Source organism: Zingiber officinale, chromosome 6A (genome assembly GCF_018446385.1).
Source record: "Zingiber officinale cultivar Zhangliang chromosome 6A, Zo_v1.1, whole genome shotgun sequence".
Lineage (NCBI taxonomy): Eukaryota > Viridiplantae > Streptophyta > Magnoliopsida > Zingiberales > Zingiberaceae > Zingiber > Zingiber officinale.
Genome location: NC_055997.1, coordinates 114,901,044 through 114,973,132, shown reverse-complemented (window position 1 = coordinate 114,973,132; position 72,089 = coordinate 114,901,044). Strand labels below are relative to the sequence as shown.

The following is a 72,089-nucleotide window of genomic DNA, read 5'->3' as shown; positions in this document are numbered from 1 at the left end:
AATTAATCAAGATCTCAGTTTAGAGATACAAAATTGACCTAAACTGGATTGACACCTAGTATCCCTCAACCAGGATGCATCCTCATTGAGTCACTCTCCTCCGGTGACTTACCTTCACTTACCAATTTACAATTTATCGACTAGCCTCTTGATCCACTAGGTTTTCATGCCAATTGTCATGTCCGCAAATCCAACAGGACTTTTGCCAGTTGTCAAGCCTCGCGGACCTAGTTAGATTTTCTCCAGATATTCGGTCGGCCCTTTGACCTATATGGTCTTCATACCGACTATCGGGTCCCGCGAACCTAGCTAGATTTCATCCAGGTGTCAGGTCCTCCAGACCCGTCAACTCCTGCACACTTGGTAAAGAAATTAGATCACAATAAAATACCTAACTTAACTCACTTATCATTCATCAAAACCTGAGTTAGACTGTTGGTACAAACTACACTAACAATCTCCCCATTTTTGATGCAATGAAAACTTGAGTTAAAGTTAGAAAAAAATATACAAAACATATATAAAAAAATTAAGAGAAGTCTAAAATAAGACAATTAGTTTTATTCTCTTGATTATTTTTTAGGGTTAGGTTCTACTGATTTTATTGGTTTTCTAACTTAAACTCTAACCCTCCCCATTGGACATTCATCAAAAAATACGTAGAGAAATGACAAAATGTAGTAAGTCTTACAAAGTAAGCATGGAAAGAAATAATATAATACCCCAGTTCTGAGATTCTGGTTAAGTATGGCTTAAAAGGTTAGATGGTACTATCCATATCACCAAGGTGCACCTTCCTTTTCGGAAGCCCAAACTTAAGAACTCCAAAGTTAAACATGCTTGGCTTGGAGAAATCTAAGGATGGGTGACTTGGTCTGTGGAGCTAGTCGTCAACCCAATGGCCAATTCTGGTGGCATTCCCGGTTCGGTCCGGGTGGGGCCCACTCGGGTCGGGGCGTTATAGATGGTATGAGAGCGACCTTGTGACCGTGAGTGTGCCTGTGGCAGGAACACCGAGAGCACCACCTAGCGAGGGAGATTTTGGGATTTGTCTATGGTGTGATTCGTGGTTACGCCCGAGGCTGGGAAGTTTTCCATGGTGTGTGTGAGTGAGGACAAAGCAGGCTGAAAGGATCTCTGGTGGTCTGTGGAGCTAGTCGTCAACCCGATGGGCAATTCTAGTGGCGTTCTCGATTCGGTCCGGGTGGGGCCCGCCCGGGCCGGGGCGTTACAGATGGTATCAGAGTCAAGTTGCGACTGTGAGTGCGCCTGTGGCAGGAGCACCCAAGGCACCACCTAGCGAGGGAGATTCTGGGATTTGTCTGTAGTATGATTCGTGGTTACACAACGAGGACGTTGTGTCTTTAAGTGGGGGTGATTGTAATACCCCAGTTCTGAGATCCTGATTAAGTATGGCTTAAAAGGTTAGATGGTACTATTTATATCACCAAGGTGCACCTTCCTTTTCGGAAGCCCAAACTTAAGAACTCCAAAATTAAGCGTGCTTGGCTTGGAGAAATCTAAGGATGGGTGACCTTCTGGGAAGTTTTTCAGTGTTCATACGAGTGAGGACAAAGCACCCTGGAAGAACCTGGTGGAGTTCCCGGTTCGATCCAGGTGGGGCCCGCCCGGGGCGGGGCGTTACAGATGGTATCAGAGCGACCTTGTGACCGTGAGTGCGGCTATGGCAGGAGCACCGAGGGCACCACCTAGCGAGAGAGATTCTGGGATTTGTCTGTAGTGTGATTCATGGTTACACAACGAGGATATTGTGTCTTTAAGTGGAGATGATTGTAATACCCCGGTTCTAAGATTTTGGTTAAGTATGGCTTAAAAGGTTAGATGTACTATTCAAATCACCAAGGTGCACCTTCCTTTTTGGAAGCTCAAACTTAAAAACTCCAAAGTTAAGCGTGCTTAGCTTGGAGAAATCTGAGGATGGGTGACCTCCTGGAAAGTTTTTCAGGGTACGTGCGAGTGAGGACAAAGCACGTTGAAAGGACCTCCGATGGTCTGTGGAGCTAGTCGTCAACCCGATGGACAATTCTGGTGGCGTTCTCGATTCGATCCGGGTGGGGCCCGCCCGGGCCGAGGCGTTACAAATAAAATTTTTGCAAAACAATTACAAAACTTTCAGGGAAAGTAATAAAATAATTTCAACTTAATTTTGAAGTAGGATTTGAAAGCTAATGTTTGCAATATAAGTTCAAAGTTTCTAGAGTAGCTAACTCTTCAAAATATTGTTTCAAAATACTTTTGAAAGTAGTTTCAAAATTTTCTTCAAGTAAAGTAACAATTTTGGAAATATTGACTATGTAACAAAAAGATAACCTTTGAATAAAACTTAAAAGTTTCAGAGTGTTTTTCTAAAATATATTTTGCAACTTACATTTTGCAAAGCAGATAATTTGAAAAATAATTGTGACTTAATTTTGAGAAAGTTTCCAAAATTTATAATCTTTTCAAAATGATTTTCCAAAAAATGTCTTTGGTAAACTATTTGAAAATAAACTTTTAAAGAAATTGCTAAGTAAATTTTCCAAGAATAAGTACAATATCAAAATAGGCTTTTTCAATAATTTCTAAATAAAAATTCCTAAGAATTCGAAAGATTTTTAGAAAATCTTTTAACCAAGAATTTAGAAAGATTTGTAAAGTATGTTAATCAAGGACTTAGAAATATTTTCAAAATATTTTGAACAAGATTTGTGAATTTAGATACATTTCCCAAACTATTTTAAACAAGATTTTAAAAATCTCTAAGTAAAAAGAATTTCAAAGACAATTTTCAAATTAAAATTCTTTTTTCAAAAGATATTTTTGAAATTATTTTCAAATATCCCCCTGAAACTGATGTAAAAATATTCATCTAAAAATTTATCATTAAAATGTTTAACCATTTATTACTAATTGACTATCAGAAGATAACAGTGTTCACTTGGTTAGTCAAGTTAAGTTAATGTATCCAGTTAGTGTTTGACTTAGATGGATTACTTAAGTTGATCACTGTAGTTTGATATTTCTCGTCCAGACTTATGTTGATGCACTGATATAAGTATCATAAGTCCAAACAATTTATCTATGCATCTCACGCCGTTTTAAGTTTTTGAATGCACAACCAAGGTAGACCTAATGTGTTTGTGATATATTCAATTTCTAGATCTATAGGAACATGCTTTCTATAGATTTTTTCTATTCTAAGGTCAAAATAATTTTAAAATTCTATGAAAATGGGAATTTTTAGAAAAGGAATTTTCCCTAGAAGATGCAAATCATTTTTTTTAAATATTAGTCCTTGTCTTTGAAGCACATTCCTAAATTAGCAAATAGAGAGAGAAAAAACTGAAGGTGTAGATCAAGTTAATCAGATATACAATGTATAACAATGCACTAGACATAATCAACTATGGTCATTGTCAGCAGATGGAGGTGGAGGCTGCTCAGGTGCTCAATAAGCCTAAATAATTTGCTGAAATCCGGTAGACATCTCCTTCCAGAGAGAGGAGAATTAGGTGGTCATCTCTCCCTGAATAATGCTGAATCCGTCCGAGACTGACTATCGAAGCTGTGAAAAAGACTCCTCGAGTCAAGCTAGTCGGTTCTCGATATATAGCAAGGTCGAAGGCTGGGTCGGAGTCAGACGATGTCCAAAGTGAATGTCGGCAATTTCTCTCCCTCGGCTAGAATGATAGGTGGAAAGTCGTCCTTGGCCTCCCTTGGAGCATCTGGTTGTGGCCCCGCTCTCCAAGTGAGCCCCCCCCTGAGCAGTGATATCTATATGTACTAACGTAAGCTGATGCTGACCAATCTTATTATACGCACTAAGGGAAGTGGGCGTACCCTGGGTCATATCTACCCCTATGGTCGAAAAAATATATGTCAAAATGTGACAATAGGGCATATGAACCTGACGGCTAGTGACAAGACTGGATGCATAAATGACATTCTGGAATATGTGTAATACAATATTGATGTCAAGGTGCTAGCAAAGGGTATATAGGAAGAAGGAATGAGAGGGTCGCATCATCGCAATATCGCGAGATGTGATCCGCAAAATATAGGTGGTCAGGACTTGATACAGGACATAGTCTTGTACCCTAAGGGAGAGTGACCTAAAGTCAGTTACAGTAGGTAGTCTCTCCTCCAAAAAATATACATATGGATAGTATCCAATGTAACATGGGAGTAGGGTTCGTCAAATGGCAAATCCCTACTAGGGTAATACAAAAATGGACAAGCATATCTCCTAAGTCCTAAGCTATCATACAATAGAGTGGGGGAGAAGTGAAAGTCCTTCCCACCAACTCTAGTGGAATAGGTCAGGTCATCAATATTAACTAGATTATTATAAAATTGGGCACATAAATCTAAGTTTACTGGATGACTACAGTAAACTAATTTATCCAGCTGATAATAATCGACAATCTCGATAATAGGAGCGCAGTACTAGGTAAAAAAGGTCCTACCCAGAAACCTAGACTTAAGTGTAATGTATGCATGCTGTAGAAAGTCTAGCCTAAGTCACATAGTGGGAAATCTAGCATCAGTAGATGGGGTGCTGCTCGAAGTAGGAGCAACATTTTATCGTTTCTTAAAGTATCATAGTATACACATATTTTCAAAGGAAACATCCAAACAGCTAAATATTAACTAGATAGATTAAGTTAGAGTATACCTAGGAGGCATTGTTGAGGGTTGGATGTAAAAAACTTGAGAAAACGTGGAAATCAGTCACAGGAAGGTGCCTTGCCATGAGTGAAATTGTGAACAGAGTTGAGCTCTGTTCCCTAGAAAAAGTTGGATTGAAGGCTCCTTCAGCTCAATGGAAGGCGCTTTCCATGTGTTATGGAGCGTACCTTCAACCGATTGAAGGCACCTTCAGTCGATTAGGGTGGAAAATTTTCTACCCTTCCGATGGTGCCTCCAGTAGTATTGGAGGCACCTTTAGTGGCGATTTTTTTAAAATTAGATTGTTCAAGACCAATGATTTGAATTAAGTTGCTTAAAAATTAATTTATGTCGATAATTTAAGTTAAAAAATGATTAAGTTATTTAAAAGTTAATTTGAGTTTTAAATTAATTAATTTGAGAATTGATTAATTTAAGTTAAAAATTAGTTAATTTGAGAATTGATTAAGTTAAGAAATTAATTTGAATTGATTTAATTTAAATTCTTAGTCATCTCACCCGATTTACATTTTCAATCAGGGAATCCTATAATTTTGTGAGATGAGTTAAGTTGAATTTCAGGATTTAGTTTAACTTTGTGTTTGATTCAAGTTTAACTTTGGGTTCAACAAACATGCGTTCTTTGAATAAACTTCTAAGTTGTGGTGAGTCACTTGGACATCACTAGAGTAACCACACATTTAAAATTTTTCAAATAATTCTATCCACTGAACTTAATACAAAACTCTGGTCTAACTAGTTAGGATTCATAAGAGGTATTTTCGGTTAGTTCCACTAATTAGTCAAATGCACCAGGTCGAAGTCATATCTTCCTAGACATGCATAGATAGAGTTTTCCTAACCTACTATCATCCAAAACTTCACCAGTACTGTTTAGCAAGTTAAACTTTTGTCCCTATTTAAACTAGTCCTAATTACCCACCCAGGTAAGTTATTGATTTTAGAGGTGTCAACTAGTTTAGAGTCCCCTCTGAATTATTGGACTTGGGTTTTATGTTTTGGGTTTATATCAATTTACTTTATAGTTATAATAGACTTAGTTATAGTCTGAGTTTAGATTAATTTTGTTTTTATTTAATTTAGGTTTAGTTATTATTTTGTTCGACTTTACTGATTTTAGGTTAGAGGATTTTATTTTTGAGATTGAGGTTGAGTTATTTGGTTTAGATAATGTATTTTATTTTTTGTGTTGGTGCAATTTTTCTAGGTCAAGATTGACTTGTTTAACTAAGCTTGAGTTGACTCAAGCTTGAGTTTTGATGTTTGACAATGTATGGAGATTGTAGGTGCAATCGTCCATTTGGGAGATTGTTGGTGCAATTCTCTTTTAGTCAATGTTTGACTAGTTTAATGTGAAGGAGAGTCAAGTAGGTCAAGATTGATCAAATACTTGACTGGGAAGTCCAACAGGAAGGTTGGAAGAAGAAGAAGAATCCTGGTGAGTAAAGTCAAGTAAAAGCCCTAGTGAGTGAAGCTAGGTAAAAGGAAATCTCTAGTGAGTGAAGCTAGGAAGAACGAAATCTTGGTGAGTGAAGCTAGGTGAAATCCCTAGTGAGTGAAGCTAGGCAGAAGTGAAAGTCCTAGTGAGTGAAGCTAGGTAGAAGGAAATCCTGGTGAGTGAAGCTAGGTTAAAGCCGTAGTGAGTGAAGCTAAGCAGAAGGAAAGTCCTGGTGAGTAAAGCCAGACATGTGGAGGTCCAGGTGGGTCAAGGTTGACCGGACATCTGGTGTTGGAAAGTCCAAGTGGGTTAAGGTTGACCTAACACTTGCCATGAGATGGAAAGTCTAAGTGGGTCAAATGATTGACCAAATACTTGGTGAAGAAGTTCCAGCAGGACAAGATTGACCAGATGCTAGGAAATGAGGAGTCCCAATAGGTCAAGATTGATCGGATGTTGGGTAAGGGAACCCTAGACTTCGGTTTGAAAGTTAGGGTTTAGTAATTGACTAGGTTAGTCGATTACCGAAGCTTAATCGATTAGGGCAATCGATTAAGCAAAGTTCGCGAGTGCACAAAAAGGTTTGTAATCGATTAGGTTAATCGATTACTAATGCTTAATCGATTATGGCAATCGATTAAGCTTTGATTTCGCAAACGCACAGAGAGTTTGGTAACCAATTAAGTAGGGAAGCTTAATCGCTTACGGCGGGTTCTCGTGCAAACAGAAAGCTTTCTAATCGATTGGGCTAATCGATTAGGAAGGCTTAATCGATTAGGCTAGTTGATTAATCTTGAAAACTAGCCGTTGTGCACGCAATAAAAAGGCTTCACGTGCACTGTTTCACTACGACTGCCTCCACATTCTTTTTCGCTACTCATCGCCGAACTTCGAGCTTGGAAGAGAAGTGTTGCTGCACTTTCCAACTAGTCCAGAGGCATCTTCATCAAAAAGAGAGCAAGCAAGAAGAGGTTTTCTTTTTGTATTATTGTATTTTCTTCTTGCGTGAGTTGTATTCTTGTTGAGTGGTGTTGTACGAGGTTTCTCCACCTCTGGTAGTTATCAAGAAGGAGTTTATTTGATAGTGGATGTGTGTGAGGGTCAGATCCTTATATTAGTCACCTCTTCTTGAGGTGGATACCAAATAAATCCATATTGTTAGCATGGGAGAGTTTGCTTCGAGTATTCCACTGCAAATCATCATTATCGAAGCACGAGAAACTATTCACCCTCCTCCCCCTCTAGCTCAGAAATGACCCAACAAGTGGTATCAAAGCAATGCCGCTTTTCACCGGACTCGTCACCGGAAGGGCAACGAGGTAGAGGAAGAAGAAGAAGTTAAAGCCCTAAAAAGTCAACAAAGTCAAGACTTTATCAAGAGAGCTTAACTTCAAGATGGATTTCCAAGATGGACTAGGATTCGACACAAGGTGCCTCCACCATTCACATTAACGAGCTTCGATTCTTGAAAATCAAGAATCGAAAACTTCTTCATGATGGAGATAGAGCAATGGTTTGCTCTAATGGAAGGATTTCAAGCTCCAACAAACGACAAGGGCAAGAGCATCAAAAGGAGCAAATGGAGTCAAAAGCAAATCCAAATATGTGAGACCAATGATAAAATGATCAAGCTTTTGGCCAATTTATTGCCTAGTAACATTTTGAATAAGATAGGAGAATTTGAAGATGTCAAGGAACTTTGGAACAAGTTGGCAAAGATTCATGAGGCCCCCTCCACTACACCAAATCAAGACAAATCCAAAGAGAGCAACTCATTAGATCAAGAAGAAGAGGAGTCCGAAGTTGAGAGATTCTCAACATCGGAAGAAGAAGATCAAGAAGTCTCATCCTCAATGGAGTGCAACGAAAAAGGCAAAGAGGGAGCATACTCTTTGTTTCATGTGCAAGAGAATGATAAAGAGGCCTCCACCTCTAGGATTGAGAGGGAATGTCATTCATTGACACCGGAGCAAGAAGAAGCTTGCACATTCAAGTCAAATAAAGTAGAAGATGGTGTCACCTCCAAAAACTAAGAAAATTTAAATGGAGGATCATGTGCCACCCCTACAAGCAAAGAAGGTATAACTATTTTAATTTATAAAAATAAAAGTCACATTATTTACTTTGAGTGTAGGGAAAGTGGGCATTACAAGAGCAAGTGTCATAAATTGACAAAGAAAAAGGGTCAAGTGGCACTAAAGGGCAAGGAGAAGCCCAAGAAAGTCGGTCCCATGGAACAAAAAGGCAAGGAGCACATTGTGTGCTTTTCTTGCAGTCAAAGAGGACATTATAGGAGCCAATATCCAAAAGGGAAGAAACGGACCAACCTTAAAGGAGAAGCACAAGTCAAAGGGGAGCTCTCAAGAGCAAATCCAAGGTATCATTTATTGAGTCAATTCCTTTAAGTCATGGTAAAAAGCATGCTAGAAATAATTTATATCATTTCAATTCTATTTATCATGAGAATAAAAAGCATGATAGGATTGAGGAGAAATATGTAGCATATCATGCTAAGATAACTCAACCTAAGGTTAGGAAGGTAAAAAATAACTTAGGCAATAACTCTAAGGATTTTAGGTACATGCCTCAGAAAAATAAAAATCATGATTTTAATGAAAAATCTAAGGTTGAGAAGTTATGGAAGGAAAATCAAGTCTTAAGGTCAAGACTTGATAAATTAAAGAGAACTCTTAGAAAAATCACACATGAAGAACAAGGGTCCAAGAATAAAAACCTAGGTTTAGGAATGTGAGAGTCATCCAATGGCCATAGATATTTAGGATGCAGGCCCAAAACCAAGAAGGATGTCCCTTCTTATCATAAGGTTCCATATAGCTATGGAACTAACCCTAAGTCTAGGGGTCAAACCAAGGTTACACGGGAGGTCATCCCTAGAATTAACCTTGAAAAGACCAATGTGACTAAGACTTCTAAGAAGTCAAAGAAAGTCACCAAGAATGTCACAAGGGAAGCTATCCCTAGAATTGACCTAAGTGAGTCAAGTGTGACCAAGGCTTCTAAGAAACCTAGAAAGGTCATTAGGAAGGTATCTAGAGAAGTCAACCCTAGTGAATACCTAGAACATCCAAGGAGAACCCATTGATTTTGGGTTCCTAGGAGTGTATTTTCTACACCCTAGATGGGTTAAGAGAGTGTCAACTCCAATTGGAGGGGTAGTTAACCCAACCTTGGTGAAGTTGGCACTTAGAGGAAATTTTCAAGGTAGTTGTACTCCTTGAAAATGAAAAAGTTTAAATGCTTATTCTTTGGAAGAGTAAAATATGACAAAATTTAAAGAATTAGATTAATTAAAATTGGCACAAATAAGAAAAACTAAAGAAATGTCAAGTTGGGATTTTGACATTTTCTTAGGAAAATGAGAGCAATCTGTTGGTGCAGGAAGCATCCGACGATCGAACTTGAGTTTTGATACTGGCAAAGGGTTCAAAGTTAAGTTGTCTTATTATCTAACAAGGTTTATTGAGTTTGTAGGAAAGTCCTAAGTTATCTTAAGCAAAAGTCCTAACTGCGGTTAGGCAGGTGGAAAACCCTAGGGGGTGGTAACCCTAAGTCCAAGGGGGTGGTAACCCTAGGTGATGGAAACCCTAAGGGGGGTAACCTTAGGTCCTAGGGGGTGGTAACCCTAGGTGGTAGAAACCCTAAGGGATGGTAATCTTAGGTCCTAGGGGGTGGTAACCCTAGGTGATAAAAACCTAAGAGACAGTAATCTTAGGTCCTAGGGGGTGATAACCCTAGGCCGTGAAAAACCCTTGGGAGTGATAACCATAGGTCGTAGGGGGTGGTAACCCTAGGCTGAGGGAAATCCTAGGGGGTGGTAACCCTAGGCTGAGGGAAATTCTAGGGGGTGGTAACCCTAGGTCTTAGGGGGTGGTAACCCTAGGCAGAAAGTCGGAATGGATAATACTGAATGTTTAAAATAATTCGGAATGGACCTACATAAAAAGAGGGGTATTTCAAAAATATAGTATTTTATTTGGGTATTATGAAAGTTGGGTACGTGATTTGGATAATACTTAAATATGCTTATGTGGTTCGGTAAAATGCTGATTATTTTTCTATTTCAACTTGATTTTTACATTATTCTTCTTTGAAGCTTTAAACATCTTGATCGCCTCCGTATCATGGTTTCCTTAGTGTTCTTTCTCATCATAACCGAGCTGATGGGTGTTGGTGCTGTTGTTGTTATATAAGTTAATTCTCTGTATTTTCAAGTTTCACAGCTTATGTACTGAAATCAATTAACAGGGAAGTGCAGCAGATGTCACCATGTGTGCTATGCTTGAAATAGATAGAAATGTTCATCTGAAGGAGCTTGGATGGAAACTTCTGTTGCAGGTGAGTTTGTTAGACAGTCTTGTGTTCATGATCTTTCGTCTGTGTGTCATCATGAGAATTTCTCTCTTAGGTCTATCCAAATATTCTAGGTTTTTATAACCTCTTCTCCATTAAGAAAAATGAACTTGTTGGATGCTAGGATTGACACAGACTTTCTCCCTTTGTTCCCAATAGTGAGTATAGCAAAAAGTAAACAAAGATTTTGTTTGTTATGCAAAAGGGTTTTTTCAAAAAAAAAAATCTCCATTTGCATTACGGCACTTGTTATCTTAAGATTCTTCAAAATCTGCCAGTTAATTGTTAATGTCTTTAGTAAAGCAACTGAACAAGTTGGCCCCAAATGCAAACCTTTTTTTAGGAAAAATGATTGATGCAAAGACTTGTCTTTTTTTCCATTCTTTTTTCTCCTGTTAATCGCCAAGATTTTCCCAAAAGAACTGGAAACAAGGATACAAATAGTGACTATAGCAAGAAGTTAGAAATATTTTATTGGTTATGCTGAAGTACCTTTCCAAGCTTTTTTTCCCCAATTGCATTACATGCTTGTTATGCTAGGTGACTTTGAAAGTTATTGCCTAATTGCTAATGTCTTTAGTAAATGTTGAAAAAAATAAACTAAGTTTTGGGTTTTTTGGTAATTTCTTATTTGTATTAGGTTAACTTTTTATTTAGTTTTTGGGTAAAATAGGTCATATAAATATTTGATGTTGTCGTCATATTTTTAAGAGAGATGGAGAAAAAGATAGCTTTTTCGGCTGGTTCCTTTTCTTAGTTTTACCAGTCTTGCAATTATTTTTTTTTTTTGAAAGATATACATACTTGTTTCCAGTGTTCATAATCTATATTAGCTGCAATTTGTCTCTTTCAACGATCGCAAGTTTCCGTTCTTACTTTGGCTTCATTCTTTTAATTTTGATTTTTTGGGTTATTCTCAGTTGAGTTCTATAAGTGGTATCAGAGCCCGACTATTATTGATCATGGCAAATAGAAGTATTCTCTATTCGGTTCCCAAATTAACGAGAAAATATAATTATATTATTATTGGAAGCTTCAGTTGGAGACACATCTTACAGCATACAAATTATTGAAGTATTTGAATGAAGAGTTAGGGAAAGATGCAGATGATGATGACCAGAGTCGTGATAGTTTGGCTTTATCTTAGATACACCAGGCAATCGATATGTCTGTGTTTGTCAAAATTTCCACTAAAACTACAAAATAGGCATGGGATAATTTGGACAAAACATATCGAAGTATTGACAGAGACCAAAGGAATAACTTGATGGCATTTAAGAGAAAATTTTAATGATGTATGATAGAGAAGACAAAGACAATTGAGGCTTATTTTTCTCATTTAATGGAGATAAAAATGAGATGTAACTCAATGCCTATGAGGTTGAAGATGAGATGTTTGTTGAAAAAGTTTTGAACAGTTTGCCTTTGAAGTTTGATTATATTGTGGTTGTATTGCAAGAGACGAAAGATTTTTCGAAGATGTCCATTGAAGAGTTGCATGGTTCGTTGATTTTACATGAAAGCAGGATTAATGAAAGATGGAGAATTCAACAGAAAAGGATTCAACAGAAAAGGTGTTGCAAGCCTTGACTCCAAAAGGCAATGGACAGGGACAATCCAATAATGGTGGTCGTGATTCACATGCTCGTGGTCAGAATTTTAGAGTTCATGGGTGTGGTGGCCGTGGGAATTACCAAGGTCATTGTAAAGGTAATTTCCAATTTCAGCAAAGAGGTAATCCTAACAATTCCAATTATAGTCTACAATTTCAAAAACATGAGGTTCGTTGTTATAATTGTGGAAAGTTGGGTCATTATAAAAAGGATTGTTGGAGTGTAAAGGTTGAGAATAAAAATGGGCATTCTCAAGTTGCTGAAACTAGTGATGATAACCATAAAATAATTTTACTTTCTGCTAGTGTTGCTGAGGAAAATAAAAATTCTATTTGGTATCTTGATTCTGGCTCTAGTAATCATATGTGTGGAAAAAAGGAAAAAAAATTTATCTCGATGAATCTTTTCGAAGCACTGTGAAGTTTGGTAATAATCAAGCTGTTCCTGTGATAGGTAAAGGTAGTATTCTCATTACTTTGAAAAATGAGAAGAAGAGTTCCATTGGTGGTGTTTATTATGTGCATAATCTTCATCATAATTTGTTGAGTCTTGATCAGTTGCAAGAGAAAAATTATGATCTTAATTTTAGACATGGTGTTTGTACAATTCGTGATGAACGATTGGGGCTAATAGCTAAGGTAGATATGAACAATTGTCAGTTGTTTCCTATTACTCTTAGTTATGATGATTTGTCTTGTTATAGCACTACTGGCTTCGATGAGACTTGGTTATGGAATATGAGATTTGGACACTTAACGACCCCACCCATTTGGCGGCCCATCTGGCGACCCTCGGGTCGTCGACCGTCGGCCGTGTCGTTACTCACTAGGACTTTCCACCCCTGGTCAGTGGATTTTTGCCTCCCCCAGGATTCGAACTCTAAACCTCCAGGCTTAAGTATTAGAGTTTATGAATCCTAGTAACCAAGTGAGATCATCTCACTTTCATTTTGGAGGTCTAAAGTTTATTGCTAGAAATAATATGGTGTCTGGATTACCATTACTTGATTTTACCACTACACATTGTGAAGCATGTATTTTGGGGAAGAAGCACAAGGATTCCTTTCCAATAGGTAATGCTTAGAGAGCAAGACAACCATTGGAGCTCATACACTCATATTTGTGTTCAGTTGAGGTTCCTTCTCGTGGAGGTAACAAGTTTTTCATTACTTTTATTGATGATTTTAGTCGGAAGACATGAGTGTATTTTTTTGAAATATAAATCTGATGCTTGTGAAGTCTTCAAGAGTTTTAAGTCCTATGTTGAGAAGCAAAGCGGTTAAATGATTAAGACTTTGAGGACTGACAGAGGCACTAAATATACGGCATGTGATGATTTTTTGGCTAACTATGGAATCAAGCATCAGATGACAGCCAGGTACACTCCTCAGTAGAATGGTGTTGCGGAGAGGAAGAATAATGTGATGGATATAGTGAGATCTATGATGAAAGCAAAGAGTATGCCAAAGGAGTTTTGGGCTGAAGTTGTTTCTTGTGTTGTTCATGTTTTGAATCGATGTCCATCAAGGAGCATTCAGAAAAACACTCCTTATGAGTTGTGGTCCGGTAAGAAGCCAAATATCTCTCATCTTAAGGTATTTGGTTGTGTTGCTTATGCCCATGTCCCAGATGCAATCCAGAAGAAGTTGGATGATAAAGCAAATAAATGCATCTTTATTGGCTATAGTAGTGAAACAAAGGGGTACAAGTTGTTCAATCCAGACACTGGGAAGGCAATCATTAGTAGGGATGTGACTTTTGATGAGCAAGGAGTATGGGATTGGAAAAAAGAAGAGCCTGAGTCACCACAACCACGGGCGCCGATGTATATGGATGGAGTTGATGAGAGAGAAGAGCAAACTCAACAATCATTTAGTGATTCTTCTACTTCTGGTGGTCGTCCGCGAAGGGAATCACAATTACCTACTTGTTTGAATGACTATGTTGTTGGAGATACGATTGACCATCTCACTGACGAAGATGTTGTGAATTTTACTTTGTTTGCAAATTGTGATCCTGTTGACTTTAAAGATGTTGTTGCTTATGATCGTTGGGTGAAAGCAATGCGTGAAGAAATTCATGCCATTGAGAAGAATAACACTTGGGAGCTCACAAAACTTCCAAGTGGGAAGAAGCCCATAGGTGTCAAATGGGTTTATAAGACTAAGTACAAGCCCAGTGGAGAAGTTGATAGATACAAGGCAAGGTTGGTAGTGAAAGGCTACAAGTAGAAACCTAGCATTGATTATTTTGAGGTATTTGCTCCTATTGCTCGTCTTGATACTATTCGTATGGTGATTTCTTGCGGCTCAAAATTGTTGGAATATATTTCAAATGGATGTACAGTCTACCTTTCTGAATGGAGTACTTGAAAAGAAGTGTATGTGGAGCAACCTCCTGGATTTCTTAGAAAAGGCCAAGAAGATATGGTGTATAGGTTGAAGAGAGCTTCCTATGGGTTGAAACAAGCTCCAAGAGCGTGGCACACGCGCATTGACACCTTCTTTGTTGAAAGTGGTTTTCAAAGGTGTCCGTATGAGCATACTTTATATGTGAAGTCCTCTTCAGCTGGTGATGTTCTTATTGTTTGCCTATATGTTGATGATTTGATTTACACTAAGAATAATCAAAAGATGATGGCAGACTTTAGGGAGGTAATGATTAGACAGTTTGAGATGATGGATTTGGGTCTCATATCATATTTTCTTGGGATTGAAGTTGCACAATCAGATCATAGTATCTTTATTTCTCAAAGAAAGTATGCGGGTGATATCTTGAAGAAATTTAAGATGGATAGTGCTAATTCGATTATAACTCCGGCTGAAGAAAGGTTGAGGTTGACTAAAGATGGCGATGGTGGTGTTATGAATTCTACCTATTTTAAGAGCTTGGTTGGGAGTTTAAGGTATTTGACGTCGACAAGGCCTGACATCAATTTTAGTGTTGGATTCATCTGCAGATTTATGGAGAATCCTCAACAGTCACACTATAGGCAGCCAAGAGGATCTTGAGGTACATCAAAGGCACTCAAGGAGATGGTATTTTGTATTCAAAAGGTCAGTCTATTGAACTTCTTGGATACACTGATAGTGATTGGGTTGGTGATACAGTTGAGAGAAAGAGCACTTCTGGATATGCTTTTTTCATTGGTTCTGGTGTGTTTTCTTGGAGTTCAAAGAAACAACTAGTTATTGCTTTGTCGACAGCTGAGGCGGAGTACATTGCGGCATCAAACTGTGCTACCCAAGCAGTTTGGTTAAGGAGGATGCTTGGATTTCTTCAACATAAGCAAGATGACTCGACCATGGTATTTTGCGATAACAAATCAACTATTGAGTTGACTAAGAATCCAGTTTTTCATGGTCGTAGTAAACACATTGATATCAAGTACCACTTCATTCGTGACTTGGTTCGTGAGAATGAGATTGCAGTTAACTATTGCAAGAGTGAAGATCAAGTGGCAGATATTTTTACCAAGGGATTGAAGATGAAGACTCTTATGAAATTGAAGTAAATGCTTGGCATGGAGAATGTTGCAAACTTAGTTTAAGGGAGGCTATGTTGAAAAAAATAAAGTAAGTTTTCGGTTTTTTTGGTAATTTTCTATTTGTATTAGGTTAACTTTTTATTTAGTTTTTGGGTAAAACAGGTCATATAAATATTTGATGTTGCTGTCATATTTTTAAGAGAGGAAGAACAAGATAACTTTTTCGGCTTGTTCCTTTTCTTAGTTTTACAAGTCTTGCAATTGTTTTTTTTTTTTTTTTTTGAAAGATATATATCCTTGTTTTCAGTGTTCATAATTTATATTAGCTGCAATTTGTCTCTTTCAACGATCACAAGTTTCCGTTCTTACTTTGACTTCATTCTTTTAAATTTGATTTTTTGGGTTATTCTCAATTGAGTTCTAAAGCAGCTAGACAACTGTCAACTGACAGTTATCAACTCAGATATGATTATCCCAATAAATATTTTTCAAAGTTCTTACACATGACCCATAGGAGTATAGATATATATCTTGGTGTATCCGTGTTGGAATTTCGGGTGTCTAGCTCAGATTCTGTGGGGGTAGATGAAATGTTTGGTTAGAAAAGCTAGTTGTTTCCTTATAGAATTTTGTTCTTTACACACGCTGCTTGATGGATAAATTGGAGTTTACTTAAGCTGGCCATCTTGATCTTTTCTTTTATTTTTCTTTCCAACTTCTCAATACGCTAGTTTCTGTAGTGTCTGACTCAATCTCTAGGCATCAAAGGTAAAAAAAAATCTAAACATTTTACTTTCGGAGTTCTAATTTTTCAGACTTCATGCTTTTTCTCTTGTAACCGGAGGTTTTCAGTAGAAAGGGAGAACCTATACCTAACTATTTGCGCATATACAAATTAAGTCCTTTGCCTGATGATTCCATTCTTCATGTGTCTCTCTGAGTTTGTTTTGCTGTCGATATTGCCTTTGGCAAGTTACCGAGTTTGGTCAGCTTACGAGCAAACTTGTATTGTATTATTCGTGTATTAGTGTTGGTTGTCGAGTGCATGAAAGCAGAAGCTGCTAAAATGGCGCGTCATCCCCATTGTAAATTCTATTCGAACCAATTTCTCCTAGATATGCCCATGTATCCCTAATTATGTTCTAAAGCATTCCTGGTTGAAGTGAATATTATTGTAGGTTGACTGGAAAGTTTGCGCCCAACATTGTTTCGTTGCAAATAGCGACTAGACTGACTAGTTTTGCGATTTGTTAAGGTTGATTGTGTCATATATTTGCTGACCTAAACCATCAACTAGTTGAACGAACCTTCGATAATACCTTTATTTATATTCCAAATAAGATGGATCTGGGATTGCAGGAATAGTTATTCCTTTCTTAAATTAATTTTTGTGAAATAATGTATATATATTTTTATATTTTATTATAAAAATGAATTTGAAATTTCAATTCTTAGAGCTGCTATTTCTTTTGATGGTACTTTATTACTATTATTTTATAAAAACGTGAAAGAAAAAAAAATTAACCAGGCTGATAAGCCTGAGTCATCGGTCCAATCCTACGAAAATTTTCTACCGACCGTCAGGATAAATCAAAAAGTGCATACGATGAATGACCTAGAAATCCAACATCTCTCAGCATCTCCAGTGGAAGAAGGAGCTCCCACTGGTGATGAGTGGGAGGGAGGTTCGTCCCTTCATTGACGCTTCATTGACGGAGCGGCATCGCAAATATTTGTATTAAAAAAATATTGAATATGAGTAATGTTGAAAGAGAAAGAGAAGTTGAGAAGAGACAACTGCTAATTCTATAGTTATTGTTTGTATAGAATTCATTTTTTAATTAAAAAAATTCTATAAATACCTTATGAATTCTTATTTTTCCATTCATCATTTCATTCTCCATTTCTTTCATCCTTTCATTCTCAATTTATATTCGATGGAAATTTTAATACTTCATTTACAAATCTTTTAATTCTTCAAATGCAGGAGAAAATATATCTCCTCAAAATACCCTCATTCCTCCAAACTATGATGCCCAATATCCTTAATTTTTTTCTCACATGCAATACCGTGCAAAATTTAAAATTATTTCATATGTTCCATAAGGTCTTCCAAAATTTTCAAATTCCCAAAGTTCTCAAAATTTTTCGTTCCCCTTTTAGAGTAACGCTGCTGATCCTGTCGAGAAGCTGAGAAGACGGACCAGTCGTATGACGTGTCTGGAAGGTTGACCGTATCCCCATGATCCGACTGATGAGCTATCTCCTGTGTTGGCCAAGTCGCCCGGAGTCCTCTGGTCAATAGTACTTGTAGCCAGTGGTCGGATCGCCCCGGTCTCTAGTACCCCTGATGCTTGAGGCGAGTCCCACGAATATATAAACATCCGCATAATAACAGCACAATAAAATAAATACCAAATGAATACGGCGACGTACCCTGGCCCCTGGGGGCGTCCTCGGATGGATGGATGAGCTGGTTGCGGTGCTGATCGAGTCGCCGCGGTCGTGAGGAGTAGATAGACGTCCACCAGATGAGTAACTAGCTCTTGCGACTCCAAGACGGACGCAACATGGATCTATAAGACGACGAGCGGTCTAATCATAGCATCGGCTCACAGGCCGGAATAGGGGCACGAAGGCCGGAATACAATAGTGGCAAGAAGGTCGAACACCCTCTCGACTCGAAGGCCGAATCAAATAAATAGTATGAAGCATAACCCCTCGGGCGACGGTTGGAGGGGGCATCGGACACTGGAGTTGGCGGGGGCGGCGACAGCCGCTATGGGCGGCGACAGCCGCTATAGGCGGCGGTGACTGCCGTTGGCGGCGGATGCGATGGTAGTGGTGGCAACGGTCATTGTAGGTGGCGGGGGCACTGTAAGGGGTGGCTACAGCCGCTATAGGCGGCGGTGGTGGCTACTGGGCCTGGCGATGGTGACTGCTGGACTCAGTGGTGATCGCTGGACTTGGCGGTAGTGGTCGGCGACCGGAGGAGTAGGTGGATTTTACTGGCAGTGTGAGGAGCAGTAGAGGAGTCGCTGGCGCTGTGAGGAGCAGTAGAAGAGTTTCCGGCGCCGTGAGGGGCAGTAGAGGAGTCTGCGGTGCTGTGAGGGGCAGTAGAGGAGTCGGTGGCGCTGTGAGGGGCAGTAGAGGAGTCGGCCGCCTTCGCACACAAAAAGCCCCCCTCCCCCCTCCTGTTTCGCGGCGGTCGTGACCCGAAGAACACCAAGCGCCTTTTGTGCTTGGAGACGGCGATGAACCAAAAACTCTTCCTCCGCCTCCTCCCTGTGAACATTCCCCCTTAAATGCCCTCAAACCCTTAACATAAGGAAAGACCTAAATGACCCTTTCTTCTCTCCAAATCCCCTTTGAATCCAAATGTATATCTGCATCACAAGCCTCCCCTTCAAGTCTTGTCGAAGGAGTCGCCAGTTCGGCCGACTAGATAGTCTGTCGCAAAGGCTGACTCGCTCTCTGCATCAAAGTCAAATCATTGAACCCCTCGTAAAATGGCACGCGAGCGGCCGCTGTCGTCACGGCATCACATGAGATTGTTGTTAGTTAGAGCCCTAGAGGCAATCATATGATGATTGTTGTATGGACTCATTGTATTATATTCCTATGTATATAAAGACATTTGTTTTGGTTATTATACTTACTTGTATTGGTGCCAAATAACTAAGTATAATAACGTCCTTGAGTAGAAGGTTCTTATCTATATCAATCGATTGGTTGAATCGATAGTGAGATGATATAAAGAACATTACTCTTAATCATTCCTAGTCAAGTATTAACATTCAGGAACAATGTTAATGCAACGAGACTAGCATGGAGGTCAACTCGATGACTTGATCTCACAAGTCATGGATATAGAGATATCAAGTTGACACATGGGTATGCATTGGAGAATGTATACTGAATGACTCGCCATGAAAAAGTATCATGGATCATTATATGAGTGTCATATACTTTCTCATGTGGCTATTAGTATGACTATCAGTCCTTGCACCTGAAGTCACCACGGTTCCCTATATAAGAAGCTGCATACTTTGGGTTCGTCAAACGTCACCCGTAACTGGGTGGACTATAAAGGCGATTACTGGGTATGTAACAAATTATGTGGAGGGATGTGAGTGATGTAGATGGGATCTATCTCTCCTATATAACGGGAGTAACATCGTTATTCTTGATAGAGTGAGACCACTAAGTGCATGGCCATGCCCAAATGAGTCAATATGAGATATTGATCTCATTTGATTAGAGTGAGTCTACTTAGAGTTCAAGATTTAGATTGATTAGAGGATGACACCGTCTATGCGTCAAATTGATCAATCTAGATGTCAAGGATAGAAGGACACTTGTCATATATTGTAAAGAGTCACAATTAGTAGTCACAAGGTGATGTTGGATCTCAACATTCTTGTAACTTGGGTAGTAATGATGTGTTGCTAGATACCGCTCATTACTTATGCTTCTAAATGGGTTTAGGAGCATTGCCAACGTTACAAGAACCTATAGGATCACACACAAAGGGCAATTAGATGGAGAATGGGTTCATATGATGAACCAAGAGGATTAAGTTCATGTGATGAACCAAATTGGATTAAGAGTAATCCAAACTAGATTAATTGAGTTGGAATCAATTTGATTCATGTGTTCAATGAGTCTAATTTGGACTTGGATTCATTGAATCAATTTAATTCAATGAATATAGATTCATTAAATTAAATTGGCTTGAATCAAATTGTTAGATTTGATCAACCATGGGAGAGAAGAGGTCAAGTTTGACTTGACTTGAGAAGGGAAGATGAAAGGTCAAGTCACTTGACTTGAGAAGGGAAGATGAAAGGTCAAGTTTGACTTGACCTTGACTTGACCATTTGCCACCTCATTTGTGAGTTGGCATAAGGTGGGCCAATGATGATGTTCCACATCATCAAGATTGGCTTATGTGTGTGCCTCCTCATGAGGGAGATCAAGAGTTGTGACTCTTGGTATCCCATGGAGGTTTAAAAACCTCTAAAGTGGCCAGCCACATTACTCTATGAGTTACAATTGTGAGAACTCATTCAAGGCTTCATCTTCTTCCTCCTTGTTTTCTTCTTCTCTCCCTCTCCTCCACCTTGGCCGAAACCTTCAAGGGTGATAGCACACTCTAAGGTTTCTTCTCCACCTATTGTTCATGTGGATACACATAGAGGGGTGTTCACTTGACACCCTTGAGATCCGGCAAACCTTGGACGAGCGGGATAAGCGAAGGGCTTTGCATCAAAGGTATAAACTCCTAAACATGTAGTTCTAAAGTAGATCTAGGATTAGAAAACTTGTACATGTAAAATTTTAATATTTGCACGGATCCGGTGGTATGAGATTTCGGGGTTTCCGCAACGTAAAAGCAGGTTTTGTGGCTCGAAAATCTCAACTTTGGTATCAGAGTCACGTGAGAACATGTACTTATTTTTATTTTTATTTTTATGAAAAATTAAAGTTCTGTAAGTTTCTGTGATTGTTGGTTGCTACTCGGAAAACCTATCAGTTTCACTGTACAAAATTTTATACAAAGGTCTGAACATTTTCCTAGCAACCATGTGTTCTTTTAAATTAAACTTGGATCGCCTGCGGAATTTAACACGTTTGATCCTAAGTTTAATTTATTTGTTCTTTTAGGTTTAGACTTGGATCTCCTGCGGAACTTAACACGTTCGATCCAAATCACCTAGGTTATTAATTCCATTAAATATTAATTTCCAAAATTAGCTTCCAGGACTACATGGCGAGGCACATGCCCTTCTTGGATATGGGAACAACCACCACCGCCTAGACAAAGCCTTTTAAGGAAAGCTAATATTTAATTTCCTTAAATAACTTTAGGTCAACCAAAAGGAACAATCAAATCACAAGGAAAAGGAAAACAAAAGAACACAACATCGAAAACTAATTCGAAATACTAGAATCGCATGTCTCTCGTAATTGGTATTTTTACATGGAGATAAAACTAACATGATGCGGAAAACAATATTAGTTATACCGTACTTAGTAGATAATGACCTCTTGATCTTCTACCGTATTCCTCTTCTAATCTCGGACGTTGTGTGGGCAACGATCTTTCGAGACGAGAACCACCAAGGCACCTTCTTCTTCCTTCCTTCAAGTTTCGGCCAAGCATATCTTCTAAAGGATGAAGAACTTTTTTCACCAACCAAGCTCCAAGGGACGCAAACTTTCTCTCCTTCTTCCTCAAGCTAGATCCGGCCACCTCCTCCAAGCTCCAAGAGATAAAGGATTTAGGCCACACAAGAGGAAGAGAGAAAAGGAGAAGGGCCGACCACACCAAGGAAGAAAAGAGGGAGAAAATAGAATAGAGTCGTTCGTTTTGAAGGCACCTCTACCCCCTCTTTTATAATCCTTGGTCTTGGCAAATAAAAAAAATTTAATAAAAACTTCCTTAATTCTTTTGCCATTGAAAAAGAAAATTTATTTAATTAAAAACAATTTTCTTCTCATCAATTCATATAGCCGGCCACCACAAGCTATAAACAAGGAGAGTTTTAATTAATTAAAATTTCCTAATTTATCTCCAGAAATTTATAAAATTTCTCCAATAATTTAATCCCTTCATGGTTAGTAAAAAGGAAATTTTATAAATTAAAATCTTTCTTTTAAACATGTGGATAAAAAGAAAGTTATCTCTAAAAATTAAAATCTCTTTTAATCTACAAATAAGGAAAGATATCAAATCTTTTCTTAATCTCTTGTAAAAACTTATAAAAGAGAATATTTAATTTTTAAACTCTCTTTTAAATTATAAACATGGTTAAAAAGCAAAGTTTTCTTAAAATTTAAAATCCACCTTTTAATCAACAAATAAGGAAAGATTTCAAATTTTAAACTCTCTTTTAAACATGTAGATAATTTACAAATAAGGAAAGTTTTTACCAAAAATTAAAACCATCCTTTTAATCTACAAATAAGGAAAGAGATTAATCTCTTCTCTTAATCTTTTGTAGAAAGCTATAAAAGGACATTTTTTATTTTTTAAACTCTCTTTTAAAACCATGATATCCACATAAGAAATAATTTTAATAAAAATCCTTTTTAATATTCTAGTGGTCGGCCACCTAAGCTTGGGACCCAAGCTTTGGCCGGCCACCAACTTGGCTCATCCACTTGGTCTTGGCCGGCCCTAGCTTGGGTTCCAAGCTAGCTTGGCCGGCCCCATTGGATGGGTAAGAAGGTGGGTATGTGGTGGGTATAAATCTCTATATACAAGAGGCTATGATAGGGACCGAGAGGAGGAATTGGTTTTGGTCTCCCGATAAAATTAAGCATCCCATGTTCGCCCCGAACACACAACTTAATTTTATCAATAATAATTCATTCCACTAGAGAGCTATTATTGAACTACCGCACCAATCCCAAATTACATTTTGGGCTCCTTCTTATTATGAGTGTCTTAGTCTCCCTGTTTTTAAGATGTCGAATGTCTACTAATTAAGTGAGTTACTGACAACTCATTTAATTAATATCTTAGTCCAAGAGTAATATCACTCAACCTTATCGTCATGTCGGACTAAGTCCACCTACAGGGTTTAACATGACAATCCTTATGATCTCCTCTTGGAGGCATTCTCAACCTAGATTACTAGGGCACAGTTTCCTTCTATAATCAACAACACACACTATAAGTGATATCATTTCCCAATTTATCGGGCTTATTGATTTATCGAACTAAATCTCACCCATTGATAAATTAAAGAAATAAATATCAAATATATGTGTTTGTTATTATATTAGGATTAAGAGCACACACTTCCATAATAACTGAGGTCTTTGTTCCTTTATAAAGTCAGTATAAAAGAAACGACCTCTAATGGTCCTACTCAATACACTCTAAGTGTACTAGTGTAATTATATAGTTAAGATAAACTAATACCTAATTACACTGCGACCTTCCAATGGTTTGTTCCTTTCCATCTTGGTCGTGAGCTACTGTTTATAATTTATAAGGTACTGATAACATGATCCTCTGTGTGTGACACCACACACCATGTTATCTACAATATAAATTAATTGAACAACTACACTTATCATAAATGTAGACATTTGACCAATGCGATTCTTATTTCTAGATAATGTTTATACCAAAAGCTAGGCTTTTAGTATACATCCTAACAGTGATTTTGTTAATTTTATGGTTTTTAAGAGTATTTTTCTTGTAGAAGCGAAGCAACAAGTGTTTGAACACTTGTAGGCTTCGACTACCGAGAAACGCCTTCCGAAACGGCAAGGTCTCGCCCAAAATATTTTGGGACAGCGGCTTAGGGCGCTGTAAGATCATCGTGGGACACTCGTGAGACTCATTTCACGAGAAGGGGTGATGCCCCTAACCCCGCAAGGGGCGATAGCGCCCGAAAATCGCTAAACGGGACCGTCGGGAAATTGCGACTCATAAAATCATAAAAACAGTAATAAAATCACAGAAATTTATATAAATTACATAATTTATAATTATGTATGATTTGTTATGGTCATGGCCCAAAAAACCCCAATTGGATTGGTTACATGTGTTGTAATTCATAATATGGTCTGCGCGTCATTTTTGTGTGATTGTGCGTGTTGTATATTTGATACGTGACCTGCGCGTCATGCCTTTCTATTTTATTTCTTGTTGTAAAATAGTTTAGACTCAAATGCAACTCGAGTTTCATCTTTGTAATGTACAAAATGGAGCTATGGAAGGTCCACTCGAGGAGTTACGAGGAGGGTGCGAGCAACACATGGCAGTCAAAGGGAGGAGCTTGGAGAAGTTGTTGACCCTAGGTTAACCATCCGATCTTCTCATTGGCTTGAGAAGATCGTAGTAGGATCATGACTAATCACAATTTAATTAATTGTTTGTGTGTGTATGTGATGCATGCTATAGTAGAGTAATTAATTAGTGCTTTAACGATTAGATTAGATCTAAATCGCGTATATGATGCACCACGATTAGACTAGATCTAAATCGAGTATATGATACACATCAACGATTAGATTAGATCTAAATCGCGTCAACTTGAAATGTCTACCATGCTGTGATACCCATCACTACCTCGATCACATGTTGTTGTTGAATCTGCCAAAGCAGAGCAACGCATATTATCTTGGTAGGGTGCGGAGGGACAATCTTGGTCCCGCCTATCAATGCATGGGTGAGTACAAACTCAATTAGATTGAGTAAAACTAGTTAAACTCAATTGGATCAGATTTAACTATAGGCATTTTTCAATGGTTGGTAGATAGGTCAAAATCACATTTATATTAACTCTTGGGCGATTTAGCCAAAGCTAACTCAAGTTTTAATATACATGCGGATCTTGATCCTATAAACAAGAGTTGCGTAGAGATGTAATTGGTAATTAGTTACCTACCGATCATACTAAGTCTTGGGTGATTTAGCCAAAGCTAACTCAAGGCTTAGTATGATGTGGATCTTGTCCCGCAAGAATTATAGCTAGTTGGTTAGAATCTAATGAGTGTGGTTTGACCACATCCATGACTTGATTCTACAAAAGTTCTATAATTCAGTGGGAGCATCATTTAGTTAAAGGCCTAATTAAATTATTAGTGGAATATGATTATTTATTTTCTACATTTTCTGTTGTAGATTGTCATGTCGTCAAACACGAACACCTTCTCCCTGCGTTCTGTCCTTGATAAGGACAAGCTCAATGGAACTAACTTCCTCGACTGGTACAGGAACCTGAGAATTGTTCTCACACAGGAACGAAAATTGTACGTCCTGGAGTAGCCCATTCCCGAGGCACCTCCTGCCATTGCCACGCGAGCTGACTGTGATGCTTATAAGAAGCATCAAGATGACGCATTAGATGTGTCCTGTCTCATGCTTGCGACCATGAACTCTGAGCTTCAGAAGCTACATGAGTTGATGGGTGCTTATGATATGGTTGAACTGTTGGTTGCTACTCGGAAAACCTAGAGGTTCCACTGTACAAAAATTTTGTACAAAGGTCTGAACCTTTTCCTAGCTACCATGTGTTCTTTTAAATTAAATTTTGGATCGCCTGCGGAACTTAACACGTTTGTTCCAAAACTTAATCTATTCGTTCTTTTAGGTTTTGACTTGGGTCTCCTGCGGAACTTAACACGTTCGACCCAAATCGCCTTAAGTTATTAATTCCATTAAATATTAATTTCCATAATTGGTTCCCAGTATTGACGTGGCGAGGCACATGGCCTTCTTGGATATGGGAGCAACCACCACCGACTAGACAAAACCTTTTATACAAAGCTAATATTTAATTTCCTAAAATAACTTTAGAATAATCAAATCACAAGGATAAAAATAAAACAAAAGAACACAACATCGAAAAACATATTCGAAATACTAGAACGTAAGCCTCTTGTATTTGGTATTATTTTCATAAATAACTAGTATGATGCGGAAAAGGAAAAACTACTAGTTATACCTTCTAGAAAGAACTCTTGATCTTCTATCGTATTCCTCTTCTAGGCTTACGTTCTAGTATTTTGAATATGTTTTTCGATGTTGTGTTCTTTTGTTTTATTTATCCTTGTGATTTGATTGTTCTTTTCGGTTAACCTAAAGTTATTTTAGAAAATTAAATATTAGCTTTCTATAAAAGGTTTTGTCTAGTCGGTGGTGGTTGCTCCCATATCCAAGAAGGTCATGTGCCTCGCCACGTCAGTACTGGGAACCAATTATGGAAATTAATATTTAATGGAATTAATAACTTAAGGCGATTTGGGTCGAACGTGTTAAGTTCCGTAGGAGACCCAAGTCAAAACCTAAAAGAACGAATAGATTAAGTTTTGGATCAAACGTGTTAAGTTCCGCAGGCGATCCAAAATTTAATTTAAAAGAACACATGGTAGCTAGGAAAAGGTTCAAACCTTTGTACAAAATTTTTGTACAGTGGAACCTCTAGGTTTTCCGAGTAGCAACCAACAATTGGTATCAGAGCTAGGGTTTTGCCTCTGTGTATTTGGTATTAGTTTAATTATGCACATGCCATACATAATTTAGGTAGGTTAATAGTAGGATGTGCTAACTTTGTGGATGCAGGATCCAACTATTATGGCTTTTAGTTATTATGTGTGTGATTGGACCCTTGGACATGTCAAGGACATTTATCTGTGTGTGCATGATTGTATTAAAATACAACAGGAGCTGTATTTAGTTTTATTAGGATTTTATTTTTGATCTAGATACATGTACATTTCTTTTATGGAATATAGGATCAAAAATGTAAAATTCTATTTATGTTGCGGATCGAATCTTGCAAAGCGTGGAACCTTCTAAGGACCAGAGGCGCAGCGGAACTAGGAGCAAGATGGATGCGACAGCTAGACCCGGTGGCGTTGGCCAAATATGGCAGCAGCTTGGGATGACAACACACGGAGGACAACTAGAGATAAAAGCCATAATAGTTGAAAATTAGATTTTCTATTTATTGCTTTTATATTGTGTTGTGTGTGCATGTTAGTTTACAAGTTTAGTAGACTAGCATAGTTAAAATTCCTCATTTATAAATAACTAAGTGGGAGAGGGTTTTTTAAGTAAATCCCATGGTCTCCATTACTGGTTTGTAAGTGATGCAAACAAGCTTGCGCGTTGGCTCTGAGTGCCTTCCTCCATAACGGATGAGCTTGTTTGTGGATCACTAGAACAAACTTCCATTTTTGGATGACTATAGGAAGTTAATTAAGAGCGTGTGATCTTCCCCAACGGAAGGGGCATAATCTTATTAATGGACTTAGTGTCAAGTAATGGTACACACTTAGACACATCTAATAGTATCCTCCCCATCGGAGTCACTGCTATTATTTGTGTGACCAAATGATACCAACTATTAATTTTATTTGTCAAAAAGTTAGGTTGACAAGATAATAAAATTAATGGGTTAAAACCCTCCTTTTACAAATGATGAATTTGTATACGTCCACACTAACATGGCATACAAAATTCACGGTGATTTGAGATGTTGGTTAATTTAAAATAGTATTGTTTGAGGAATCAATATTATTTTAAATTTAGAGTTCTGACCAAAAGTTATTTGTGATTCTTAGGATGACTTTCAACCCACTGTCCATCATACTTCAACAAAATAGACTTACTGGACCAAATTACATAGATTGGAAAAGAAACCTGGACATTGTTATTACTGCTGAAAGCTATAAATTTGTACTGACTGAGCCTTGCCCTGAAACACCTACTGGTGAATCTACCCAAGAGGAGATTGAATATCATAGGAAATGGGTAAAAGCAGATGAGATGGCGCGGTGTTACATTTTGGCTTCAATGTCAAATGTATTGCAACATCAGCATCAAGATTTACCAACAGCTTTTGATATTATGAACAATCTCAAGGAACTCTTTGGTCATCAGGATAGGGCTTCTAGGCAAGAAGCCATGAGAAAGATAATGATAGCCACCATGCAAGAGGGTACTCCTGTGAGGGATCATATCCTAAAGATGATGGCTTATCTGAACGAGATGAGATCCTTGGAGGAGAAATTGATGGGAAACCCGGATCGATATGATCCTCCAAACGCTACCTAGAAGTTTTCCGCTTGAACTATAATATGAATAAAAGGATTTATTCATTAGCGGAACTGCTGACTCAAGCAGTAGAAGGATTATTTCGTCACAATGCTCAAATTCACTATGTTGAAAATGGTTCTACTTCTAAACCGAGAGGAAAGAAGAAGAAGAAACAAGTCGATTCAAAAGAAAGTGAATAAATCTTAGAGTACGGGATTTAAAGTCGGAGTGAAGAAGCCAAGGGCAAGTGCTTCATCCGCAAGCAGCAGGACATTGGGCGGACTGTCCTCGTAGGAACCAAAACAAAGGTATATCTCATACTCTAGTTGTTGAAACATGTTTAGCGGTGTTATCTACCAAGACCTGATGTGTAGATACGGAGCCATCGATCATGTCTGCAATTCCTTGCAGGGTTCCAGAAACCCGACGACTATCTCGAAGGAGAGATTACCGTCTACATGGGCAATGCTACTAAGGTGGCATTGTTGCAGGGGAGACGTCTACTTATCTTTTAGTAGAAATAGAAATTTGATTTTAAGAAATTGTCTTTATGTAGCTTTAGAAAGAATTTAATTTCAGTTTCTAAACTGTTTTTAGATGGATATTCAGTTTCTTTCAGTAACGATGTAGTTATTAAAAGAAATAAAGTGATTATCTGTTCTGGTGCATTAGTTGACAATTTGTATACTTTAAATCCAATTTCTTCCACAAAACAAAACATGGAAATTTATAACTCATCTTCTAACTCTAATAAGAGAAAAGAACCTTCGGAGATGAACCAAGCATATCTTTGGCATCTAAGGCTTGGTCATATTAACTTAAGTAGGATTCAGAGGCTTATAGCCGATGGACTTTTGAGTTCATTAGAGTTGGAAAATTTTTCAACTTGTGAATCTTGCTTGGAAGGAAAAATGATCAAAAGGTCGTTCAAGGCCAAGGGGTATAGAGCCAAAGAAGTGTTAGAATTGGTTCATTCTGATTTGTGTGGTCCTATGTCTGTCCAAGCAAGAGGTGGTTTTGAATATTTTGTCTCTTTTAGAGATGATTATTCAAGATACGGATATATTTACCTAATGCGCCGCAAGTCCGAGTGCTTTGATAAATTCAAAGAATACAAGGCTGATGTGGAGAAACGATTAGGTAAAAGTATCAAGACACTACGATCTGATCGTGGTGACGAATACCTCTTATGAGAGTTTAGGAATTACTTATCAGAGGCCGGGATTCAATCCCAATTGTCTGCACCTGGAACACCCCAACAGAATGGTGTAGCAGAACGAAGGAATAGAACTCTTATGGAGATGGTTAGATCGATGATGAGTTATTCAGAATTACCAAATTTGTTTTGGGGATATGCTCTGGAAACAGCAGTGTATGTTCTGAACTTAGTACCTTCTAAATCAGTTTCTTCTACTCCCATAGAATTGTGGAATGTGCGAAAACCAAGTCTAAGACATATTCGGATTTGGGGTAGTCCAGCACATGTGCTGAAACCAGATGCTGATAAGTTAGAATCTCGTATAGAAGTTCGTGTGTTTGTAGGATATCCCAAAGGAACGAAAGGTGGTTTATTTTATAGTCCTAAAGACCAGAAGGTCATTGTTAGCACCAATGCCCAGTTTTTATATAATGGATCACAAGCCCAGTAGTAAAGTTGTTTTAGAAGAACTTAGAGAGGACACGTCTACTTCAGTACCAACAGTACAAGATGAAGTACCACAAGAGACTGCAACACGTGTCACACATGATACACAACCACAGACAGTACCTCGTCGTAGTGGGAGGGTTGTAAGGCAGCCTGAAAGATTCATATTTTTGGGAGAGTCTTCAGACTTGATCCCGGGTAAACATGAACCTGATCCACGAACATATGACGAAGCACTCCAAGATATAGATGCAGCATCTTGGCAAAAAGCAATGAATTCTGAAATAGAGTCTATGTACTCTAATAAGGTCTGGGAGCTTGTAGAACCACCTGATGGTGTAAAAGCCGTTGGATGCAAGTGGATCTACAAAAGGAAAAGAGGGACAGACGGGAAGGTAGAAACCTTCAAAGCTAGGCTTGTTGCGAAAGGGTACACTCAGAAAGAGGGAATCGATTATGAGAAAACCTTTTCACCGGTAGCCATGCTTAAGTCTATCCGGATACTCTTATCCATTGCTACTCATATGGATTATGAGATTTGGCAAATGGATGTCAAGACAGCTTTCCTTAATGGTGGTCTTGAAGAGAACATCCATATGAAGCAACCAGAAAGGTTCATTGAAAAAGGCAAAGAGCATCTAGTGTGCAAGCTCAATCGGTCCATTTATGGGCTGAAGCAAGCTTCAAGGTCTTGGAACATCCGGTTTAATGAAGTAATCCAGTCGTATGGATTTATTCAGTGTCCGGATGAGTCTTGTGTATACAAGAAGTGTAACGGAAATGTGGTGGTATTTCTTGTACTATACGTAGATGATATTTTGTTAATTGGCAACAATGTCAAGGTATTATCAGACGTAAGGGTATGGTTGTCCAAACAATTTGATATGAAGGACTTAGGAGAGTGTGCACACATTCTTGGGATCAAAGTGATAAGGGATCGCAAGAAAAGAATGTTGTGTCTGTCCCAAGCTTCATATATAGATACAATCCTTGCTCGTTTTAGTATGCAGGATTCCAAGAAAGGTTTCTTACCTTTTAGGCATGGAATAGCTCTATCTAAAGAGATGTCTCCTAAGACATCAAAGGAGATAGAAGACATGAAAGCAGTTCCTTATGCCTCGGCTGTAGGAAGCCTTATGTATGCAATGCTATGTACGAGACCTGATATTTGTTTTGCCGTGGGCATGGTCAGCAGATATCAGAGTAACCCTGGACAAGGACATTGGACTGCGGTAAAGCATATATTAAAGTACCTGAGAAGGACTAGAGATTATATGCTAGTTTACCAAGCAGACGATTTGCTCCCTGTGGATTACACGGATTCAGATTTCCAATCAGATAGGGACAACAGTAAGTCTACATCAGGCTATGTGAGGTGGAGCCATTTCATGGAGGAGTGTTAAGCAGAAATGTGTTTCGGACTCAACCATGGAAGTAGAGTATGTAGCAGCCTCTGAGGCAGCTAAAGAAGCAGTATGGCTCAGGAACTTTCTAATGGACTTAGATGTGATTCCTGGTTTTCCCAAAATCATCACAATTTATTGTGATAATAGTGGTGCAGTTGCAAACTCGAAGGAACCACGAGCTCATAAGGCAAGTAAACATATAGAGCGCAAGTACCACCTGATACGAGATATCGTGAAGCGAGGAGAAGTTGTCATCGCCAAGATTGCATCAGCAGATAACCTGGCAGATCCTTTCACTAAGGCCCTTCCGGCGAAAGCTTTCGATCGGCATGTGGAGGGAATGGGAATCAGATGTATGGTAGAAGATATGGCAGCTTAGTCATTAGTATAAGTGGGAGATTGTTGGAGTGTATACTGAAAGCCTAAGCTTTGTAAACATTCATTATGAATAAAGAATCACATTTGGTCAAATTGTCTACATTTAGTTGTAGTTGTTCAATTAATTTATACTGTAGATAACATAGTATGTGGTGTCACATGCAGAAGATGATGTTATCAGTACCTTATAAATTATAAACAGTAGCTTATGACCAAAATGGAAAGGAACAAACCATTAGAAGGTCGTAGTGTAATTAGGTATCAGTTTATCTTGACTGTATAATTACACTAGTACACTTAGAGTGTATTGAGTAGGACCATTTGAGGTCGTTTCTTTTATACTAATTTTATAAAGAAACAAAGACCTCGGTTATTATGGAAGTGTGTGCTCTTAATCCTAATATAATAACAAGCACATATATTTGATATTTATTTCTTTAATTTATCAATGGGTGAGATTTAGTTCGATGAATCAATAAGCCCGATAAGTTGGGAAATGATATCACTTATAGTGTGTGTTGTTGATTATAGAAAGAAACTGTGTCCTAGAGATACTAGGTTGATAATGTCCCCAAGAGGAGCTCATAAGGATTGTCATGTTAAACCCTGCAGGTAGTACGACACGACGATAAGGTTGAGTGGTACTACTCTTGGACTAAGATATTAATTAAATGAGTTGTCAGTAACTCACTTAATTAGTGGACATTCGATATCTTAAACACAGGGAGACTAACACACTCATAATAAGAAGGAGCCCAAAAATATAATTTGGGATTGGTGTGGTAGTTCAATAATAGTTCTCTAGTGGAATGAATTATTATTGATAAAATTAAGTTGTGTGTTCGGGGCGAACACGGGATGCTTAATTTTATCGGGAGACCAAAACCAATTCCTCCTCTCGGTCCCTATCGTAGCCTCTTATTTATAGAGTACTATACCCACCTATACCCACCTTCTATACCCACCAATAGGGGGTCGGCCAAGCTAGCTTGGGAACCAAGCTAGGGCCGGCCTAGGTATAAGATTGGGTGGCCGGCCCTAGCTTGAACCCAAGCTAGTGGGGGCCGGCCAAATTAAATTAAAAAAGAAATTTAATTTTAATTTTTATTATGTGGAAGATATAATTTATTAAAGAGAATTAAAATTAAAATATCTCTCTTGTAAAAGATCTACAATAGATTAAAGAAAGAGATTAGATCTCTTTCCTTATTTGTAGATTGGTGAGATATTTTATTTTCTCTTTAAAAATTATTCACATGTTGTAAAATTAAAATTATGAAAATTTCTTTTTATCAACCATGAAGAGATTTTTGAAGAGAAATTTTAATTTTAAAATTTCCGGAAACAAATTAGGAAGTTTTAATTGTTGATTGAAACTTGTCCAATTTGTTCTTCATGATGTGGCCGGCCACTTGAATTTAATTGGGGAAATTTTATTTTATTTTTCTCAATTAAATCATGTCAAGGAAATTTTATTGTAATTAAATTTCCTAATTTGCCTAGGCCAAGGAATATAAAAGAAGGGGTGAGGGTACCTTCATGAGACACAACCTCTATTATTTCTCTCCCTCTTTTGTTCCTTGGTGTGGCCGGTCATCCTTTCCCTCTCTTCCTCTTGTGGTGGCCGAACCCCTCTCTTTCCTTGGAGCTCTTGTGGTGGCCGGATACTACTTGGAGAAGAAGAAGAAGAAGGAGAGGAAGCGAGCATCTCTTGGAGCTTGGTTAGTGTTTTGATTTTCTTCCTTGGTGAAGCTTCTTTCTTTGTGGCCGAACCTAGCTAGGAGGAGAAGAAGGTGGTTGGTGGTTTCTCATCTCGGAAGATCGTTGCCCACACAACGTCCGAGGTTAGAAGAGGAATACGATAGAAGATCAAGAGGTCTTTCTAGAAGGTATAACTAGTAGTTTTTCCTTTTCCGCATCATACTAGTTATTTATGGAAATAATACCAAATACAAGAGGCTTACGTTCTAGTATTTCGAATATGTTTTTCGATGTTATGTTCTTTTGTTTTATTTATCCTTGTGATTTGATTGTTCTTTTCGGTTAACCTAAAGTTATTTTATGAAATTAAATATTAGCTTTCTATAAAAGGTTTTGTCTAGTCGGTGGTGGTTGCTCTCATATCCAAGAAGGTCATGTGCCTCGCCACGTCAGTACTGGGAACCAATTATGGAAATTAATATTTAATGGAATTAATAACTTAAGGCGATTTGGGTCGAACGTGTTAAGTTCCGCAGGAGACCCAAGTCAAAACCTAAAAGAACGAATAGATTAAGTTTTGGATCAAACGTGTTAAGTTCCGCAGGCGATCCAAAATTTAATTTAAAAGAACACATGGTAGCTAGGTAAAGGTTCAGACCTTTGTACAAAATTTTTGTACAGTGGAACCTCTAGGTTTTCCGAGTAGCAACCAACATGAACATCTTCGTCAACTATATCAAGGACAAGCTAGGCACGAGAGATTCGAGATCTCTAAGGCACTGTTTCAGTGCAAGATGCAAGACGGGACTCCCGTAGGTCCATATGTACTCAAGATGATTGGGTACATAGAAAACCTACAGAGGTTGGGATTCCCCCTTGGCCAAGAGCTGGTCACTGATTTGGTCTTGCAATCCCTACCAGAGAGCTACAGTCAATTCGTCATGAACTACAACATGAATGAAATTGACAAGCCACTGCCTGAGCTTCTGAGTATGTTGAGAACTGTTGAGATCAACTTTAAGAAGGTTAAACCCAACTCCATTTTGATGGTGCAAAAGGGCAAAGGTAAGGGCAAGCCTAAAGGTAAGGGAAAGTCCCAAGCCAAGGGCAAAGGCAAGGCACTGAAACCCAAAGGAGGGGTCGCCAAGGATGCTACCTGCTTCCACTGCGGTCAGACCGGGCACTGGAAGAGGAACTGCAAAGTCTACCTGGAAGATCTTAAGAAGAAGAGAAGTGAGACTTCTACTTCAGGTATATATGTTATAGAAGTTAATCTCTCTATTTCTTCATCATGGGTATTAGATAGCGGATGTGCTTCTCACATTTGTACTAATGTCCAGACATTGAGAAATAGCAGGGCATTGACGAAGGGTGAGGTGGACCTACGAGTAGGCAATGGAGCACGGGTTGTTGTTGTTGCTATAGGGACTTACTATCTATCTCTGCCACCTGGGCTTATACTAGAACTAGATGAATGTTGTTATGTGTATGTTCTTACTAAGAACATAATTTTAGTTTCTTGTTTGGACAAGAAAGGTTTTTCATTCATAATAAAGAACAAATGTTGTTCAGTTTATTTAAATGATATATTCTATTGTAGTGCGCCTCTGATTAACAGACTCTATATTCTAGACTTAGAGAACTCCGTCTATAACATAAATACCAAAAGGTTCAAATCAAATGAAATGAACCAAACCTATCTCTGGCACTGTCGCTTAGGTCATATAAATGACAAACGCTTATCCCAGCTCCATAAAGATGGCTTGCTAGACTCATTTGATTTTGAATCATATGAGACATGTGAGTCATGCCTACTGGGCAAGATGACCAAGACTCCCTTTAGTGGACACAGCGAGAGAGCAACTGACTTGTTAGAACTTATACATAGTGATGTATGTGGACCTTTCAATGTCGCTGCCAGAGGTAGTTATAGGTACTTCATTACATTTACTGATGACTTCAGTAGATATGGTTATGCGTATTTGATGACACATAAGTCAGAATCCTTTGAAAAGTTCAAAGAATTCAAGAATGAAATACAAAACCAGCTTGGCAAGAGTATTAAGATACTTCGATCAGATCGAGGTGGAGAATACCTTAGTCATGAGTTTCGTGACTATCTAGCTGAGTGTGAGATTCTATCCCAGCTCACTCCTCCTGGAACATCACAGTGGAATGGTGTATCCGAAAGGAGGAATCGTACCCTATTAGATATGGTACGGTCTATGATGAGTCACACAGATCTTCCTATATCTCTTTGGGGCTATGCTCTGGACACAGCATCCTTCATACTCAACCGTGTTTCATCCAAGGTTGTGATAAAGACACCATATAGGATATGGACTGGGAGAGATGCCCAAGTGTCTTTTATGAGGATTTGGAGTTGTGAGACTTACGTTCAACGTTAAGTCTCAGACAAATTGGGACCAAAATCCGATAAGTGCTATTTTATAGGATATCCCAAGGAAACGAAGAGATATTACTTCTACATTCCCAGTCAACACAAAGTAGTTGTGGCTAAAATTGGAGTTTTTCTAGAAAGAGACTTTGTTTCTAGAAAAACTAGTGGGAGTACGTTCAATCTTGAAGAAGTTCAAGATATGGACCATAGCACTGAAGCCTTGATGGAAGTTGAACTGGAACCACAAAGTGTTGTGGATGATGAGATTGTTCCACAAGGAGTTGAGGAACAACAACCAGTTCAAGTAGACATTCCCCTTCGCAGGTCTGATAGGGTACGTCGTCAGCCTGAGAGATACTCATTTTTCTTGTCTGACCATGATGACGCTATGCTCATTGAGAATGAGCCTACCTCTTATCAGGAAGCTGTGATGAGACCAGATTCTGAGAAATGGCTAGAGGTCATGAGATCTGAAATGGAATCCATGTACACCAACCAAGTATGGACTTTGGTTGATCCACCTGAAGGGGTTAAACCCATTGGATGTAAGTGGGTCTTTAAGAGAAAGACTGACATGGATGGACTTATATATAATGGTCGTCTGGTAGCTAAAGGTTTCAAGAAAATTCATGGTATTGACTATGATGAAACTTTTTCTCCAGTAGCGATGTTTAAGTCCATTCGGATCATACTTGCTATTGCAGCATACCATGATTATGAGATCTGGCATATGGATGTCAAAACCATGTTTCTGAATGGAAACCTGCTCGAGGATGTGTACATGACACAACCTGAGGGTTTGTAGATCCATAGCATACTGGCAGAGTATGCAAGCTGCATAAGTCCATTTATGGACTAAAGCAAGCTTCTCGGAGCTGGAATCTTCGATTTGATGATGCGATCAAACAGTTTTGTTTCATCAAGAATGAAGATGAACCTTGTGTCTACAAGAAGGTTGTAGGGAGCACAGTTGTCTTCCTTGTATTGTATGTGGATGACATACTACTCATTGGGAACGACATCCCTTTGCTGCAGTCTGTAAAGACTTGGCTAGGGAATTGTTTCTCAATGAAGGACTTAGGTGAAACAGCCCGTATTCTAGGCATACAGATCTATAGAGATAGATCTAAGAGATTGCTTGGCCTAAGTCAGAGTACATACATTGACAAGGTATTACTACGATTTTCCATACAGAATTTCAAGAAAGAATTTCTGCTGATGTCACATGGTGTGAGTCTTTCAAAGACTCAAAGTCCCTCTTCTAAAGAGGAGAGAGACCGTATGGATACGATCTCTTATGCCTTAGCCATAAGATCTATCATGTACGACATGCTATGTACTCGTCCTGATGTCTCGTATGCTTTGAGCATGACGAGCAGATACCAGTCAGATCCAGGTGAAAGTCACTAGATAGCGGTTAAGAATATTCTTACGTATTTGAGAAGGACTAAAGAATATTTCTTGATATATGGAGGCGATGACGAGCTAGCTGTAAAGGGTTACAGTGATGCTAGCTTCCAAACTGACCAGGATGATTATCGATCGTAGTCTGGGTTCGTGTTTTGTATAAATGGTGGTGCTATGAGCTGGAAGAGTTCGAAGCAGGACACAGTTGCTGATTCTACAACAGAGGCCAAGTATATTGCTGCATCAGAAGCAACAAAGGAGGCAGTTTGGATCCGCAAGTTCATTACTGAGCTTGGGGTGGTTCCTAGCATAGCCGATCCGATAGAGCTCTATTGTGACAACAATAGAGCAATTGCACAGGCTAAGAAACCTAGCTCACACCAGCGGATCAAACACATACTACGGCGCTTCCATTTCATTCGAGAGATCATCGATAGAGAAGATGTGAAGATTTGCAGAGTACCCACAGAGGCTAACATTGCAGATCCCTTGACCAAGGCTTTGGTACAGAGAAAGCATGATGGTCACACTAGATCATTAGGTCTTAAAGCCTACACTGATTGGCACTAGTGCTAGTGGGAGATTGTTAGTTAGAGCCCTAGAGCCAATCATATGATGATTATTGTATGGACTCATTGTATTATATTTCTATGTATATATAAAGGCATTTGTTTTGGTTATTATACTTACTTGTATTGGTGCCAAATAACTAAGTATAATAGCGTCCTTGAGTAAAAGGTTCTCATCTATATCAATCGATTGGTTGAATCGATAGTGAGATGATATAGAGAACACTACTCTTAATCATTCCTAGTCAAGTATTAACATTCAGGGACAATGTTAATGCGACTAGACTAGCATATAGGTCAACTCGATGACTTGATCTCACAAGTCATGGATATAGGGATATCAAGTTGACACATGGGTATGCATTGGAGAATGTATACTGAATGATCCGCCATGAGAAAGTATCATGGATCGTTATATGAGTGTCATATACTTTCTCATGTGGCTATTATTATGACTATCAGTCCTTGCACCTGAAGTCACCACGGTTCCCTACATAAGAAGTTGCATACTTTGGCTTCGTCAAATGTCACCCGTAAATGGGTGGACTATAAAGGCGATTACTAGGTATGTAACAAATTATGCGGAGGGATGTGAGTGATGTAGATGGGATCTATCCCTCATATATAACGGGAGTGACATCGTTATTCTTGATAGAGTGAGACCACTAAGTGCATGGTCATGCCCAAGTGAGTCAGTATGAGATATTGAGCTCATTTGATTAGAGTGAGTCTACTTGGAGTTCAAGATTTAGATTGATCAGAGGATGACACCGTCTATGCCTCAAATTGATCAATCTAGATGTCAAGGATAGAAGGACACTTGTCATATATTGTGAAGAGTCACAATTAGTAGTCACAAGGTGATGTTGGATCTCAACATTCTTGTAACTTGGGTAGTAATGATGTGTTGCTAGATACCGCTCATTACTTATGCTTCTAAATGGATTTAGGAGCATTGCCAACGTTACAATAACCTATAGGGTCACACACAAAGGGCATTTTAGATGGAGAATGGGTTCATATGATGAACCAAGAGGATTAGATTCATGTGATGAACCAAATTGGATTAAGAGAAATCCAAACTAGATTAATTGAGTTGGACTCAATTTGATTCATGTGTTCAATGAGTCTAATTTGGATTTGGATTCATTGAATCAATTTAATTCAATGAATATAGATTCATTAAATTAAATTGGCTTGAAGCAAATGGTTAGATTTGATCAACCATGGGAGAGAAGAGGTCAAGTTTGACTTGACTTGAGAAGGGAAGATGAAATGTCAAGTTTGACTTGACCTTGACTTGATCATTTGCCACCTCATTTGTGAGTTGGCATAAGGTGGGCTAATGATGATGTTCCACATCATCAAGATTGGCTTATGTGTGTGCCACCTCATGAGGGAGATCAAGAGTTGTGACTCTTGGTATCCCATGGAGGTTTAAAAACCTCTAAAGTGGTCGGCCATATTACTCTATGAGTTACAATTGTGAGAACTCATTCAAGGCTTCATCTTCTTCCTCCTTGTTTTCTTCTTCTCTCCCTCTCCTCCACCTTGGCCGAAACCTTCAAGGGTGCTAGCACACTCTAAGGTTTCTTCTCCACCTTTTGTTCGTGTGGATACACATAGAGGGGTGTTCACTTGACACCCTTGAGATCCAGCGAACCTTGGACGAGCGGGATAAACAAAGGGCTTCGCATCAAAAGTATAAACTCCTAAACATGTAGATCTAAAGTAGATCTAGGATTAGAAAACTTGTACATGTAAAATTTTAATATTTGCACGGATCCGGTGGCATGGGATTTCGGGGTTTCCGCAATGCAAAAGCGATTTTTGCGGCTCGAAAATCCCAACAATGGCAAAGATGCCGAGCGGATGCCAAACAGGGGATCGGGCAGGCTCCAAGTGAGCACCCGAGCGTATATCGAACGAGCTACGAGGCGCCGAGAGGGAGCGGAGCCCGAAAATCTCACGGGAGCATAGCCAGCGAAATAAATGTGTCCGGCAACGACAGTTGTTAGCCAAGCAGACTACCAAGTCCATAGTTGGCGCCAATTTAATCCTGTCGGGAAGCTGAGAAGACGAACCTGCCGATATGACATATCTGGAAGGTTGACCGCATCCCCATGACCCGATTGATGAGTTATCTCCTGTGTTGACCAAGTCGTCCGGAGTCCTCTGGTCAACAGTACCTGTAGCCAGCGGTCGGGTCGCCCCGGTCTCTGGTACCCCGATGCTCGAGGAGAGTCCCATGAATATATAAGCATCCACATAATAACAGGACAATAAAATAAATACCAAATGAATACGGCGACGTACCCTGACCTCGAGGGGGCGCCCTCGGATGGATGGATGAGCTGGTTGCGGTGTTGATCGAGTCGTCGCGGCCGTGAGGAGTAGATAGACGTCCACCAGATGAGTAACTAGCTCCTGCGACTCCAAACCGGACGCGACATGGATCTATAAGACGACGAGCGGTCTAATCACAACATCGGCTCGCAAGCCGGAATAGGGGCACAAAGGCCGGAATACAATAGCGGCACGAAGGCTGAACACCCTCCCGGCTATCAGGCCGAATCAAATAAATAGTACGAAGTGTAACTCCTCGGGCGGCGGCTGGAGGGGGCATCGGACATTGGAGTTGGCGGGGGCGACGACAGCCGCTATAGGCGGCGGTGACTGCTGTTAGCGGCGGCTGCGATGGTAGTGGTGGCAGCGGTCACTGTAGGCGGCGAGGGTGCTATAAGGGGTGGCGACAGCCGCTATAGGCAGCGGTGGCGGCTGCTGGGCCCGGCGATGGTGACTGCTGGACTCAACGGTGATCGCTGGACTCAGCGGTAGTGGCCGGCGACCGGAGGAGCAGGTGGCTTTTGCTGGCAGTGTGAGGAGTAGTAAAGGAGTCACCGGCGCTGTGAGGTGCAGTAAAGGAGTCGGCGGCGCTGTGAGGGGCAGTAGAGGAGTCGGTGGCGATGTGAGGGGCAGTAGAGGAGTCGGCCGCCTTTGCACACACGAAGCCCCCCTCCCCCCTCCTGTTTCGCGGTGGTCGCGCCCCGAAGAACACCAAGCGCCTTCTGTGCTTGGCGGCGACGATGAACCAAAAACTCGTCCTCCTCCTCCCTGTGAACAGTCCCCCTTAAATGCCCTCAAACCCTTAACATAAGGAAATACCTAAATGCCCCTTTCTTCTCTCCAAATCCCCTTTGAATCCAAAGGCATATCCGCATCAGCTGCTCCAGCTCCATTTGGTATGTATTCATGCCAAGATTGGTCAGCCATGAGCAAGCAATTTGGGATGCCTTCTCTCCCTTTCGTATTTTCACCCCCTCAACCATCAGCCATGTTTTCGAATGAAGCAAGAAAGACTACTATCGACCCATCTATCAGTGACAAAGAACCTCTAACGTCATCGTCTGTTCCAACATCTCAATGGTCACCACACTCATCACAAGAAGAGCGTGAAGTTGAACTGGAGAAAGATTATTCAAAATGAAAATTTGGTTCTCTTGATGAAGACATGGTTCTTGCGAAGTCATAGGCAACTATCAGCACCGACGCAGACATTGGTAATGACTAGAAGGATCAAGCTTTTTGGAAATGTATAGTTGATTACTATAACAAGTGTCGGCCCATTGGAACTATGGAGAGAAGCTATCAGGTGCTAAAATCACATTACTATAAGTTTGCGCCGTTGGCAAATGAATTTTCTGCCACCTATAATAATTTGTATATTCATCATCAAAGCGGATGGAGTGACGAGAATGTGTTGGAGAATGCACTAAATATGTGGAAAGCCAGCAATAAAAACAAGGATTTCGAGTATATACATGCGTGGAGGGTTCTCAAATAGTATGAGAAATATGCGCCACAATTAGTTGCTCATTCCTCTAACAAGAAAGCAAGGACATCCGAATCGAGGGGGAGACACTTAGCATCAAATCCAAATCCAGATACGAGTGTTGATGAGGATAACTCTAAAACCCACATTCATCTGATAGGGCAAAAGACAGTGAAAAGGAAGGCAGATCCAAAGTCAGAGAGTGTGACACAATGGAACAAATCATCGACAAAGAATGGCAAGATATTAAAGAATATCAAATGCAAAAAATGACTTTGCCAAAAGTTGAGATGTTTCATAAGGATTATGAAATTCTTATGAAAAATACTAGTGAGATGACACCAGGACAACTTCGAATACATGAGAAAGTGGTTGGAAAAATTAAACATAGACATGACATGGAGTAGATGTGTTTAAGTTTATTTTTTTATATTATTATAATTTATGTCTTTTTATTTGATGTATGGTAATATTTATGTATTTGTTTAATTATTAATGTTGTTTCGGGGGTTAGCAATTTAAAGATTTAAATTTTATAAAAATTTAATTTTATATAAAGTAAAATATGAAGAGAGATAAATATATATATATATATAATGACAAAATCTAAGACCGTATGAACAAGTTTTTGAAAGATTTTTTTTTTTTTTTTTTTTGATAATGGAAAGAAATAGAAAGGTTTTTACTTTTGACATGACGGATGTGAGATTGAAGGAGTTCCTTTGAAGATATTCATGATGGTAAATGCTTTTAATTGCAAATCTCATTTAAAAGAATATCTATTATTTTTGTTTCTAATTTTTTTATAGGAAATATACCTTTAGTATGCCAAATGGATTAGGTAAAAGTAGAATGAACAAACAAGTGAACTTGGGTTTGATGATCTAATAGATTGACTATGCCTTCAATATTCCAATTGTGGTGTATAAGATTCCAGCCTTTAAGAGTTGCGGAAAAGACTATTGTTCATAGTATTATCTTACGAGACTATTTTCGAAATTCGAATCCGTGACCCTAAGACACACGATAATTGTCCTCAACGGACTTCGAGTCTCAACCGTGTGTGCATTATCATTCACAAATCACAAATCACAAATGTCATTCGTGAAAAAAAAAAAAAAAACCCGACTTTATTTTAAGTTCATTTTCTGGTGAATATGAGCAACCATTTTTCTTGTCGTCCAGGGAAAAGAAAATTGTCTACCATCTAAAAAAATCTGATCTTAATTGACTCCATATTATTAATGATTCTTGAAGAAATAATAACCAATATTCATATTGGAGTAATTAATTCTTTCGTCTGCAGAGTGGTAATGGTTAAAAAATCAACATACTTTTAAAAAATGAGTAGGTAAAATTAACGAAGCTAAGGAACATACAGAGATCACCAACCCACCAGATAACTAAAGACGGACACAATAGTGGAAAACATAGGAGTAATCATGAATATCAGTCAGTTATCATTACCACGATTCACAAAACAAAGAGTTGCACTACAAGTTACATGTGCCTAAACAGGAAAAGATGATAGATTTTCATTTATGCTTATGAAACAAAAGACATAATTTAACAAATGATTCATCAAGTTCATTCGTTAACTAAAAAAGTATAGAACAGGTTACAAAAAAAAAGGCATAGCTACTAACAGAATTAAAGATAACAAGCATACAAGAACCATCGTGTTCCTTGTAGATTTCTCAAGCTACCAATTTTCTCTATCATTGTTTGATCAAGTAGTGCCAATATCTTCGCGTCTTCAGTTTGACAGGTCTAGCTTTTTGGAGTAGATCAATCAAGTTTGACAGAGGAGAAGAGGTAGTGAACAAAACAAACGGATGAAATGAATCCAACAGTACCAGTAGCAAGCATGATAGCAGTGACCATGAACAGTGAGTAGCCGAGGTAGAGTGTGGCAGACACGGGTCCACTTAGACTCTTGAGATCAAAGATTAAATAGTTGATCGAGTATAAAAAGATGTAGATAGCTACGGATCCTGATGAAAAGAATGATTTCCACCACCATTGCCAATCTTCCACACATAGATGCATGTAGGTAAGGACAAGAGAAACCTCCGCGCAAACAACAACGAGGAGAATCATCACGATTAAGAGAAAGCCGAAAACATAGTAGACTCGGCCCATCCAAAGACTAGACATTATGAAGAAGAGCTCAATGAAGAGAGTACCAAAAGGTAGCGTCCCAGCTCCAATAACTAGTAACCATGATGGGTACTTCTGCTGAGGGATTTCGCGAGGGATTTGATTAGTCCGAACAGGGAACTCAATATGTGATGCCTTGGCACCAAGGAATCCACCAGCAAGAGTAAGTGGAAGTGAGATGCAGAACCACAACAACAGCAACACGATGAATAAGGAAATTGGGATTGCTCCAGTGCTATGGCTACCCCACAACAGGAAATTCAATGTTGTGAGGATCAGGAATGCAATGCCAGGGAAGAAACAAGCAACGCGCCAGGAAACAGCAACCCAACCAGAATGATCGCCTCCTTTGATTGTCTTCCACATCCTAACAGCAACATACCCAGCTGCGATTCCAAGAATCAAGTAGAAGAACAACATCCCCGTGACAAGGGTCCCCCGAGATGCAGGGGACATGAATCCAAGTGCCGCAAAAAAGATGGTTACCACTGCCATGCCAAGAATCTGCACTCCATCACCCACCATAACACAAAGCAACATTGGATGACTTGGGGCCCTGAAGACATCTCCGACAACAAGTTTCCACCCAGAGAGTTCCTCGTTCATCTGCGCTTGTGACTCCTTATCCAACTCTTCATACCGGTTAAGGTCCCTTCTTACAGTTCTCAATAAGATGACAAGAACTATGCCAGCCAAGAAAGCAATCACCATTAGTGAATTAAGGATTGAGAACCAGTGAACCTTAGCTCCCTCCATCTTCAAGTATGCATCCCAACGAGAAGGCCACTTGATATCACTCTCGATGAAGGTAACCTCATAGGTGAAAGCTATTGGTTGGTTCTCATTTACTTTCATGGCAACTGTAGTAGGATCACACTGGATTTTTGCTGGATATTTGTCGTACATCTTCAAATTCTTGGTTTTCTCGGGATTGTGCAGGACACTGCATGGCACAACCTCGAATCCGACCACCATCCAACCAGCTTTTCCAGATCTCGACTTTTCTGAGGTTTGAATCACATCGGCTGCATCACCAGTGCTTCCCACCACCTTCGCCACATTGGTCTCCTCATACTTGTGAACCAACACATTGAACTTTAGGTGATTGAACACATAGTAGGCATTATTACTGGCTTTGACTCCAATAGGGTAACCCGTCCAACGGAGGACAAAATCATCTTTCTTCGTGTACCGAATCGCCGGTAGATTCTCGAGGATGACGTTGACCTGGTACATCTCGTCGATCCGCTTCTTGAGGAGGTTGAAATCGTCAGTCGAGAGGGAATTCATCTGGCAAACGAAGACGTTTGTCTCGTTGGTGAACATCTTGAACAGGTAAGGAGAGTTCTCGATGCGGTCACCCATGAGGAGCTCCCCTAGGTTCTCGGCGCTATCCTTGATGCCCTCTCGGGGGCGGCAGAAGGGCAGACTGTAGTACCTGAAGGGGATCTCGGTCTCGATGGAGGTAAGCGAGTTGACCTTCACCGATAAATCGCTGCCGACAATATACTGGTGAGGGTAGCTTCCGGGGAGATAAAACCCTTCACCAGATCTGAGGAAGGCAGCGCAGAAGAAAACAAGGAACCAGAAGCCAGATCCGAAGGAAGATCTCATCCCGGCGCTGGATCCGGAAGTGAAACCCATCTCCGATCGACTTCTCTCGCAGATCTGAAGAAAATGGGAAGGTTAACCGAGCGAGACAAGAAAATTTAGGATTTTTTTGTCTTTTGAAAAAAAAAAAAACAGATCTGCAATCCGTCGTCGGTTTCGGGTGTTAAAACGGCAGGAAAAAAAAAAAAAAATCAAGCAACAGAGTTAGAGGGAGGATCTGACCTTAGCGCGCGCCTTCGATCCGAGACCCAAAAAGCCCGACGAAGAAAAGAGGGAGATCCAATGAGGAAAGCGGAGTAGTGAGGAGACGAAGCCGCGATTTTTATCTGAAACAAGGACAGTAAATTACTAAAATGGCCATTATGAATTTTTATTTATTTGACATTCCCGTTTATATATATATATAGATATATATATATATAAAAAAAGGTGGTAGACCAATTCTCATTACAATAATATATAATAAAAAGATAAATATTATTTTGATGTAGAGTGTCTTCTCGATGATGATACTGAAAATAAAAAACTTACTTTTTATTTTTACCTGATGATAAATTGAAGTGGATGAGCTACTAGTTGGACCTAAACAAGTTATCTTTTATTTATAAAGATTTATAAATTTCTTGAGAGTGTGACAAGGGGGTGTCACAGGTATCAAAAAGTCGGCCCATCATATTAGAAAGTTTTGGAAAATGGTTGCTTATGTGACGGTGGAACAACCATTTGACCTTAAAGGATGTCACTTTCCAATCCATACCAGAGATATTATCTTTGCTCCAATTATATAAATGAAGACGCAATGACACAAATCGACTCAACCCAAAGTTCCAACACTCAAACTACTAGCTACATTCGTTGATCAAAGGTTCAAATACATGTTTAAGAATTCCAAAGGCAACTAGTCTTCATGGTGCACCAACTGATGCAAACAGAGAAATACTATTATGACAATAATCTAGGATATGAAATATCCTGAAGCTAAATAATTATATGCATTGAGACAGGATACAAACAAATGCCAACAAAGGATCATTCAAAATACCTGAAATAATAAGTGGGAATACCTTATTGTCACTGCCAGGTCACCAACTAACCACGCCAACGTAGAATCTACCTCGAGTCATAGCCAGTTCCCATCGTCGCAAACGACCTCCGAGCCGCAACCGCCCCCATCATCATTGATCGAGCATTCGAGCCCTCGTTGCTATTGTGCTTCTATAAGACCTATCACATCCCGACCTGCATGCCGTTTTCATATCCTGATCTGTGTGTCGTTATCATATCTCGGCCTACATGTCGTTGTCATATCCTGATCTACGTGTTGCTGCTAGGTCCCGACCTACATGTCATCTTCCGGATTCAAGTCGCGCTCGACTAAGTGCCGCTAGATCCAGCTCTTCATCCTTCTCAGAGTCATCTACTCTTCCGAGTGATCACGACAACTCGAGCAACGTCCCGACCAACTCACCAATCTACCAGAGGGCACCCCCTTAAACCAGGGTATATTACCGTACTCATTCTACATTCATTTCATTATTCTACTATTAGTTTGTTCCTTACATATTTGCTGGATCTGCCTCAAGCATCGGAGTATTAGGGACCGGGGCAACTCGGTCGTTGTTGACAGATAGCGTTGACCAGAGGGACCTTCTGACGACTTGGTCAACATAGAAGGTAGCTCAGCATACCCCCCCTCCGGGTCATAGCGATTCAGTCAACATTCTAGCCACATCATCCCGGTAGTCCATCTAACTCAGCTTCCAGACATGATCAATTTGGCATCGTCTGTAGGAAACTTCTCCACTACCTGTTCTGGAACATGAAGATGGACGACGTTGAAAATATCGCCACTAGTCTCGGACCAGAGTATTGCCACCAATCTCAGATCGGAGTATCGCCACAGTTCTTAGATCGGAGTATCGCCACCGGTCTCAAACCGGAGTATCGCCACCGGTCTTGGATCAGATAATCGTCGCTAGTCTCGGAACGGAGTATCACCACCGATCTCGGACCGAAGTATTGCAACTGGTCTCGGACAAGAGTATCGCCATCGATCTCGAACTAGAGTATCGCCACTGGTCTCGGACCGGAGTATCATCACCAGTCTCGGACCGGAATATCGCCACTGGTCTCGGACCGAAATATCGCCAATGGTCTCGGACCGGAGTATCCCCACCGGTATCAAACCAAAGTATCGCCACCGGTATCAAATCGGAGTATCGCCACCAATCTCGGACTGGAGTATCGCCAACGACCTCCCGGTCGACTTTCCAGACTCTCGCCCCAGTGCGAGTTATAAGCGAGCAGGGCTCTCGCGACTAATGACCTCTCGGTCAAGTTCAAGACTCTCACCCCAGTGCAAGTTATAAGCGAGCAGGACTCTCATAACCAACGACCACTCGGTCGGGCTCTCGGGACCAACAACCTCTCGGTCAGGTTTCAAACTCTCGTCCAATGCAAGTTATAAGTGATCATGGCTCTTGCGACCAACGACCTCTCGGTCGAGCTCTCGAGACCAATAACCTTTCGGTTAGGCACAACGACTAGTCAGTTGGGTTAGCTCCTCTGCCCGGCACTCACACTTGTTTCACTCGCCGCTCTACATGACTTGTCGCTCAGTTAGCACTCATCCCACTCGCCACTAGGTTCACAAGCTTCGCGCCCACTCAGCTCCCTGGATTTGCCTCCTCTCGCATTCGCCTTGGATCTCACGGGCTCCACGCCCGCTCCGTTCACGAGTTCCGCTCCCGCTCAGATCATGGGTTTCGCTCCCATTCGCCATCGACCTCTTGGTTCCGCTCGACATTCTTTCAGTCACTTGATCGGTATCTTCGTAGCTGTCCGATCAATATCGTCCGACCGTTCGCTCGGCCGCTCGCTGGTACCACTTGGCCGCTCACCCAATATTCTCTTGGAAGCTTGATCAACATTCTCTCGGCTGCTCGCATAGCATTCTCTCGGACGCTTGATTGACATTCTCCAGACGCTTGCTCGACATTTTTTCGGTCGCTCGGTAGGCATCTTCATAGCCACCCGATCAGTATCGCCCGACTGTTCACTCGACCACTTGCTTGGCCACTAACTTATTCCTTTCGGCCTAACACTCAACGTTTCTCTCAGTTGCCATCTCGGCACTACTCGCCCGTCTGCTTGACATCCGCTCAACAACACTCGGGCGTTTGCTTTGTTCCATTTGGCCGCACGCTCAGCATTCTACCGGTGGTCGGCCGACATTTTCTCGGTCGCACACTCGTAGCCGCTCGTCCGTCGTCTTTACACCCGCCCGACATTGTCTCTGTTGCCCCGCCGACATTTTCTTGGTCGCTCACTAGGCTTTTGCTGACCCATCCTCTTTACAGTTGCTCGGTACCATTCGATCGCCCATTTGGTACTCCCTTGGTTGGATTCCTAGACTCCTGCCTAAAAGCTAGTTATAAGCGTGAATTGCTCATACGACCCATTGATTTCCCGAACGGGGTAAATCCCAGGACAGGTACCTATCTTAACAGTCGTTCTATCTTACATTCACCACACGCGTCTCATTTGCTCCTCTACCCGGCACTCACCATTCACGTCTCATTCGCTGCTCTGCCCGGCACTCACTACTTGCGTCTCACTCGCCGATCTACCTGACACTTGTCACTCAGTTAGCACTCACCCCACTCTTCGCTAGGCTCATGGGCTTCATGCCCACCCGACTCACAGGCTTTGCGCCCACTTGGCTCCCGGCTTTGCCCTCACTCACATTCGCCTTCAATCTCATGGGCTTCACGACCACTCGGTGCAGCGACATTGAGCACACAAGTTTCGCGCCCATTCGACATTCTTTCAAGCACTCATTTGGCATTCTCTTAGGCGACCAGTAGGAATCACTCGTCCGTATCTTTCCACCCGCTCGGCATTCTCTCTATTATCCGGTCGGTATTTTTCAATCGCCAAGTCACATTTTACGATCACCCGATTGATATTTTTTGGTTGCCTAGTCGCAGATCTGAGAAGTCGATTTTGAGCTTGCGGATCGAGCAATCGGAGAAATGGAGGAGGTGAAAAAGGAGATTCTTACCCCTTTTTTTTTCCCGCTGCCGATTTAATTTAGAGTTCCTGCTGCCACGAAGAAACCTTGGAGGCTTAACTCGGAGCAAGCAAGCCTGAAAAAAAAAATAGTCCTGATATACACTGATAGAAAGGGCCTTTCCCACGGCCCAATTCGGCCCATATCAAAAGGATCCAAGAGAGTCCGAAATAAATTATTCATTGCTTTCGCTCCATCCAAACTACTTAAAATTCATTCAATGACTAACAATAAACACAATCATTATACTTTCATAATACTCCAACAATAAATTAAAAAATACTACTAAAATTATTTTTTATTATTGCCTATCACAATGAAAGATTGCTGTAGACATCATTTTTAGTTAAGGAAAAAAACATAAAGCCTAAAAAAAGGAATTAAGTTCACGTTAATCATTTGGTCAAACATTAAAATTGGTCATTAGTAAGAAAGCAATAGAAGACTTGGTCATTGATTCATCCTTCAAAATGTCAAACTCCTCTCCACCAAGTTTGACCATCTTTCTTCCCTTCGTTCCTCCTTTTCTATATTCCTACTTTAGATATTTTTTCTCACCCATTTATTCCAATGAAAACACCATTAGACATAAAGTAAACAAGTCACTATCATTTTAAATAAATTTAATAAATTCAATTAATTTTCAAATTAAATGATATTATTATTCAAGTGGTAATCAAAGTATTAGAAATTGGAAATAATGAGGTAAAGGAAGGTGTTATGGTCACCGACCAGTGAGAGTTCTCCGCCAAGGGTTACTAGCTTTATATTGCGACCCCTGCTCGCGCTTCCTCTCTTCCAAATATTCTCGCTCGTATTCGATCGATCGATCGATCATAATCAGGCTTCTGGTCTGCTTCGACTCTGATTTTGGGGTGCAAACTGTTCGATTTGGAGTCGCAGAGCATGCCGGATCACATCCTGAGGTGTTTCCGGGGTCGGGCAGCTTCGGAGCCGCCGCCGACGGCGGCAGCGACGCCGACGTTGACGACGTCCGTGTACGAGACTCGTTTCGGGGTCGCCTGTCTCACCTGGACCCGAACCTCCCTCGGCGTCTCCCTCCGCTCCGAGCTCCGCTTCTACGCCGACGAGGAAGAGGAGGAGGAGATGGTGGTTTCGTTTCACATCCGGCCGTGGTTGCTGTGGAAGCGGCGAGGGAAGCGGGGGTTCCACCTCACGGACCATCGCCGCATCGACTTCGCTTGGGACTTCAAGCGCGCGAGCTTCCCGCCGGGGGGAGGCCCGGAGCCGGTCTCCGGGTACTTTGTCGCCGCATTCCTCGACGGCGCGATGTTCCTAGTCGCTGGGGATCTCGCCGACGCGGCCCACAGGAAGTTCAAAGCCCATCCGGCGCAAAACCCCCTGACTCCGCCACCGATCTCGAGGAGGGAGCAGGTGGTGTTGGTGGACCACGGCGGGCGGAGTTCCTACCGCACTAGAGCCAGGTTCGGTGGCCAGGACCATGAGATCTCGATCGATCTGGACGCAAAGGAGAAGGGACGAGAGGCCGCGATGTCGGTGGACATCGACGGGGAGCGGATCCTGTTGGTGCGCCGCCTCCGTTGGAAGTTCCGGGGCAGCGAGAAGGTCGAACATGGCGGCAGCAAGATTCAGGTCTCTTGGGACCTCCACAACTGGTTCTTTCAGGCCAAAGACAAAGAGGCCGCCGCTGGCGGCGCAGCGGAGATGGGGCATGCCGTGTTTCTGTTCCGCTTCGAGGAAGAGGATGAGGAAGAGCAAATCGGAAACCCAATGTTGGCGACCGAGGGGTATAATGGGAAGAACTGGAACACCGAATGGAGCAAAAGCAGCGGCGACGGCGACGGTTGGGAGAGGCGTAGAGGGAGGAGGAAGCTGAGGAAGACAGGCTCCTCTTCGTCGTCGGCTTCAACGGCGAGCACTCTGACGGTGATGGAGTGGGCGAGCCCGGAGGAGGAGGAGCTGCGGTTTGCGGAGGGCTTCTCGCTGTCGGTCTACGCCTGGAAAAGTTGGTGACAACGTGGCGATTAATTTGGTTCTTGATGAAAATTAGTGATTTGAATTTATATTAAAATTATTGATTGAAATCGCAAAGTGAATCAATTCATTCTTTTTGTAAATACAAATTTGTGTATTAGTTTGCATTTGTTGAACAAGTTAGGGTGATATGTAAACTCCTAATCTAGTTTAAGGGGACAAAGAATTTTTTTTCTCAACTATAAAATTGGACTAAATGAGAGTTAAGGCTCATTTATTTTTTAAAAAATATTTTTTCCCTCTAGGATCAATAGTTATTAATCCGACCGATGTGAATTTAGTAGAAAAACTTAAGTTGGATGGGTCGAAATATCTATGATGACAAAAGCCTACGAGTTTATCTTTATGAGTGAAATAAAGATTTGATGTTGGACGGTCTTATAGGGATGATAAAGATCAAAGAGGTTCCTTACTAACGATTTATTGTAGTATTTCTATGATTTATTCTGGAGATTAATATGAAATTCGTCTCTAAGATTAGTTGAGTTGTAAGCTGAATTCTTTAAAAAAAAAAAAAAAGATAATGATTAATCCATATATTGTAGATTAAATTGGAGGTGACTGATTTTTTCCGTAATTTGTTCCAAGTAAACCCGAAAATACTCATAATAAATTGGTAATTCGTCCAACATGTCCTTGTCTAATTGGATTTTGAACTATGGTACTATATGAATCCATTAAATATGTTTTACCGTTGCATCGTGTCTAAGGATTACTTAATCTTCATTTTATATAGGTATGGATGCGTGAGTAGTCATAATTTTACATTAATTTAGGACTATTTGGTGGTCGGATGATAAAATCATAGTTAGGTGTTCAAAATTTTCACATTAGATGTAACTTAGCTTATACATATTTTTGAGTGTTTTAATAATTTTATTTTTTATTATTATTTGGTCAATGAAAAAATAATTTAGAAAATAAGTTTTTTTTAATAAATACAAAATTTAACCAACGACAAGTCAAAGTTGGGTTCGGCCATGTCCACATACAGACCAAGTCAACTAATTACTTGCATCTTACTCACGTGTTGAATCAAAATTGAATCCAAAGCAAAGATTCTCAAAGTGCCGAGAATTGAACGTAGTATTCAAAGATGAGAAGTTTCCTAGATGAGAAGCAAGGGCCGCCCGTGTTTTACGTTGGAGGTGGAATAGAGTTCAAAGTCAACCAAGAGAAGCCAGAATTCATAGTATTTTTTTTAAAAAAAAATTGAAACAAAAAATACAAGGGATTTTGACTTAGTAAATGTCAAACAAAATCCAATAAAACTGATTAAGATTGTATTCCCAACCCTATACACTGTCTTTAAATCTTTCACATGCTTCAAATCTGTCTCAGATTCACTATAATCTTGAGATGATTTAATTAATCGCCTGCAAAAGATTTATTGTTATTTTTTTATATAAAAAAATAGTCAGATATTTAATCAAAACAATAATGCTGAACAAGGGACCTGAACTATGATCTTAGCCGGCGTTTGTCTCTACCACCACCACCATCACCACCTCTTTCTCCTCCCTCTTTTGCCTAACGGACACATCCCGATGGAACGAGAAGATCAATTGGGAGATTAACGTCTCTGTCATCGCGGCACAGAAGAAGACTAGAAGAACACTTCACCTTACTACCCACCAGAGAATATGACCACTCTGCTGGAAATTAAATTTTATTTTATTAATAGAGATAAAATGAAATGAGGTGACATTTGTTAATAAGAAGGTAGATATAGAATTTGATGAGATATCAATCTTGATAAGAATGAGAGTTCGTGATAAGAAAATAGGAATAGAATTTGATGATGTGACAATCTTGATAAGGATAAGAGTTTTGGAGATAGAATAAAAAAAAATGTCTAGCGTTTATCCAATAAACCTATAAATATGTACATATTTTCAATGAATGAAGAAAGTTGAGTTTTTTTGTTTTATTCTCTTTCTCTTTCTCTTCTACTTCCACGTAGAGATTCTCCTCATCTTCCACATTATTTTCTTCCATAATTTTTTTTATTTCCTCTCTAATAATTGTTTTTCTGATAAAATGGTATCAGAGCCACCTCTAATTGAGATATGCTTCCCTTCTAAGTTCCATTACTCAAGATGAATAATTATAATAATTGGGGTATCAAGATGAAGACACTTCTTGAAGCTCATGATATTTGAGAGATTATAGAAAAAAGGTTATGTGGAGCTGCATGATGACTTGATGCTATCTCCAACTAAAAAGGCAGTCTGAGAGATTTAAGAAAGAAAGATAAGAAGACTCTCTTTCTCATTTATCAAGCTTTAGATGAGGATGGTTTTGAGAAAATATCAAGTGCTACTTCGACCAAGTAAGTATGGGAAAAGCAAGTCTCATATCAAAGAGAAAAAAAGATAAAAAAAGGTACAACTTCAAACATTAAGAAGTCAATTTGATGTTCTTCGTATGAAGGAAGGTGAATTACTATCCGATTACTTTTCTAGAGTCTCTACCATTTCCAATTAACTAAAGAGAAATTGTGATAAACTAGAAGAAGTAATTATCATTGAGAAAATTCTTCGATCACTGGATTCAAAATTTGATAGCATTACAGCCATCATCGAAGAGACCAAGGATCTACAAGCCATGACGATAGAGCAACTCCTGGGTTCATTACAAGCTCATGAAGAAAAGAAGAAGATAAATAAAGAAATTACTCAACAACTCTTGAAGATGACTGTTCAACCGACAAAGAAAAATGAAAGCTTCAGTAACAATAGAAGTCAATGTGGAAGAGGTCATGGATATGGACGAGGTCGTGCTAATGGGCAAGGATGGATCTCCAACAACAACAATGAAAGAGGAGAAAATTCAACAATAGGACGTAGATCGCCCAAGAAGGCACACAAATTTGAGGTACGATAAGTCTCAAGTTAAGTGCTACAATTGTGACAAATTTGGGCATTATGCTAAGGAATGTAGATCGCCCAAGAATAAAGTATATGAAAGAGAAAACTATATGGAAGAAAGGAAAAAAGTAGATGACACCGTACTGCTAGCATATAAAGTTAATGAAAGAGGCGTAGATACAATCTAGTATCTCGACACTGGTGCAAGCAACCATATGTGTGTGAAAAGGAACATGTTCGTAGAGCTTGATGAATCAGTTGGTGGTAATGTATCCTTCGGAGATGAATCAAAGATTGAGGTGAAAGGCAAAGGTAACATTCTCATCCGTTTAAATAATGGAAAGTATGAATTTATCTCAAATGTTTTCTTTGTGTCAAATATAAAGAGCAACATCTTGAGCTTAGGACAAATTTTGGAAAAAGGATAAGATATTCATCTAAAAGATAATATGTTTATCTTGAAAGATGGTATTAGTTGCTTGATTGCTAAGGTGTCTATGTCAATAAATAGAATGTTTTTACTTAATATTCAAAATGATACTGTCAACTGTCTCAAAGCTTGTTATAAAGAAATCACCTGGCTATGATATCTTCGATTTGAGCATCTCAATTTTGGAGGACTAGAATTGCTTTCAAAGAAAGAGATGGTAAGAGGACTACCTTGTATCAAGCATCCTAATCAATTATGTGAAGCATATCTACGTGGGAAGCAATTCAAAGGAGGTTTTCCAAAGGAGTCAAGTTCAAGAGCCCCAAAGCCGCTTGAACTTATACATACGGATATTTGCGGCCGGATAAAACCAAGTTCACTTGGTAAGAGTAATTATTTCATTCTTTTCATATATGACTTTCTCAGAAAACTTAGATATACTTCTTGAAGCAAAAATCAGAGGTCTTCAGTATATTCAAGAAATTTAAAGCTACCGTAGAAAAGAAGAATGGTCTCAAGATCAAAGCTATGTGTTCTGATCAAGGAGGAGAATTTATCTCAAAGGAGTTTCAAGAATTTTGTGAAGCCAACGGAATACGTCGATGGTTCCAAGATCCCCTCAACAAAATAGAGTGGCAGAAAGAAAGAATCGAATCATCCTTGACATGACAAAGAGCATTCTCAAAAGCAAGAGACTACCAAAGGAACTGTGGGCAGAAGCGGTTGTATATGCAATATACTTATCCAACCAATCACCAACAAGGAGTGTGTGGGGCAAGACACCACAAGAAGCATAGACAGGAAGGAAACTTGGCATTTCTCATCTAAGAGTTTTTGGGAGTATAGCACACGTTCATGTGCCTGATGAAGCAAGAAGCAAACTGGATGATAAAAGTAAAAAGTTTATTTTTATTGGCTATGATACTAACTCAAAAGGGTATAAGCTATATAATCTAGATACTGGGAAGACAATCATCTACCGGGATGTCATATTTAATGAAGAAGAAGAATGGAATTGGGACTCTCAAAATGAAGATTACAACTTCTTCTTGATGTGGAACAACCAAGGGTGGAGCAAACAAGAGAGGAGTCTATTACTCTATTAGTAACACCAACATCAAGTACTCAAGGAAATTCATCTCCATCAACTTCAAGTGACACTATAAAAATGCCTGTGTTTAACGACGGGAGTACCGACGGAATCTCAACTCCGTCGGCGTATAGTGACTGAATATACCTCTGTTGGTAAGTCCCGACGGGATTTAGGTCAGTCGATAATTATCGACGGAATGACTAATTCTGTCGGTATGTACCGACGGAATAATAATTCCGTCTGGACTTACCGTTATGGTTTTGTTTATTTCCGACGGAATTAATATTCTGTCGGTAAATAGGTACATCTAACGGGTGTGGGGCGTAAACACTACCGACGGAATGAAATTCAGTCGGTAATTACCGGGTTTAGGGTTTTATAATTCCGACGGAAATCCAATTCCTTTGGAATTTACTGACGGATGTATGTTTTCGTCGGTGGGTTTTCGCCCGTACCCGTTCTCTTTTAAATTCGCTAAATTTTACCCGATAACTAACCGTACTCACCGACGGAATTAACAATTCCGTCGGTAATTGCCAATGGAAATAGTATTCCGTCGGTAATTACCGACGGAACACTATTTCCGTCGGTAACTCACGATTTAGGGCACAGAATGCCCCCTTTCCTCTTCGCGCGATCCTCTTTCCTCCGATTTTCCAGCGGCGACGATTCTCCCGACGATTTCCCTGCGGCTCTCTCCAGTGATCTCGGTGCCCTCTCCTCCCGTTCGCCCCGTTCCGGTGATCTCTCAGGTATGCTCTTGCTCTTCTCCTCTCTCATTTTGGTTTTCACACAGCCGGCAGCAGCGCCCTGCTCGCGGATCGCTACTGGCGGACTGCTCGCGGCCGGCAGGGTGCTCGCGGGCGGCAGGATCGCTGCCGGCGGACTGTTCGCGGCCGGCAGGGTGCTTGCGGCCGGTGGCCTGCTCGCAATTGTAGTTGTGCTTTGCTACTGTTCGTAGCTGAGCACAATCAAAACCCTAGAAAATTTAAGTGTCGTGACATATTTTGAACCATTTCGCTATTGTACTTGCATAAAATGTAGTGGCCAACAGGTATTTGATCGATGCTTCTCATATATGTATGATTATTTCATTTGATGATGCTATAAGGAACAACATGTTTATAATAGTTTCATTTATTTGCTCTAGTGTAGAGGTGATTTTCGGTAATATGATATGATGATCGTGAGATGAACTTGTGCACATAATTCTTTATTTAAACTTATTTCAAGTGATACAACAAGTTTAATAATGTTTCAATTTATATTCTCTTTAGGTTATAATAATGTATATGAACAAAGCTTGGATGTACAATCGATTAGACAATGGTTTTATCAGAGATGATTTTATTGCTGAAGTTGAACAGTTTGTGATTTTTGCTAAAGGTCATCCAGAATGTATGAATGATGCTGAGTTACGGTGTCCGTGCAATCATAAAAAATGTCAAAATAGAGCATTTCGTGATGAGGATACTGTAAAAATGCACATATGTAGAAATGATTTTGTGCCAAATTACTACAATTGGTATTGTCACGGAGAGCCTTATTTATATGAACCAATTGGGTCATCTAGTGGTTCGTATTCTGGGACTACTGTTATAGCTCCTGAAGCATCAAATAATATTGATATTTCAATGCAATCAATGGTTCAAGATGCGATGAATGCAGCTGATTATTCGAATATAGATGAAATACCAACTCCTGAATATCAACAACTATATAAAATGTTAAAGGCTAGTGAAAGAGAAGTGTGGGAAGGCATTCCTTCTGGTCATTCACAACTATCAGCTACAACAAGGTTATTGAATATGAAAGCAGAACATCATTTCTCAGAAAAATGTTACGATGACATTTGTCAATTGATGTCAGAGTTGCTCCCTACTGATAACATAATGACTGATAGCTTCTATGAAACAAAGAAATTGATCAGAGATTTAGGTTTGCCTGTAGAGAAGATTGATTGTTGTATAAACAACTGCATGATATTTTGGAATGAAGACAGTGATTTGAATGAATGTAAAATCTGTACTCACCCTTGTTTTAAGCATCGTAATCGCATACCAGGGAAGAAGAGGAAAAATATTGCTTGGAAAGTGATGTATTATTTTCCGTTAACTGGTAGACTTCAACGCTTGTATGCATCTGCAGCTACAGCTAACCACATGTGTGGCATCATGAGCATGAGCATGAGCACGAAGGAGGTATAATGTGTCATCGATCCTTATGATTCTCCTGCATTGAAACATCTTGATACTGTGTTTCCCTCCTTTGCAATGGAACCACGAAATGTGAGATTGGGACTTTCTGCAGATGGATTTCAACCATTTGGTCAGTCGGGACAACAATATTCATCTTGGCCAGTTATATTAACACCGTACAATTTACCAGCATGGATGTGCATGAAAGATGAATTTATGTTCCTTACCGTGCTTATTCCTGGTCCAATCAATCCAAAAGATAAGATAGATATTTTCTTGCAACCTCTAATTGTCGAGCTTAATGAATTATGGAATGTAGGGTCGGTTACTTATGATATTGCAAGTAAAACTAATTTTACATTGCATGTGGCCTTATTATGGACGATCAGTGATTTTTCAGCATACTCAATGTTGTCGGGATGGAGCACGGCTGGTAAATTAGCATGCCCACATTGCATGACAGAGTCTGATGCATTTTCATTGCCTTGCAGTGGGAAGGTATCTTAGTTTGATAATCATTGTAAATTTCTACCACTGGATCACCCTTTTAGGCGAAATAAGAAAAATTTTCTAAAGAATGTTGTAGTCAAAAAACCTCCCCCAGCAGTCCATGCTTCAGGTGAAGAAATCATTGAACAAATAGATAGTTATGGATTCCTCCCAGTATCTCAGCCTAATTCTGATGAGATAAATAAGTATCTTGTAAGGATGTACAAGTGTGGTTGGAAGAAAAGGAGTATATTCTGGGAGTTGCCTTATTGGAAGTATATACTCATTCGACACAATATAGATGCGATGCATGTTGAGAAAAATTTCTTTGATAATATCTTCAACACTGTGAAGAATGTACCTGGAAAAACTAAGGACACTGCAAAATCACGTGAAGAATTAAAAGAACTAGTCAACAGACCAAAGTTGCATCAGAATGAAACAACCAATAAGTTTCCAAAAGCTTGTTATATATTGGACAAAGATGGTAAACAAGCTTTATGTAGTTGGTTAAAAGAAATCAAATTTCCAGATGGATATGCTTCGAATATGGCTCGATGCGTTGACATGAACAAATTAAAGATGTTTGGAATGAAGAGTCATGATTGTCATGTGTTCATGCAAAGACTTATTCCACTAGCTTTTCATGATTTACTTCCCAATAATGTTTGGCAAGCACTTATAGAGTTGAGTCTTTTTTTCAGAGATTTGACACCGAGATATATTATGACGGTTGATATGATTCAGCTAGAGACTGACATTCCTCTCATACTTTGTAAGTTGGAGCGCATATTTCCACCAAGTTTTTTTGATTCAATGGAACATCTACCGATACATTTACCATATGAGGCACGAATAGCTGGTCCCGTGCAGTATAGATGGATGTACCCATTTGAAAGGTTTTTGAGAAGATTAAAAAATAATGTTCGTAATAAAGCAAGAGTTGAAGGGTCAATATGTAATGCTTATCTGGTGGAGGAAACATCTTCTTTCTGCTCTTATTATTTTGCTGATAATGTTAAAACCAGACACCGCAAATGTCCTAGAAATTCCGATGATACTCAGAATATAGATCCATCGATGCTTTCTATTTTCAAATTTTTTGGTAAACCAATGGGTGCATCTGTTTCTAGATGGTTAACTCAACAAGAATACCATGCTGCAAGAACATACATACTCTTAAACTGTGATGAGGTCAAACCCTGCATAAAGTAAGTTAACTTCTCTAATCAAGCTTTTATTTCGTTGTAGTTAATTGCTTGATATCCTAATTTTCTTATAATTACCTTCTTTCAAAGCTTGTATGAGCAACAATTATATCTTCAAAATCCATCAATAACTGCAAGTGAGGTTGCTGAAAAGTTAGAAACCGAATTTGCATTATGGTTTCAAATATATGTGAGTTAGATAAATTTTCATAATTCTTTATTAAAATAAATTCGGTCCTAATTTTTCTTATTACTATTTTGATAGGTGAAAGACCGAAGAATATCTAATGTACAAGATGATAGAATATTGAATCTTGCATCTGGACCCCTACACCAAATAATGGTCTATTCGGGTTACTATGTTAATGGTTTCAAATTCCATGTGAGACAACGAGATTCGCAAAGATTAACTTTTAATTCTGGTGTCTGCATTAAAGGATCTATCGACACCAATAACACTGAGTTTGATTACTATGGTAGACTTGAGGAAATTATAGAGGTTGAGTATCCTGCATTACCGATAAAAAGGTGTGTGTTGTTCAAATGTTCATGGTATGATCCAACCCCAAGAACAGGTACTAGAATACATCCAAATTATAATGTAGTAGAGGTTAATGCAAACAGAAGGTTCAATAAGTTTGAACCTTTTATTTTTGCAATACAAGCGGGGCAGGTTGTTTATCTTGAATATCCTACGAAGAGAAGAAGCGCTAGTGAATGGTTGTCTGTTTGTCGATTGAAGTCTCGTTCTACCATAGAAATGTCGAACACTATTACTGCTCAAAACCATGATGCATTTCAAAATGACGAAGTAGAGAGACATTCGGTTGATTCACAACTCCAATTTATATCACAATTACTTGTAGATGGTAATGCCACTGACGAGGAGATAGATGATGGAGAGAATTCCAGCAGTGAGGATTTTGTTGAACTAATAGAGTCTAGCGACGACGACTTACAAACTGTTAATGTTGAGTAGAAATGCTTCCAGAGTCTAGCATTGATTAAATTTTAGCATTATTATTCATCTAGTAAGTATGCTTTAATCATGTTATTAAAGACTTTTTATGATGTGTTGTAATATGTTTTTGTAGATATAAGGTATCATGGCAGATCTTCCAGCACCACTCCGTGGATCCACCGTCCTTAGGGTTGTTGGAGAGTCGTAAGTATTTTTTTTATTATTAGTAATTCAAGTTCTTTATTTATAACATATATCTTATGTTTTAATATTGCTTATATGTAGGTTTACTCCCGACGGTCATCGAGTATCCACATATATAACACAGAAATTTAAGGAAAGAGTGTGCATATCTGGCTCTGGGACTACATGGAGACATGTAGATGTTGCAACTAAGGATTTCTATTATCAAGAATTTGTGGTAAGTAAATTGAATATGTACATTATATTTATCCTTTAATATACTAAAATTTTATTTTTAAATTGCAAAAAAAATATACATGGGAGGAGGGGCACGAGGTAGAATTTGCAAAAACTTGGAATATTTATTGTGCCAAGTTGTACAAAGACCTATTATACTATGTGAGAAAGGATGACACACGGCCTGCTTATGTATCCGACGAGATTTGGAGTGCATGGACGACCACTTGGTCTGCAGAAAGTGTTGGTGCAGCGGAGGCCGGCAAGAGGGGGGTGAATTGTTGAAATCAAAAATAAAATATACCCTCCTCGGATTTCAACTCCGAAAAGCAATAGTAAAATAATAACAATTAAATCAACAGAAATAAAAAGAGACTCAGCAATTAACCTGGTTACAACCAAGGAGGTTGTTAATCCAGGGCGATGAAAAAGCGCACTAGAAGAATCTCTTTTGCTGAAGGCGGAGAAGCCTTTTACACACTAACGACTCAGAACTATTGCTAGAAATTAAGTACAGAGTTGAATGTAGAAGTTGTTGTTGAATTCCTAGGTCCAGGGGCCTTTATATAGCTCCTGGAAAGTCTATCCCGAGGGTCCAAGGCGCCTCCAACAAGGTTCAAGGCGCCTCCAGCTCGGTCAGCGGATAAAACTTTATCCGCAACGCAAACGGTCAAATCTGACCTGTTGAAGGCGCCTTCAACAGGGTTGAAGGCGCCTTCATGATGGAGCCACCTCCAAGCCTGCTGGAGGCGCCTCCAAGCTGGCAGCACAGATTCCAGCTCGATTTTTCTAGCTTCCGACGCTCCGTTCTTTTGGGTGATTTCGGCTAACCGGAATAGGGCTCACCCGAACTCAATTCCCGGCCTTCTCCTCGAGCAGCCTTCCGTCCCGGATTAACATCCCTCGATCGCTGTGCACGCTCTTCACGCCCACCGGAGTACTCTTCCGCAGCTCTCTCGTCCTTCGGATGCACCGAGCCCATCGGCTCCCTTCCCGTGCCGTCCTTTTCGCTAGCTGCGTCTTCCGCTCGACTTCTTGTGTTCCTAAGCTCCTGCACACTCAGACACAGGGATCAAACACAGCAGGACCTAACCAACTTGGTTGATCACATCAAAACTACCACGGGGTCCAACAGAAAGATGACAGACAAAGGCTCTAAAAGCTCGAGCAAATAGGAATACAGAGTCAGGTGGCCCGAGTACCGGATCTGCTCGGCATACATCAGGATCTCGATCCATTGTTGAGCACGCTATGGATCTGGTGATTTTAATTTAAAGTTATATAAATTAAATTTTTATTTATTAATGAACTTGTATAATTTTAGCTAAACTTATTTGTGCATGCAGGAGTGTTCTTTAGAAAGACAACCCACTTGCTTGGAGATCTTTCTCAAGACTCATCAGAGAAAGGATGCCACATATGTTGATGATCGATCAAAGAACATTGGGGTTTGAATTATTAACTTGCAATTTATATTTAATCTTTAATAATGATTAATTAGCTTTAATAATTGTGTATAATATATAAATTGTATATTTTTTCTACACAGGAGGAAATGACAAGCAGAGTTGCTCAGGTATCTCAGCCACCAGTAGAGGAAGGGAAATCACAGGATCTATCCACCCAGGAAATAAATGAAATTTATTATGATGTTGTGGGTGGAAGGACAAAGAACTCCTCCCTCTACGGCCTTGGTTCCCAGGCTAAGGTGGTATTTGATTGCTTGAGGACTCCTAGGGGCCGTGTGAGTTCTCTTCTTCTTCTTCTGAGGTGGAGTCATTAAGAAAAGAAAACCAAAACTTGAAGACTCAGATGACTACCATGGATCAGAAGTGGGAGAAGAAGTGGGCTGCACAGGAGCATACATTGGCCCAGATGCAAGCAATCATTGCACGATGAGACCCATCACAGCAGCCCAGTCAGAGGAGACCCGAGACCCATCAGACCCAGACCCCGCTGATAATTAGATTTTTTTTGAGGTATGTTTAACTATAACTTGATTTTTTTTTAGAATTTTTTATAAATTCATTAAGTCAAATATATTTATTGTATTGGGATATTATTATATGCTTATCTTAAAGTGTTTTACATTTTTCAGGAGTTCATACTGATACATTCACCATCACCACTATTATTGGTTATCCAAAATATAATCCAGGTATTTTTTTTACAAGTAAAATTAGTTATATATAATAATGTTTGAGTTATATTACATTTGCATCGATTTATTCTAATCATAATCTATTGTATTTGATTTTTACAGGATTATATTCGGATATATGTATAAGTGACGTATCATGGTATGTATTTTGGATATTTTATATTTGTCGTTCACTTATATACTTTTAGATACTTATGATTGTGAGAACTTGATACTTAGATTTTATTATATTTTGGAGATTTTCTATTTGTCGTTCGGTTATGTTTATATATTTGTTGTATGTTGTATTTTGGAGATTGTGGATTGATTTATATTGTGATCTTGTTGTTGTATGTTGTTAATATATTGTGTGGATTGTGTTTGTGATGCCATCGCTTGTGATGGTTTGTATTTGTATCAAAATTGTATATGGGAAACGAGCAAAACAGGGACTGGATTTCAAATTTTTTTCAATATTTTACCGATGGAATTATAATTTCCGTCGGTAAATTATCGAAAGCACAGTGACTTTTTTGCGATATATCGCCGACGGAATCACTTAATTTGTCGGTAATAAGCCGATGGAATCACTGGTTCCGTCGGTAATAGGCCGACGGAATCACTGGTTCCGTCGGAGATGTTAGGACCAAAAATAGCTAGAGGGGGGGGTGAATAGCTCGTCGCGTTCCAATCGATCCACTGATCGATTGGGACCTCTGGATCGATCCACGGATCGATCCAGAGGCTCTCTGTTCGCTGGGACAGGTCTGGATCGATCCACTGATCGATCCAGAGCCTGGATCGATCCACTGATCGATCCAGCACTTGATTTTTATCCAAAACCAAGTCCCAAACCTCCCAAACCAACATCCGGTCAACCTTGACCTGTTGGTATGTCATGCCTAGCATCTAGTCACTCCCTTGACCTGCTAGGACTCCCTTACCAAGTGTCCGGTCAATCCCTTTGACCCACTTGGACTTTTCTATTCATGCCAAGTATCTGGTCACTCCCTTGACCTACTTGGACTTCCATCAGATGTCTGGTCAATCCCTTTCACCTATCTGTATTTCCTCGTGCCAAGTATCCAGTCAATCCTTTGACCTACTTGGACTTCCCAACACCAGATGTCCGATCATCCTTGATCCATCTGGATTTTCCCTTGCCTGGCTTCACTCACCAGGACTTTCACCTAGCTTCACTCACTAGGGTTTTCCATCTGCCTAGCTTCACTCACTAGGGCTTTCACCTGGCTTCACTCACCAGGACTTTCACCTAGCTTCACTCACTAGGATTTTCCTTCTGCCTGGCTTCACTCACCAGGACTTTCACCTAGCTTCACTCACTAGGGTTTTCATCTGCCTAGCTTCACTCACTAGGACTTCCTTCTGCCTGGCTTCACTCACCAGGACTTTTCTTCTGCCTGGCTTTACTTACCAGGACTTTCCTTCTGCCTGGCTTCACTTACCAGGACTTTCCTTCTGCCTGGCTTCACTCACCAGGACTTTCATACTGCCTAGCTTCACTCACTAGGTCTTTCATTTTGCCTAACATCCCAGTTAGGACTTCCCAGTCAAGTATCCGGTCAACCTTGACCTACTTGACTCTTCTTCAATCAATATCTTATTGTCAAACATCTAAACCCAAACCAAGACTCAGCTTGGTTACCCAGGTCAACCTTGACCTGAGGGATATTGCACCAACAATCTCCCCCTTTTTGATGTTTGACAATACCACAATAACACTTACAAACCCATATGTAAGTTAGGCTAATCCCATAGCCTCCTTCTTCATGCCACTAGGTAATGAAAGCATAAATTAAGCTCTTCATTCTCCCCCTGAGAGGGCAAACTCCCTCTAGGTAATGAAAGCCTAACTTACTCCCTTTCATGAGTCCTTTCATTCTCCCCCTATGACCTTCCCATAGGTAATGAAGGCCTAAGCTTAACCATACATTCTCCCCCTATTGGCACACATCAACCCATCGTTGGACACACATCAACCTATGCTCCAATTCTGGGCACACTTCAACAAATCCATTTGTTGAAGACTCTCCCCCTGAAGAGTTGCTCATCGTGATCACAACTTCACTCATTGTGATCACCCGATAATGAGATCCCATACCGTCATTATCACCTTAACTTCTCCCTCAATGTTGACAAATACCCAACCTTGAGCATTTTCAACCACTTGAGTGTCCACTTGAAATAATGAGGATATCCACTCCCCATTTCTCCCCATTTCAAGTTTAAATGCTCAACCTTGAGCAAGTTCACAACAGAAGGTTAACCACCTTCCAAGGTTCATGAAAAATAATTTTCATGTCTTTAAAGAGTCCCTCCCCCTAAAGACATGGTGGTAACTTCTGTCATTGCACCAACAATGACTTGGAATTCCTAAACTTTTAGGAAACCCAAATTTTAGAAGTTTTGAGGTTTAAATGTTCAATATTTGAAACAACCTCAACCTAAACTTCTACTTAGTCTTCGTTAACCAATCCATCCTTGTTTTCAACATGAAAACACCCTTTGTATGTATACAAATGTATTTTAGGGTTTGGAATGGTTACCTAGACTCAAAGAGGTTCAAAGATGCTGAAATCAAGCCTTCCCAGCCAAAATCAGCAACTTGGATCGATTGGAGTTGGGTTCCAATCGATTGAACCTTTCTGAATCGATCCACTGATCGATTCAGACTACCTGGATCGATCGGCTGATCGATCCAGCGAGCTTCTGCTCGCGGGAGTCTTGCCTTCTGAATCGATCCACGGATCGATTCGGGCACTCCAATCGATCCATGGATCGATCGGAGCTCTGATAGTTGCTGAAATTCCATTTCAGTCAACTTCAGAAACCCCTAGAAAATTCTACAAAATCCAAAAATCATGAAATTTCGTGTAGACATTATTTAGGGCATACTTAATCATGGAAAAATAGCTTTCTATGAAAATACATCATATTTTCAAAGATTGACACAAACTTGAAAACTTGCAAAACTTTAGTGTTTTTCTTCAAGTTTGTGTCTAACTATTCAATGGTGATTACTATCAAAAGATAGCCTTCACCAAGGTTTTCCAAAAACATTTTAAAAATATTTTCAAAACCAATATCCCATCATGTTCCTTGGGCATAATGCACATGACTTGTACATTAGCTTTCCCAATGATGGGAAAACACATAACTATGTGTTTTGATGAACCTAAAACTCAAAAGAATGCACTAAATCAACATCTTGAGTTTTGTTCATCTTCCTAACATCTCACTTGTATCTAATGTGCACTAATCACATACAAGTCACCTTATAGTCTTTGTGAGATGTAGATTTTGGTTTTTGCCCTAATCTAGGGACCATGCATATCTATCTAGGCATTTTAGAAATATTAGACATCCACCTAGGATGTCACTTGTCAATAAGTGTCGTTAAATGTCATTTGTCCTTAATTACAAGGAATTAAACTTAATGCATGATTATGTTATGGCATACATCAAAAGAAAATAATTTTCAAAAGAAAATATCCTATTACTACATGATGTATGAATGTCATGACATGGTATTTTTGAATTTTTCATAATAAAACATGAATGCAAAACTAGACATGATGTCATGGCATATGATGGGCAAATAATCATGGCAAGATTTAGCATAAATAAAATATACTTAGATTACCTATCTAAGTATCCTTAAAGTCTTAGCTAAACTTACACCTTAAACCTAGATTGCCCTAAAGTGCTACAAGAGAATGCCAAAGCCTAAATTGGCATTTCTAATTTCCTTGATTTAATGTATGCCAATTGAAAATAAACATGTCCTCAAAAGTTGGCATATTCCATTTTTCCTCAAGAGTAGCACTTTTAAATTAAGGCCCGGATTGCCTAAGAACATACCAAAATCTCAACTTGGTATTTCTCAAGGTTTTCCCAATTTGTGTCATTTTAAGATAAAAACAATTTTTCACCATTAGGCACATTTTACTCTTTCAAGGAGTAATCAATAATTCCATTTCATTTTCAAAGGTTAACTAAAACCTTGAAAATGCTCCTTGAGTGTCAATTTCCTCAAAGTTGGGTTAACTACCCTTCTAATCGGAGTTGACACTCTCTAACCCATCTATGGGGTAGAGAAGATGCTCCTAGGAACCCAACACCTATTGGTGCTCCTTGGATGCTCTAGGTACTTACTAGGGATAACTTCCCTAGATACCTTCCTAGTGACCTTGTTGGGCTTCTTAAAAGCCTTGGTCACACTTTCTAGGTCAACTCTAGGGATAGCCTCCCTTGTGACCTTGTTAGTGACTTTCTTAGACTTCTTAGAAGTCTTAGTCACTTTGGTTGCAAAGATACTTCTAGGGATATCTTCCCTTGTATCTTTGACTTGACCTCTAGACTTAGGGTTTGTTCCATAGCTATATGGAACCCTATGATAACTAGGCACATCCTTTTTAGCTTTGGGTTTGTATCCCAAACCTCTATAGCCATTGGATGACCTTTGTGCGCCTAGCCCTAGGTATTGCTCATTTTGCCCTAATAGGATATTTTCCATCCTTTTTAGGGTCTTTTCCATTTTATCAAGCCTTGATCTCAAGACTTGATTTTCTATCACTAAGTCCTTAGTTTTAGATTTTTCATTTGATTCATGAGCATATTTGTTTTTGGGCTTGTATCTAAAATCTTTAGAGTTATTGCCCAAGTGTCTATCTACCTTCCTGACCTTAGGTTGGGTAGTTTTGGCATGTAGGGCCACATGTTTTTCCTTAAAGCCCTCATGCTTTCTATTCTTATGGTAAATTGCATTAAAATGATAAAAGTTAGAACTATCATGCTTTTTACCATAATGTAAAGGGGTAGGCTCAATAAATGTTACCTTCTTCTTTACCTTGGAGGCTCCCCCTTGACGAATGCCTCCTTGAGCCTTGACCATCTTCTTCCCCTTGGGGCATTGACTTCGGTAATGCCCTTTTTGATTGCAAGAGAAGCACACAATGTGCTCCTTGCTCTTCTTTGTTCCGGGGATGGTCTCCTTGGGCTTCGCCTTGCCCTTTTGTGCCACTTGGCCCTTCTTCTTGGCCAATTTAGGGCACTTGCTCTTGTAGTGCCCATGTTCCCTACACTCAAAGCATATAATATGATTTTTATTTTTAATTGAAATATTTATACCTTTGCTTGTAGGGGTGACATCTTTCCCTTTGGATCCGGAGGTAGAAGCTTCCTCTTGATCCGATCTTGATTCTCCTCCATTTGATTTTTCTTGACTCGTGGAGGTAGAAGCTTCTTCAATCTCTTCATCTCTTGACCCGGATGTAGAAGCTTCTCCTTCTTCTTGATCCGGCGTCACCAAGGATTGCTCCCCCTCAATCCTAGAGGTGGAGGCTTCATCATCTTGAATATGAAACAAGGAGTGTGCTCCTTCCTTGTTCCCTTCGTTGCATTCCCTTGAGGATGAAGCTTCTTGGATTTCCTCTTCTTCGGAGGTTGAGCATCTCTCAACCTCGGAGTCCTCCTCTTGGTCTTGCTCCAAAGAGTCACCCTCTCTGGATTCTTCATGATCTTGTACAGTGGAGGGGATCTCTTCATGAAGCTTAGCCAATTTGCTCCAAAGTTCCTTTGCATCTTCAAATTCTCCAATTTTGCAAAGAATGGTGCTTGGCAATAAATTGACCAAAAGCTTGGTCACTTTGTCATTTGCCTCGCACCTTTGGACTTGCTCCGGGCTCCATTCGCTTTTCTTTAGAACTTTGCCCTTTGAATTTCTTGGAGCCTTGAAGCCTTCCATTAGAGCAAACCATTGCTCTATCTCCATCATAAGAAAATTTTCGATTCTTGATTTCCAAGAATCAAAACTCGTAGAAGTGTATGGTGGAGCCACCCTTGTGTCAAATCCAAATCCATCTTGGAATTGCATCTTGAAGTTGAGCCTTTTTAAGTCTTGAACTTGAAGAATTTGCTCCAACTTCTTCACCCTCTAGCTTTTCTTGTTATACTTGACCCTTCCGGCGATGATTCCGGTGAAGAGCGGCCTTGCTCTGATACCACTTGTTAGGACCAAAAATAGCTAGAGGGGGGGTGAATAGCTCGTCGCGTTCCAATCGATCCACTGATCGATTGGGACCTCTGGATCGATCCACGGATCGATCCAGAGGCTCTCTGTTCGCTGGGACAGGTCTGGATCGATCCACTGATCGATCCAGAGCCTGGATCGATCCACTGATCGATCCAGCACTTGATTTTTGTCCAAAACCAAGTCCCAAACCTCCCAAACCAACATCCGGTCAACCTTGACCTGTGGGTATGTCATGCCTAGCATCTAGTCACTCCCTTGACCTGCTAGGACTCCCTTACCAAGTGTCCGGTCAATCCCTTTGACCCACTTGGACTTTTCTATTCATGCCAAGTATCTGGTCACTCCCTTGACCTACTTGGACTTCCATCAGATGTCTGGTCAATCCCTTTCACCTATCTGTATTTCCTCGTGCCAAGTATCCAGTCAATCCTTTGACCTACTTGGACTTCCCAACACCAGATGTCCGATCATCCTTGATCCATCTGGATTTTTCCTTGCCTGGCTTCACTCACCAGGACTTTCACCTAGCTTCACTCACTAGGGTTTTCCATCTGCCTAGCTTCACTCACTAGGGCTTTCACCTGGCTTCACTCACCAGGACTTTCACCTAGCTTCACTCACTAGGGTTTTCATCTGCCTAGCTTCACTCACTAGGACTTCCTTCTGCCTAGCTTCACTCACCAGGACTTTTCTTCTGCCTGGCTTTACTTACCAGGACTTTCCTTCTGCCTGGCTTCACTTACCAGGACTTTCCTTCTGCCTGGCTTCACTCACCAGGACTTTTCTTCTGTCTGGCTTTACTTACCAGGACTTTCCTTCTGCCTGGCTTCACTTATCAGGACTTTCCTTCTGCCTGGCTTCACTTACCAGGACTTTCCTTCTGCCTGGCTTCACTCACCAGGACTTTCATACTGCTTAGCTTCACTCACTAGGTCTTTCATTTTGCCTAACATCCCAGTTAGGACTTCCCAGTCAAGTATCCGGTCAACCTTGACCTACTTGACTCTTCTTCAATCAATATCTTATTGTCAAACATCTAAACCCAAACCAAGACTCAGCTTGGTTACCCAGGTCAACCTTGACCTGAGGGATATTGCACCAACAAGAGATTCCTGACGGAACCCCTGATTCCGTCGGTAATTAGGGGTTCCGTCGGGAATCTCCGTTTGCCGCCGTTGGTTTTTCCCCGACGGGTAAAAAATGCAGTCGGTAATATACCGACGAAAGTATTTATTCCGTCGGTAAGTACCGACGAAAATACGTTTCCGTCGGTAAAGTGAATGCCGACCAAAATACTTCCGATATCATGAATTCCGTCGGTAATGCCATATACCGACGGAATACCGACGGAATATTCAGTCGGTAATAATAGTATTTTTTGTAGTGTGAAAATTCAAGTGAAAGAGTACCATACTTTAGAAGCTTACAAGAAATTTATGAGATAATTGAAAATCAAGATAATCTTACTCTATATAGCCTCTTTACCGATTGCGAGCCTATGAATTTCCAAGAAGCTATAAATAGCAATAAGTGGAAAGATGTGACGGATGAAGAAGTCAAGGTGATCGAAAAAAAAGATACATGGGAGTTAACTCCACTTCTCGAAGGGTATAAGACAACCAAAATTCAAGTTGATAACAAGTTTACAATAATATTAGCAAAGAATATTCTCTTTTGATTTGGGTTTTGATGCTTACAATTTCATTGTCTTTAGATTCTTTCTTACTAGTTATAAAGTAGATCTATTTGGTGTAGGATTAAGGAAGTAATTGTGATATGAGATTGATATAAACTCTTGGATTTGTCAATTTTCTTTCCATATGACATTATTTATGCCTTGTAATCCTTTGATTAAATGTGTGTGTGATGTGTTTGTGCTTAATTCACATGTTTGGTTGAATGATTGCATGAATTTGTTTATCCCGTAGAGGGGATGCTCTAGATCAGAGGGTCCTTAGTGACAAGGGCAATCATTTAACTGGACATCAAGAGCATCGCCTTGAAAGGGGAAGCAATTCTCTATAAGGAGGTCTAGAATTATGCTTATTGGGTTGTTTCAACCAAACTTCATAGGAATCATTTCCATTAGGTAGCATTGGATGTCAATAGAGATGACACTCCGATATGACTACCGCGGGGAAATGTCGGTATCGAAACGAGCCTCCTACATATGTATAGGAATAGAGGTTGGGTAGTTGGTGATCCTTAGTTCATTGATTAGCATCACAATGAAATCAAACCCCTAGAACATTCCTCACAATCAAATTTCTCAAGCAACTCTCAACTCATTCTCTCTCTCTCTCTCTCTCCCTCTCTCTTTTTTCTCCTCTTTATTTCAATCTACTTCTTTAGTACAAGATTCTCAACCAACATTCGTTTAGCTAATTCACTGTGATTGATTTCTAGTACTTATATCTAATACTTGTGGGATCGATAATCTTTTATTACTTGACAACAATCGTGAATGCTTGATTCTAACTCGGTCCAATGGCTCGAAAGTCTGGGACATAGGTGCGAGAGTACGCTCACTTATAACTCAATCAAACGGCATGAGAGTTTCGGACTTAGGCGCTAGAGCATACTTGCTTACAACTAGGCTAAATGGCTAGAGTCTGGAATATAAGTGCGAGAGCATTCTTGTTTATAACTCGACCGAACAACATGAGAGTCTGGGACTTAGGAGTGAGAGCACGCTCGATTATAACTCGGTTGAACGACTCAAGAGTATGGGACATAGACGTAAGAGCATGCTCGTTTATAATAATTGGTCGAATAACTCGATAGTGTGGGACATAGGCGCATGAGCATGCTCACTTATAACTTAGTTGAATGGCAAACTAAGTAAATCGTTCAGCGTCCTTGTTC

At 39.8% G+C, this 72,089-nt stretch overlaps 2 protein-coding genes across 2 annotated transcripts; one reads left to right on the top strand and one right to left on the bottom strand.

Annotated features, from left to right (window-relative positions):
• Window positions 1-43,012: 43,012 nt before the first annotated feature.
• LOC121997576 (transmembrane 9 superfamily member 11-like) lies at window positions 43,013-45,633 on the bottom strand. Its single transcript, XM_042552056.1, has 2 exons — window positions 45,495-45,633; window positions 43,013-45,329 (listed from the first exon to the last, which is right to left on the bottom strand). The coding sequence occupies exon 2, from the start codon at window positions 45,303-45,305 to the stop codon at window positions 43,290-43,292; it is 2,016 nt and encodes a 671-aa protein (XP_042407990.1). The 5' UTR covers window positions 45,306-45,329; window positions 45,495-45,633; the 3' UTR covers window positions 43,013-43,289.
• A 4,497-nt stretch (window positions 45,634-50,130) lies between these two features.
• Window positions 50,131-51,497, top strand: LOC121994328. The gene has a single exon (XM_042548402.1). The coding sequence runs from the start codon at window positions 50,251-50,253 to the stop codon at window positions 51,337-51,339; it is 1,089 nt and encodes a 362-aa protein (XP_042404336.1). The 5' UTR covers window positions 50,131-50,250; the 3' UTR covers window positions 51,340-51,497.
• The last annotated feature ends 20,592 nt before the right edge of the window (window positions 51,498-72,089 follow it).

Coding starts and splice junctions, on each gene's coding strand:
- LOC121997576 (XM_042552056.1), bottom strand. CDS start 45,305: ATGGGTTTCACTTCCGGATCCAGCGCCGGGATGAGATCTTCCTTCGGA.
- LOC121994328 (XM_042548402.1), top strand. CDS start 50,251: ATGCCGGATCACATCCTGAGGTGTTTCCGGGGTCGGGCAGCTTCGGAG.